This window comes from Mauremys reevesii, linkage group 9 (assembly GCF_016161935.1).
Source record: "Mauremys reevesii isolate NIE-2019 linkage group 9, ASM1616193v1, whole genome shotgun sequence".
In the NCBI taxonomy this organism is placed as follows: domain Eukaryota; kingdom Metazoa; phylum Chordata; order Testudines; family Geoemydidae; genus Mauremys; species Mauremys reevesii.
The window spans coordinates 29056063-29117010 of NC_052631.1; the positions used below are offsets into that span (position 1 = coordinate 29056063).

The 60948-nt window shown below is 41.4% G+C and overlaps 1 protein-coding gene across 2 annotated transcripts; it reads left to right on the forward strand.

The window, feature by feature from the left end:
• The first annotated feature begins 38992 nt into the window (after nucleotides 1–38992).
• PLSCR5 (phospholipid scramblase family member 5) lies at nucleotides 38993–60721 on the forward strand. 2 transcript variants are annotated; one of them, XM_039487051.1, is made up of 8 exons: nucleotides 38993–39149; nucleotides 47962–48113; nucleotides 51519–51561; nucleotides 52558–52778; nucleotides 54417–54578; nucleotides 57359–57520; nucleotides 58723–58805; nucleotides 60618–60721. In XM_039487051.1, exons 1-7 carry the CDS (start codon nucleotides 39137–39139, stop codon nucleotides 58759–58761), a joined length of 792 nt encoding a protein of 263 aa, XP_039342985.1. In that variant the 5' UTR covers nucleotides 38993–39136; the 3' UTR covers nucleotides 58762–58805; nucleotides 60618–60721. The 2 variants fall into 2 exon arrangements, with proteins under 2 accessions (XP_039342985.1, XP_039342984.1); XM_039487050.1 differs by lacking the exons at nucleotides 58723–58805; nucleotides 60618–60721 and having other exon boundaries at nucleotides 57359–57565.
• The last annotated feature ends 227 nt before the right edge of the window (nucleotides 60722–60948 follow it).

Here is a 60948-nt window from a genome sequence, read left to right on the forward strand (position 1 = left end):
GATATTTTTGATCCAGCTGAAGTAAGAAGCATTGGGAATTTCACAAGGCAGCTCAGTACTTACCGCCCATTTTTGCAGAACCAAGTCTAATTGGTTTATATAAGCATCCACATTTTTGGTTCCAAACTACACTTAACCTTTTAAACTTTTGAGTTCACCCCTCACTGTGATCTCAAATTTACCTCAGAGTTCATTGTCATGTTGTCCTGACCCTCACATGTTACATTGTCATTATGTTATATCAAATATGCAAGAGCTTAAGTATAGCAGCACATCTGCAAATGTTGTATAATCATGTAACAACTGAAAATCAGCATTTCTAGTAATGTTGGATCATTTGCAGAAGTGCTAATGAGGAATCTGACATTATTTGTGCAGGTAGACAAAGGCCCAAGTAATTGTGTACCTGAAATGACATCATGTGGGCAGCTGACTCAAAAAGAAAAGGACAATTAGAATATAAAAATCTCCTTTCCCATAGGAATGATGGTTCTTTTCTCCAGAATCCTGCTCTCCCTGCATGCATTGAATTACCATGGATGACACTGGGAAATCTATATATGAAGGGAAGCAGAGAACCAGAATTTAAGAAGATGACGAATTTTGCCCTTAAGTGTGTTTTTCTTTGATTTTTTTTCTTACAGAAGAGCATTGAGAATTTGTTCCAAAGCCCATTGAAGTCAACAGAAAGACACCTGTTGATTTCAATGGACTTTGGATAAGTCCCTAAATAAAAAAAGTGAACTGTTTCTTTAAGATATGACTTTTATTTTGGCATCAGTTTATCAGTTAACCTTAATGCAAAGCTAGGAACTGTTAATAGAGTAGGTAAGGTGATGCTTTCCTTCAATTTTGCACTATGAGTTGTTAAATACCATAGTAGGCATTGCTTAGGCTATTCAAAATTTGGTGATAAGATCAGCATTTTTAGCATGGTAATTTCCCTTTGCCGGCCTTCAGTCCTATTCCTTCTGGTTTGTGCATGGACAAGCATGAAAGTTAGGAATGATTAGAAGGCAATGGCATTGCAAAATCCCCCCCCCCCAAATACTACTGTTAATGAGAATTGTTCATGTAACCCCCTGCTTACTTCAATGACAATTCTGTACAATGATACTGTCAAATATAAAAAATAAATAAACCAGATAGCTGAATAATAAGTAAGATCGCTAGAAACACACAGTTTTGAATCTTAAGGACACAATGGGTCAAAATCTCAGCAGGAGTAAATCAGCATATTTTCATTGACTTCAATGCAGCTGCTACATTGATTTACACCAGTTGAGGATCTAGCCCAATATGACTTAACCTGTAAGGTATGCAAGGATTTTTACACATTTTGTGGAAGCATTGTCACAGATGTGCATTGGGATTTAAGATGTTGAAAATGAAGAAGTGGTTAAAATAAAACAAAACAAAATGTAAACCACTGCTTGAAAATCCTTCACTGCAACCACTGTCCAAAGAACACTCCATATGTTCCAATCATCTGCTGAGCAATACAGTCCATTGTATTCTGAGAAAGAAGAAAACTTCTCATGAGAATGTTTGAAATGTCACTGGAGTTCAGTTTACATCAGGGTGCAGGTGGCTCTACAAAGCGTTTGCTGAAGAGATGTGTGTTTATACAGTTGCTGTTGCAAGATGGTATTGATTGGTTAGGCAACTAATAAAACAAGCAATCCCACTTTCATCTTTGTGGTTTCTGTTCCTCCAGAAGATGGAAAAGTGGTTTTAATTATACACTCCATGCACTTTACTTATTTTTAATATCTCTTTCCTTACTCTCCTCCACCCACTTTTGTTCTAACCAAATCAACTTCCCTCTTGTAGTCATGACACAAACCCTGCAGGCACCAGGGTAGAAGATAAGTTTTTACGAAGTGAAAAATTGAAGCTATTCCATGGGCCATGACTGATCAGCAGAAGCCAGGGTGCTCTGAAATCTCATTCCTGGGAGACTGTGTCACCTTTGTAATATCAGAGTCTTTGGCAGCTTGAGCCAGTGTTTTCATGCATTGCCATGATGTCACTAATGTGTGATCATATTTTTTTGCAGGGAAAATTTTTACCAATTGGCAGTTTAACTTGACAGAGTCCTGTGGGCTCTCAGTACAGATACTGAGTACAGCATGCTCAAAATGGGGTGGGTTCAAGGGTTGGTATAAGTAGTTATACCATAATGCTCAGACGGAAAAATATAAAGGGGTAGGGAGGTAACAGCTAAAATGGCAAGGGGAAGGAATGCAAAAAAGTCAGAGCAGACCCTAACATTTTCCCTTAATTCAAGCTCTGATTCACATACAGTAGATGTTAAAATGAGATTTCTGATCTGATCAAAACAATAGAATAAAAATAAGCATGAAGAGGAGAAGGTTGTTTTCATTTTAAAATAATTCCTCAAGCTGTGGAAAAGATTTAAAGATGTTAGAGAGACAAGCTGGGTGAGGTAATATCTTTTATTGGCCCAACTTCTGTTGGTGTGAAAGACAAGCTTTTGAGCTTACACAGAGCTCTTCTTCAGGTCACCAACAGAGGATGATCCAATAAAAGATATTTCCTCACCCACCTTGTGTGTGTCTCTCTCTCAAAAAAAAGTGAGAAATTTGAAAGCATCTTGATTAAGTAAAAAATCTAGGTGATCATAAAACTACTATCAGATTTTGTGTCCTAGGTTGGAAGAATGTTAGTATTGACTGATGGCTATAGTATTTAACTAACTACAGCCTTTCAAAGATGTGAACAGAACAGAACATTGCAGTATGTTCACACAAAACATCTGCAAACATCCATATGCCAAATTAGGACGTCAGCCAAGTGATTGAAACCAACGGAAGGACCCCTAATGAATTCATTGGAATAGGCCCTTAATGCTTATGGTAATAGCGACAAATTAATATTTAATTGGAAGATAGCGTCTCTGTCTGCTAAAAGCTCTCTAAATTTACTATTTTTATAGTTTGCTTTTTAAAGTGTACCTGTCTCTAATGTTTGCAGATACATTTGAAGGGGTGGAACCCCTTCACTTCACACAGCTGTAGAAGAGCTGTGAAAGCCCTCCCTTTTCCAGAGCCCTGATTGGTTAGAGGCTAGACACAAAGGGGGAGGTGCTGACCTCTCCATTCCCCCTCAGAGCCATGGCTGGCCAGACAGCAGGCAAGAAATCCCACACCTAACTTCCAGATGCCTGATCTTCTCTTGTTCCTAAGTGGAATAGGAATGCCACTTAGAGGGCAAGATCACAGCCTGGCACACATGCTGCTGCTGGAACATACACAGCAGCTCCAAACAGAGTGAGAATCCAGGGACTATGCACTCAGGCTATTCCCCACCCATGCACCTCCACTGCATGTAAGAATTAGCTATTGCACAAAGGGTGCCATAATATGGGACTGAGGAACCAAAACTGGAAAGGCAGTTGAGATTCTTATTGATGGAGTAAGTACTTCACTGATAAGCATCTTGGATTATTGTTATCTGCCTGCTCATTGTTTTCAGTGGTATCAGGGTTCTATCCATACTGATGAAGGTGTTGGAATAAGTCTGTGCATTAGAGTGATTTCTGGGGGAATTCCTGCTTTCCTCAAGGTTGCAGGAGTTTGGAACAAGCTAGGTAAGAGGGGAGGGAGCCCAACCACAAAAGAAGCAAGTGACTTTTCTTCCCACATAGAACAATTAAAGGCATTTTCGACCACTACATCACTAGTTTTTAATATATTCCTTTAACTGAGGAAGAAGCAGAGGTCATATAATTCATGGTTTCATAGATTCAGAGATTCCAAAGCCAGAAGGGACCATTATGATAATCTAGTCTGGCCTCCTATAAAACACAGGCTTTAGAACTTCCCCAAAATAATTCCTAGAGCAAATCCTTTAGAAAAACATCCAATCTAATTTAAAAATTGATGCTGATGAAGAATCCCCAACAACCCTTGATAAGCTGTTCCAATACTTAATTAACCTCATTTTAAAAAAACGCCTAATTTCCAGTCAATTTGTCTAGCTTCAGCTTCCAACCATTGGATCTTATTATACCTTTCTCTGCTAGATTGAAGAGCCCATTATTAAAAATGTGTTCCCCATGTAGATACTTAGACTGGTAATCAATTCACACCTTAACCATTCTTTTGTTAAGCTAAATAGATTGAGCTATTTGAGTCTATCACTGTAAGGCATGTTTTCTAATCTTTTAATCATTCTTGCAGCTCTTCTCTGAACCCACTCCAGTCAATCAACATCCTACTTGAACTGCGGGCACCAGAATGGGACACACTAGTGCAGCAGCAGTCACACCATTGCCAAATACAGAGGTAAAATAACTTATCTACTCCTACTCAAGATTCCCCTGTTTATGCAGCCCAGGATTGCATTAGTTCTTTTGAGAGCTTATGTTCAGCCGATTATTCATTATAACCCCCAGATTTTTTTCAGAGTCGCTGCTTCTCAGGGTTGAGTCCCTGTGCAGGAGTCAGCTTGCTTCCGGCACCTCCTTGTGGTCTGGCGTGGTGTGGTAGCTCTCTTTCCGCTGGGGTTTGCTGACGCCGGCTGTTCCACTTCTGCAGTAGCCTGCCTCCTCCTGTGACTTGGCCCTCTGACCAGATTACTTCAAAGTCTCTCCCCTTTCAGGGTAATCCATAAACAAAAAGCAAAGGGAATTGATGCAAAAAAAACTGGAGTTAATAAAAGAGATAGGGGAATGACTCTCTCTCAGCTTGTATCAGGATCTGGCTCTCCCTTCTCTCAAGGAGGGGCCTTCAGGCAGTGGTTGTCTGGGAAGCTGTTGCCTTCAGTCAGCCCTTTCCTCAGGAGCTGAAGGTTGAAAGTCTGTTCTCTTCTTTGGTCCACCTGCAAGTGAGCTGTTCTGCTCTCCTTTTCAGACCCACCTCCAGCCTGTACCTGCCTCGCAGGTGTGGTAGAGTGAAGCTGGCTGAACTCAGAGAATCACCTTAACCCCTTATTATCTAATGTGGGGTGTGTATAGCCCATCACAGCCTCCAATCCTGTAAGCATGGGCTACATTCTTTGTTCCTAAATATATATATTTACACTGATCCATATTAAAATACATATTGTTTGCTTGTGCCCTGTTTACCAAGTAATCCAGATAGCTCTGAATCAGTGACCTGTGCTTCTCATTATTTACCACTTCCCCAATTCTTGTCTCTTCTGCAAATTTTATCAATGATGATTTATGTTATTTTTTATAGGTCATTGACAAAAATGTGAAATATCATAGGGCCAAAAACTGATCTCTGGGGGACCCCAGTGAAAACACAATCACTCAATTAAGAGTCCCCATTTACAATTACATTATAATTATCAGTTAACCAGTTTTTAATCCATTTAATGTGTGCCACGTTAATTTTATTTTTTAATCCAAATAGTGTATTACCAAGTTAAACATCTTACCCCAGTCTAAATAGATTCTGTCAACATTATTATCTTTATTAACCAAATTTGTAATCTCATGAATAGAAATATCAATTTACTTTGACCAGATCTATTTTCCATAAACAGATGTTGATTTGCATTAATTACATTATAATCCTTTAATTCTTTATTAATTGAATGCTTTATCAGCACTCTATTATCTTGCCCAAGGCTGATGTTGGGCTAATAGACCTATCCAGAACATTCCATTTACCCTTTTTAAAAAAAAAAAATTGGCACAACACGAGGTTTCTTCCAGTCTTCTGGAACTTCACCAGAGCTCCAAGATTATTGAAAATCAACAGTAACGGTCCAATATGATCCTCAGTCACCTCTGCCATATGATCAGACTATGTCTTCTCCCCCAAATACACAACATAAATATTTCTTGAACATTTCTGCCTTTTCTGCATTGGTATTGATAATGCTACCATTTCCATCTAATAATGGACCAATATCATTGTTACGATTCTTTTTGTTCCTAATGTATCTAAAATCCCTTCTTATTGTCATTAACTTTCCTAGCCATAGATATCTCTTTGTGGCCCTTCTTATCAGTTGGCTACAGTTCCTAACTTCAGATTTACATTAATTACAATCAATTTCCCCTTTCTTCCATTTATTGTATATTATAATTTTATTTTTTTATAGCTGCCTTCAGTTGCCTTCTAGCCCAGGTCGGTTTTTTAACCAGCGCAGGACTTCATGGTTTTCAGTGATTCTCTACATAGGCGCGTGATCTATAGTATGGATACAATCACAGTGCTCTGTCCCTTGAGCTAAATGGAGAGGCCAACAAGTAGAAAAAGATATGGTCACATATGTGAGCAGGTCTGACAGCATAGGGTATGTGCGGTGCAGGCTGTCAGGTAAAGCAGTGGCTCTCAACCTTTCCAGACTGATTTACCTCTTGCAGGACTCTGATTTGTCTTGAATACCCACAAATTTCATCGCACTTAAAAACTAGTTGCTTACAAAATCAGACATAAAAATACAAAAGTGTCACAGCCACTGTTACGGAAAATTGCTGACTTTCTCATGTATATCAGATAATTATCAAATAAATCCATTGGGATATAAATATTGTATTTACATTTCAGTGTATAGTATAGAGCAGTATGAACAAGTCATTGCCTGTAAGCAAATTTAGTTTGTACTGATTTCACTATAGCTTTTTATGTAGCCTGCTGTAAAACTAGGCAAATATCTAGATGAGTTGATGTATCACCTGGGAGACCTCTGTGTACGCATACCCCTGGCTGAGAACCACTGAGGGAAAGAAACATAGAGAAAAGGTGGGTGAGGTAATATCTTCAATTGTACCAATTTCTGTTGATAAAAGAGACAAGTTTTACTGTGAGAGCTTTTCTGTGTAGCTCAAAAGCTCGTGTCTTTCACTAATGGTAGTTGGGCCAATAAAAGATATTACTTCACCCACCTTGTCTCTAATATCCTGGGACCATCATGGATACACCACCACCGTAAATAGATAAAGTAACAGGAAAACATGGAAAAAGCTTATTTTTTCTCGATTATTTCTTTAACACTTGTAGATTAGTCACTCCATTAAAATAAATGTCCTAGCCATACCAGGAAACAGTCTATATGAAATGAGCTGGCAGTCTTGGTCAGTATGTCAGCTCATTAGTGGAAAGGTGCCCCCAGTTATAATCACCAACTTCAATGGACAGTCTGATCCGAAAAACCAAGTTGTAAATGGGCACAGAGACTAAACAGTTCACTCACTCTCAGTTGTGAGAGGCGCCAAGGCATACCAGTGAGACAGAACTGAGAACCACACACAGCTGTTAAATTGCTGGAATAGATCTGATGAACGATCCCTTCCTGGAACAGTCAGCCACACTATGGTACTGAAGGGCAATTTAAAACATTTCTTTAATTAACGAGCAAATGTAGGGCTTGGGCAAGTTACAGAACCCTGACTACCTTCCCACCTCTGTAAAAGAAAAAAGACACTCAAAGGAGAGTCTAAAGCAAGGGAGCTTCCAGGTGGCCCAGCTGCTGGGTCCAAGGATAAAAACCAGATGGAGAGGGAACTGATGAGATTTATTCCTGTTTCTGATGTGGCCTTAGATGTGGTGTCTGGTAATGACTGTATCAGGTGTGTTGTATGATGAGAAAACTTAGAAAGTGTTTTCTGATTCAGAAAGAATGGTAGCATGTGAAGCCTAGTGCTGAAAGGTGAGAGAGGAATGCAGACTGGGAGAGGGAAGGAAAGGTAATATGCAAATTGTCATGAAGAACTGTGGTGAGAAAGCTGCTTTGTGTCCAAATGAAGTGAAGGGTGCATGCAGGGTACACAAATCTGTTAGCTTTTCTTCTGCTGCAGTGCTGTCTTTGGTCTCCTTCCTCCAATCAGACAGAGCTTATTATCAAGGTCAGTAAAGAAAACTCTTTGAAAAGTCAGGTTCAGCCTCAGAAGGAAAAAAAGCAAACAAACATAAAGCTTCAAAAGTGGTGTCCTCTCCAGGCTGTGTGAATGTGATCTGAGTATGCGCATGACTGCCTGTTGGTGATGGGTGGACTACAGTGAAAGCAATTCAAGTGCACTCATGCCGTACAAGCCACATTTTATGGTTGCTCCCTCACATTCTCTACTTTCATCTGAACGATGCACCCTGTGACCAGGACACATTTCTTTTATGTTGTACTCAAACTCATGTTTTGTTTTGTCTTCAGTCTATTTCCCAGAAGTGATCATTTGCATGCAGAAAACACATGTTGAGCTGATTGCAGAAGTGATCCACATCCCTCCAGCCCCCATAAAGTAGACTGGAAACCCATGTAAATGATGCATACCCTTTATAATAAATTGGGCTGAACATGATGATCTGTTCAAGTGCATCTTCCAAAATTCATTAACTTAATGTAATATACAGCGGAGAGAATGATACCTATGATTGCTACAATCTAAATGGAAGTTTTCTGTTTTTCTGTAATGCAGGTTAATTCTGTAAGCATGGGAAGCACACCTCACAATGTCACCCAATTACAAAAATGACAAAGTGAGTCTTCCAGCACTTTCTCATGGCATAAGGGGTAATAGGCATTGTTACTGATGTAACAATTCTAGTGGTACACAGAATGCACAAACACAGTTAAATGTTGACTATATAGCCAGTAGAAAGTCACACTGATACAATACAGTAGAACCTCAGAGTTACAAACAGCAGAGTTACGAACTGACCAGTGAACCACACGTTTGGAACTGGAAGTATGCAATCAGCCAGTAGCCAAAAAAAAACAACCCAAAACAAATATACAGTACAGTATTGTGTTAAATGTAAACTGCTAAAATATAAAGGGAAAGTTTAAAAAAAAATTGACAAAGTTTGGAAACTTTCTGTGCTTGTTTCATTTCAATTAAGATGGTTAAAAGCAGCATTTTTCTTCTGCATAATAAGTTTCAAACCTGTATTAAATCAATGTTCAGTTGTAAACTTTTGAAAGAACAACATAGTGTTTTGTTCAGAGTTATGAACATTTCAGAGTTATGAACAATCGTCATTCCCAAAGTGTTCGTAACTCTGAGGTTCTACTGTACAGTAAGTATTATAACTAAACAAGGCATTACAAGAGCTTAAGGAAAGTGGGAACAGTTAATGCAAATAGAAATAAAGCAAATGCAACTACCAGTGCTTGACCCCATGTACAACACTAGAACAGTAGGGCGAGTGGATGAGGCTGGCCCACAGTCACACTTGAAGATGGCCTGGGATTTGGTTTTGTACTCAGTGCTTAGTAACATAGGTGTGGATGGTAACTGAAGAGATAGAGAATATATTTTAAGGCACCACAAAACATATGTGAGATGTCATGTCTGAAGCCATAATGACCAATTGTTTCTGTCCTTGTGGTTCACTTGTATACCCCATGAAGTAAAAGGATATATTGTGACACGTGGCCTCCTTGCCAACCTGTATTTTAGAAGTGATATAACAGAGATAAAAAAAAGAATTTCCCTTTTTATCTCTGTCTTTATATTCAGTTATCTCTATTTACTTTTATTCAGCCTCCAACAGGTGTTTTACACACTCAACAGTATTTCACATCTTTAAATTTTAAAGGACATTACTATGCTGTCCTCCAACTTGTCATGTGATATGCAACCAGAGGGGTTGCATTGTAAGGAAACTTTCCAAAACTGAGTTCAGCAAAACCAGTCTTAAGAACTTACCTTGAGTTCCCGGGCCATCTACAACTTGCCCTGTGACATCTTTAATAATAAATACTATATGTCCTTAAAATTGCACTCAGCAGTAGACAAGTCCAGTATGGAATAGCAAGCCCCCCCACCCCACCCCCAGTTAAAACAGGAACCTAGGAAATGCTTGGTTGCTTAAAATGTATGTGATTATGTGGGATGCCAAGAGGCCACCCCCCACTGTTTCCCATTCAAGTGAATGGGAAACCCATGGATAAATTACCACCTGCAGTGCATGATAGCGGACATTGTAAGCAGCTGTCACGGTAGCTCTGTAATTATGCAAGTATTTGTCCAATATTATACAATTAGATGGCTCCATCTCTCTTTCTTTCTCTTGATAATGTTTTTGTAGGTGTCAAGAGCACTGAACTATCTACTTGTTCAATCACTTATGGCTTAGTGGAACACAACTAGCACTTTGCTGGATGCTACCACTGCTGGCACTCTTTCTATGCCACAGGCTGTCGCCTCAATTGTTTGCGATGCCATATTGCTTTTTTTAATGAATGATTTCTGAGATCCCACATTAATGATGCATTTTCTTGCTAAGGACTGAGTTTTATTGTGAAGAGCTGGAACTAGAGGCTAGAAAAAAGATGCAGCTGCCTTCTTCATTAGAAATTCCTGTCTAGTGCACATAATCCAAAATATGATTTAGATGAAGTATGGTTTTGGCACAGCAACATAGATCAAGCAACATTACTAATGCAATTTCTGCCTATTCCTGGAGTCCCTCTCGCGATGAGGGAGTGTTGCTCTAGTGACTAGGAACATAAGAGTAAAGATTACATTATCTGTATATTTTTAACTAAATCTGTTATTTAGTTTGAGTTAAAATTAATGAATGTCTGGAATCTTTTTGCTAACAAATGATTAATTTGAAAGAGAAACTTTTCATATAGTCAAACCACATTGTCTGCTACTGACAAATGCAAAATATGAAGAAATACGATTATGAGTAAGCAGTTACTTAATTATTAGTTTTTCCTGTCTTTTCCATTAAATCAACTATTTTCCCTTTCTCAAATGGCCACCATTTCCTATAACTTGCAATGATATTGAAGCTACTCACTTGGTCAGTAAAGACGGCCATTACTTTATGAGTGGGGGTACTCCTATTAAAGATGAGCACTATTCTCCATTGTTTCCAGGGGTGGGGCTGAAGCCCCAAGTTGCTCTTAGCAAAGGAGAAATGGTGAATATCTCCCCTATCATACTTTGAAATCTACAAGTCTGTCCAGCCATTGAAATGGGTGACAAATTACCAAAGTGTGGAACACATGTGCTTTGTTGCACATCTCACAATAATAATGTGTTTTTTCACTATAAAACCTGTTTTTGAAGATGATTTCTATAATATGCAACTATAAGGACAATTCCTTTCCCACCCCATCCTCACCCAGGGTCATCAGCAGAGTTTTAACACTAAATCTTAATTCACCCCCTCCCATTTGAATAAACTTATTTTTTTATGAGGAAGAGCCACTAGGTGGGGTTATGATATACAAGTGGATTCTGCACCTGCTTACTAGTTAGCAGTAAAATTCTAGGAATCAGGAGTTCTGGATTATTTTACTACCTCTGAGACAGAAGTGTGGTAAATGGTTACAGCCAGCATAGCCAACCATACAGAACTGGTAGATTCTTCCGGAGAGGCAGTGTAGCTAACCGGGGGGCACCAGAGTCTGTCATGTCAGACACCTGAATTCTAATTCTAAAGTGCTATTGTGCAATGTGTCACAGCTTATTTGTAAAATGATGTAGCTGATGCCTGTTTGAAGGGTCAGGACCCCATTTTAATGGGGTCGCCAGGGCTGGCTTAGACTTGCTGGGGCCCAGGGCCAAAGCCTGAGCCTGAGGGCTTCAGCCCTGGGCAGCGGGGCTAAGATTATGGGCCCCCTGCCTGGGACTGAAGCCCTTGGACTTTGGCTTTTGCCCCCCCAACCTGGGGCAGTGGGGCTTTGACTTTGCCCTCTTCCCCCTCCCCTGCCCTCCCCCCGCCCACTGGGGTGGCAGGGTTTGGGCAGGCTCAGGCTTCAGTCCCCCCTCCTGGGGTCCTGTAGTAATTTTTGTTGTCAGAAGGGGGTTAGGGTGCAATTACGTTTGAGAAACCCTGTCCTAGGCTAGCGGACATTTTGATGGAATAAATGGGCCCAAAGAGTCAAAGATGTTAACATGACGCAATCACTGTCTAACATTAAACAGTTTTAAACAAGGTTCAGGGTTTGTTATTCAGAGACCTCAGCCTGCTCATTATCATGGCAAACGTGCCATTAAGCATTCTTTTAACGTTTTATTAAAGATACAGAACAGAAGGAAAAACAATTAAAGTATTTGAAATGTAAGGTATTCAGTAAGGCTTGCATTTTAACTACATATATTGTTCCCTTTCCCTTTAACTGGAGAGCTTTTAGAAGGAACCCCCTTCTCCACTTGTTTGACAGTCGTTTAGATGGTATCAAAGATAGTAATAACTGTTCTCTTGAGGAAAAGAGAAGAAGCTAGTTGAGATGGACTACATCTATTGTTAAAGTCTGATCCCATTTCCTACAAGACAAAACAGACACATGTAAAAGGGGAGACAAAAGAACAGCAAAGAGAAAATTCAGCTTCTATCCCTAGTGTTGCAACCCCACTTGCAACCTCACTGTTGGAGAAACACAGGCCCAGCATGCAATCTTATTAGCTGCTCCAAGACCTGGCAAACTCATACCAGCATTGGGCTATTTAGGGATTTGCTTTTAACTGCTCTTTCCTGATCATAGGCTTACATCAGTGTTACAAAATATACTGCCTAGGAGCCGGAGGGACATGCCGGCCACTTCCGGGAGCTGCACAGAGCCAGCCGCCGAGGTCAACCGGACTTTTAGCAGCCCAGTCAGCAGTACTGGTCATGACCGGAGCTGCCAGGATCCCTTTTTGATCAGGCATTCTGGTCAAAAACCAATGTCAGGCAACTCTACAGTTAGGCCTAGTTTTTGCCACAGCAATTTTGGTACACTGATTTCTGATTCCATGCTTTTCTTGTTTACCAAGCAGAATCTTCACATAGTCCTTGAGTTATATCAGTAGGTCTTTTTCTTTGGACTAATTCCATTTTTTGTGTCTCATTCTTACCTTTTCCCATCTACACTTGTTATTAGAGGCTATTGTGACCTTTTATGAACTTTTACTCGCTTTTTACAGCTGAGCTCACAATTAGGGTACATTTGTGGGCCCAATCATCACAACACATCAACTTTCTCTTCTTCCTCAAGATGGGAGCTTGATTCAGCAGAAATGCAGTACCGGTACATTTGGGAACTGAGTTTGCCATTTGAAAGGGTGACTGTTCCTAGTAAAATGGCTTACTCTTGGCTTTTTGTTTCCAGTGGGATTGAAGCCACAAGCTGCCCTCAGGGGAGGTGACAGCTCTGTATGCTGTATAGTAAATTGATATCAGCTCACTCAGTGCAGCTCATCCAGATTGGAAGGTCTGACTCCTAAAGTCTAAGTTACATAGTGATTTAATGCAGACTAAAACTCCTAGGTAGCTACTTATATTGACTTTAGCCTCATGTCATGTAATTTAATGAACTCCTTATTATGCACCCCCTAGCCAGATAGGTGTCAAAGGTTTCCATACACTAAGCCATCAGGAAAATCCTAGGTTGTAGTAAAAAACACATAAAGCAATATTCCATTATCATACTACAAGAGCTCCCTCGAGTGGTGACAATGTAGCTTTAATTTATTTGTAAATGAAATACCACATAATTACCTGAAACAGGTGCCTCTTGAACACAGATGAGGCCTTTGGATTTTAGGTAGGATCCTGACATTAAACACTTAGGATGGAGCCTTATGTTTTGATTCTGCAAGTCCCCCACTAGGCCAGCAAAAAAATTGGGGATCAAGGGACCTCGTGTTGAGCTTTCAAGAGGGATAGTGAAACTTTCTCTGGATGGACGGGGTACTCTCATAGATAGCTATTCAGATATAAATCATCTACAAAGTCTATTGGACCTGCACCTCTTCTATACTTTGAACCCAGTGGAAAGTCAATTTCTCAGGATGAAGATTTGTTTTGTTTTTGTTATTTCAAGGGGTCCTGATCTTCAAAGGATCAACTAATGTTTCCTTTTTTACAGACATGTTAAAATAGCATGTTTGATGTTCTTTACCTATGTTACTAATTATTTTCTAGATTATTAAAACTGAAAGTAATTCTCAAATCTATTCACTAGCCTGAAGAAGGGAGAAGAATTTGCAATGAATACTTCATTTGGCAATCTTTTTTCCATTTTTTCTATTTTCCAGACTATAGTTTGAGTGAAATTTGATTGTCAAACTCCCATTAACCCCACTGCTCACTAGGTTCCATATTACAGCCAGAAACCTGCCACAGAGGAAGAGTGTACAGCACAACTATTTCGTTATTGCTCCTTACTCAGACATAAGAGCCACTAGGAAGTGATACAGGTTGCCCATATGGGACCTGATCCAAAGCCTGTTGAAGTCGGCAGATTGATCTCTTCAGTGGGCTTTGGTGTCAATCGACCCCGCTATTCACACACAACACATATTAAGTCTCACTGTCATGTGGAACTGCTGGAGATGCAGTGACAAAACAAAAGTATTTTAGGTAGACTGTAGAAATTGAAACAAAGAATCCTGTGGCACCTTATAGACTAACAGACGTTCTGCAGCATGAGCTTTCGTCGAAGGGTGAATACCCACTTCTTCAGATGCAAGTGGTGGAAATTTCCAGGGGCAGGTTTATATATGCAAGCAAGAAGCAAGCTAGAGATAACGAGGTTAGTTCAATCAGGGAGGATGAGGCCCTGTTCTAGCAGTTGAGGTGTGAAAACCAAGGGAGGAGAAACTGGTTCTGTAATTGGCAAGCCATTCACAGTCTTTGTTTAATCCTGAGCTGATGGTGTCAAATTTGCAGATGAACTGGAGCTCAGCAGTTTCTCTTTGAAGTCTGGTCCTGAAGTTTTTTTGCTGCAGGATGGCCACCTTAAGATCTGCTATTGTGTGGCCAGGGAGGCTGAAGTGTTCTCCTACAGGTTTTTGTATATTGCCATTCCTAATATCTGATTTGTGTCCATTTATCCTTTTCCTTAGAGACTGTCCAGTTTGGCCGATGTACATAGCAGAGGGGCATTGCTGGCATATGATGGCATATATTACATTGGTGGACGTGCAGGTGAATGAACCAGTGATGGTGTGGCTGATCTGGTTAGGTCCTGTGATGGTGTTACTGGTGTAGATATGTGGGCAGAGTTGGCATCGAGGTTTGTTGCATGGGTTGGTTCCTGAGCTAGAGTTACTATGGTGCGGTGTGCAGTTACTGGTGAGAATATGCTTCAGGTTGGCAGGTTGTCTGTGGGCGAGGACTGGCCTGCCACCCAAGGCCTGTGAAAGTGTGGGATCATTGTCCAGGATGGGTTGTAGATCCCTGATGATGCGCTGGAGGGGTTTTAGCTGGGGACTGTATGTGATGGCCAGTGGAGTCCTGTTGGTTTCTTTCTTGGGTTTGCCTTGCAGTAGGAGGCTTCTGGGTACACGTCTGGCTCTGTTGATCTGTCTCCTTATTTCCTCGTGTGGGTACTGTAGTTTTGAGAATGCTTGGTGGAGATTTTGTAGGTGTTGGTCTCTGTCTGTGGGGTTAGAGCAGATGCGGTTGTACCTCAGTGCTTGGCTGTAGACAATGGATCTTGTGGTGTGCCCGGGATGGAAGCTGGAGGCATGAAGGTAGGCATAGCGGTCGGTAGGTTTTCGGTATAGGGTGGTGTTAATGTGTCCATCAATTATTTGCACCGTAGTGTCTAGGAAGTGGACCTCCCGTGTAGATTGGTCCAGGCTGAGGTTGATGGTGGGGTGGAAGCTGTTGAAATCGTGGTGGAATTTTTCCAGAGTCTCTTTCCCATGGGTCCAGATGATGAAGATGTCATCAATGTAGCGTAGGTAGAGAAGGGGCGTGAGTGGACGGGAGCTGAGGAAGCGTTGTTCCAGGTCAGCCATAAAAATATTGGCATATTGTGGGGCCATGCAGGTGCCCATAGCGGTGCCACTGATCTGGAGATATATATTGTCATCAAATTTGAAATAGTTGTGTGTGAGGATAAAGGCACAGAGCTCAGCAACCAGTTGTGCTGTGGCATCATCAGGGATACTGTTCCTGACAGCTTGTATTCCATCAGCGTGTGGGATGTTGGTGTAGAGAGCCTCTACATCCATGGTGGCCAGGATGGTGTTTTCTGGAAGGTCACCAATGCATTGTAGTTTCCTCAGGAAATCAGTAGTGTCACGGAGATAGCTGGGAGTGCTGGTGGCATAGGGTCTCAGTAGAAAGTCCACATATCCAGACAGTCCTTCAGTGAGAGTTCCAATGCCCGAGATGATGGGGCGTCCAGGATTTCCAGGTTTGTGGATTTTGGGCAGTAGATAGAATAGCCCTGGTCGGGGCTCTAAGGGTATGTTGATTTGTTCTGGTGTTAGTGTAGGGAGTGTCCTGAGTAGATGGTTCAGTTCCTTAGTGTATTCCTCAGTGGGAATACATGTAGAAATTGAAGAATTCCTCTCCAACCTCCCTAGCATGCAGAGGCAGTGTGCCCTCTGCTATACTCTTTCAGGAGCTGTGGGCACTCTCTTTGAGTTCTGTGGGTCAGTGAGGCCCTGCCCTCTTCCTATCCACACTGGGATGGATGACCTCCCCAAGGGATTAGCAAGGGTGACTGACCACAAGGACTGCAATTGTGGCTAATCCTTATCTGTGACGTGGGTGTGATGAGGAGGAGGTTACTCGTGCCCCTCCCAACACACCAGTAAGATCCAGGCACAAATTGTCCATGTCTTAATACTGACAAGCAGCTAGTCCAGATAATGGACTAATCACCTGTAAGTGTCCATGTTTGAAAAATAAAAGGAGCTGGGATTTTTTTGTTTGTTTTTGTGACACTAGTGTATTTAACCAAAAATGTTATTTTTCATCTTCCCAATTTAACAATGAGGAAATAGGCTTATTTCCATTTTTGTAATAAACTACCAATAAATAGATAGCAATAAAATTTTACTCCCAGTGTCTGTCACTTAAAAACAATTTTGAAAGAGATACAATCTTGACTATGCATGACACCTTTATAGTCTCTTTCCATGGACGGTTCCTTTTCTATATACCACATACGATATCAGCATAGGATCCTTTACATACACCATGTATTCTGAAGTGGATCTATTAATTGTTATTTATATACACTTTAAATAATGAGGATTACCAATCCTGTACTTTTGATGCCCTTAACAGGATTAGAACTAAGATCAATAAATATAACTATAATATTGGATGTCTTCCTGGATATATTTCTTGAGTTTATATTTTAAGTCTAGTACGTTTTAGATCTTAATGAGTTAGATACTATGAAAAAAGCTGTATTCACCCTTGGAATGGATTAGATGGATTAGAAGAAAGAACCATGGCAACATAATGCCCCCTATGGTTTATAAGGGGTTATATACGGTAATAGCAAAAAGGAATGATTGCCTGATATTTTCTTTGAGCTGAGTTGGGAGTACATTTAGTGTTTCTTACATAGACAGTGAACAGGAAAAATCTAGCTGGCTTTGCTTAATAAAAAGGATATCCTTTCTTGGGATCAGAATACTGCTAATTTAACCACACACTTTCTCCCCCCAGAAAGACTTTATGAGTAAAGTCCAAACAGATCAGATTTCCCATTTAGGTGACTGAGAACAGTGGAAGGATTTTAGTAAATCAAATATGCAAATACATGTAAACAACAGCCAGATTATTGACTTTTATGTAGGAAATCAGTACTCAAAGAAAACATGCTAACCCAGCCTATCCCAAAGGGACTGGAGCATCTGTAATTGACAGAATGGCCACCTGATGGCAATGTTCTACCACACAAATGCAAATACAGCAGCATTTGACAGTAGAAACCATGACATTTAAAGAAAACAATGTCCATGTGTCAAAAGTATCCAGTTTAAAAAGCTCCAGATTTAGCTTCAACATTCAGATCTGTGACTTATTTCAATAAGCTTTCTGTGTCCAGGTTATTCCTGTGTACATCACCAATTGAGCATTGTCCTATGAACTCCTCTTTTAGATCATGAAAACTACTAGTATTTTATTGAACAAAATAACCATTTAAAAAGGCAGAAATGGATGTATTTTGCTAATAAATCACAGTGTGCTCAGATGGTGAGGATACACTATTTCTTTTTCTACAGAGTTATGCAATAGTTCTACACTATTTTAGTGGAAAATTTCCTTTCTTTTTATATTGATTTTTAAAGCAGAGCTTATTTTTGATTTATCCTCATCTCCACATCCCAGTTTCAGATACAAATATAAGAACGGCCATCCTGGGTCAGAATAATGGATGATCTAGCCCAGTATCCTGTCTTCCAACAGTGGCCAATGCATGAGCTTCAGAGAGAATTAACAGAAGAGGGTGATTATTGAGTGATCCATCCTTTGTCTTCCACTTTCAGCTTCTGGTAGTCAGACACTAGAGACACTCAGAGCATGGGGTTGCATCCCTGATCAGCTAGGGTAATAGCCATTGATGGACTTATCCTCCAGGAGCTTATCTAATTCTTTTTTGAAGCCCATTATAGTTTTGTCCTTCAAAACAGCCCCCTGGCAACAAGTTCACAGGTTGACTGTGTGTTGTGTGAAGAAGTATTTATTTTGTTTTGTTTTAAACCTGCTGCCTATTAATTTCATTTCCCCTGGTTCTTGTATTATGCCTTATTCACTTTCTCTACACCATTCATGATTTTATTGATTTCTATCATATCCCCCTTAGTCATGTCCTTTCCAAGCTGAAAAGGCCCAGTCTTTTTAATCTCTCCTAATATGGAAGTTGTTCCATATCATTAATCATTTTTGGTGCTCTTCTCTGTGTCTTTTCCAATTCTAATATTTTTTTTTAGATGAGGCAACCAGAACTACACGCGGTGTTCAAGGTGAGGGTGTACTGTGGGTTTATATAGTAATATTATGATATTTTTGACTGCCGCTGCACATTGAGTGGATGTTTTCAGAGAACTATCCATAGTGAGTCCAAGATCTCTTTTTTTGAGTGGTAACAGCTAATTTAGATCCCATCATTTTGTATGTATAGTTGGGATTATGTTGTCCAATGTGCATTACTTTGGATTTATCAACATTGAATTTCATCTGCCATTTTGTTGCCCAGTCACATAGTTTTGTGAGATCCCTTTGTAAAGCTTCACAGTCTGCGTTGGACTTAACTATCTTGAGTAATTTTATATTGTTGGCAGATTTTGCCACCATACCGTTGGCTCCTTTTTCCAGATCATTTGTGAATATGTTGTACAGCACTGGTCCCAATACAGATTCTTGGAGGACCACCGCTATTTACCTCTCTCCATTCTGAAAACTGGCCATTTACTACCCTTTGTTTCCTGTCTTGTAACCAATTAGTGATCCATGAGATCTTCCCTCTTATCCCATGACTTCTTACTTTTCTTGAGAGCCTTTGGTGAGGGACCTTGTCAAAGGCTTTCTGCAAGTCCAAGCACACTATATCCACTGGATCACCCATGTCCACATGTCTATTGACCCCCTCAGAGAATTCTAATAGATTGGTGAGGCACGATTTCCTGTTACAAAAGTGGTGTTGATTCTGCCCCAATATATCATGTTCATCTGCGTGTCCGATCATTCTATTCTTTACTATAGTTTCAACCAATTTTCCGAATACTGAAGTACCAGGAAAGGAAATGGAAATATTATTATTCTGAGGTTATAAAACCATATTAACATATATAGTTTTCAGATTGCAGCCTCTTATCTAGATAAAGGATGGAATTAATATAGGTTTATTATTTACTGGAAGATTAAACAAGTCAGTTTATGGCAGTATCTGCAAAATATTGTGATTTTTAAAATACAGATACGTTGACTAGTGTTTTTTGAAAAATATATAACAAGTACATTCGATAACAATGAAGGAGACACAATCAAGATTATTGACCCTAAGAACTGGAAAAGCAATCCAGAACTAGGCTTAAAATGGAGGGCCCAAACTTTGAGATTGGAGAGACCAGAAACACTGTGGGGATTGCCTCATTGAACCAGATCCTCAACTTGTGTAAACTGTTGTAGCTCCATTGAAGTAAATGGAGCTCTGTCAGCTTACACCAACTGAGGATCTGGCCCAGAGAGTATCCTTCAGAGCTTCTCCTCAAAGGGAAAGCTATAGGGTGCACACTCCAAAACCCAGGAAAAGGACCCCTTGGTATCAGGATGGGTCACACCCTCTAATCTGCTCTTCTGTCCTTACTCAGAGCACAGGAACCAACCACCACACACCTGCACAATACCTGGGGCAGAGAGCCTAAGCTAGTGCTGCTTGAAATAGTGCTGACCCAGGTGTGGCTATTCATTGGGAATTGCACTGTCTTTGATAGGTAGAATGCCACTGAGGATGCCTCATCTTCCTCCCACCCTCTAGAAACATCAAAAAAATGACCCCCATGGCAACCCAGCAGAGGCACTGATGGCTGTGGAGCTGTCACTGCCTGGGTTTAACAGCTGGCAGAGGGGAATCCAGCTGAGTAGTGTCCCTTCCAGTCATGAAAGTGGAGTGAGAAATTTTCCAAATGCATGTGTGTGTGTGTGAGGGGGATGGGAATCTCTCTTTCTCTCTCTCTCCCTCCCCCTATCATGGGAGGTTAGAGGCTGCAACCTGAAAACTATTTATGTTAATATGATTGTATAACCTCAGCATAATATTTCAATTTCCTTTGGCCTACTCTAGGGATCAAATTTATGAAGAATAAAGAGCAGGTATTCTTAATTGGTAGCACATTCATGATTACATGACATTCCTCTTTCTTATAGTTTCTTTCAAATATTAAAAAGTAGTTCTGATAACAACCAGATTTCCATAGTAATAATAGCAAATATTACACCAATGGAGATAATATCATAATTTTGAAATGTGCAAAGAGCAGTACTTGCTATAAATACAGAAATGGGATGATTATCATCCATACAGGTTGTTAACATTCCAAACTAGACCCATAACAAACAGGAATGTGTAAGCCATAAAGCCCTTCACAGCAGTCTTTTCTCAGTCTTATATGGACTACTCAGGCTTTGTATTTTTAAAAGTCTTAGAAATACCAGCCAAGATATACAGTTGAACACTAAACATGAAATTAAGCCTGTGTAGATGACCAAGATAAGACTTATTAATGCTTCACACCCAGCCTTGCACTTGCCTTCTATGCATTGGTGAATCTCAGCCAAGTAGAATAAAGAGTGGGATTGTCAAAAGTACTCAGTATTATCCAAACTGTACTTTTGCTGAAGTCAATTTTCTCTGGAAATTACACCATCATTTTTGATGGAAGCAGCAAACTCTGATCACCACAGACCCATATGCAAAAGTCTGCACTGGACAACAGTGTGAAATTCTATATATTGTGTGATGGTCCTGGGAAGAGAACATATGTCACCATGGTAGTAGCGTCTACCTACACTTCAGAAATGTTGGAATTTGCAGTAAGTGTATTCCAAATGTATATCAGCTTATTTAGTTCCTATACAATTTACTAATTTATTTAACATTAAGTTACTGGATAGATAAAAAAGCAGCTGCTAATGGATTTTAGTGCTGAAATCATGGAAGACCTATACAGCAATGAAACAAATATGAAGCCACGGAAGACCTATACAGCTATGAAACAAATATGAAGAGGGGCTTTGTAGGGTGACGTCATAGCCACTTTCATGCCATAAAGCTTGACTCCATCATAGTCTACTATACAGAAGCATGGAAGTGATGTGTGTTGGCTGGGGGCATGGCCCGTGGATCTGTAAATGTATTCTTTGCCCTATGAATATAAGAAAGTAGCAAATACACATCAGCTACTGCAGGTTATAGATGATGCTTTTGTTCTTCAACTCCAACAGCATGTGGCTGGTTACTTGGGCTATAAGTACTTTTCAAGAATTCCTCCCTAAATCACCAAAATGGAACGAACATATGGCTTTCCACAGTGAAGAGTTACATATTTAAATCTCTCTCAACTAGGGTGAGATGGGGTGAGACTAACTCACTGCAAATAACTGTTGTGTTCTGTCAAGATGCAGTGAAAATTAATTTGACCTTCTGCTATTAAGTTGGAATCTCTCTGCTAAACTGAAGGCAGATTGACTTTGAAGCAACTAAATTTGGAACTCTCTGTTAAGGGGGAAGGGGGTGCGGGAAGTTCACTCCACTGACAGTTTGTGATATTAATCCTCCGGCAGCAGCTCAGAATATAACTAGAACCAGTTATTCCGCCACATTCCCCCTCCCCTTCCCCCATGGCACAGCGGATTCATTAGTTAAGCTTGGACTGAAAACACAATTTACAGGTAAATTTCCTACTGCTAAGGTTAAACAAATAGCTATTTGTTATTTCAAGTACTGATCCAAAGCCATATATGCAGTTAACATATTTAAAATCTATGAAAAGGCTGTTACCATATTCACAAGGTTTGTGAAAAATAAGGAGGCAGTTTTCATACTCATAACAACAGAGAACCAAAATGAATTGTATGGTCAATGGGAGCCCTAGAGGTTATTTAGTTTTCCATAATCTATAAAGCTTCTTCAGAATCATGTCATTAGCTTTCCTGTGGTACTGCACAGCAGAGCTAATAATGCAATTATGGTTCATGTAGTTAAACTGTGCTATTGATATTTTTTTTCCCAGGAGGCCTTCATTTCTAGCAATTGTAATCATCTTCATTGTACAGCTGTATGGATTCCACGTTTCACTGTGAGAGAAATAAAATTGCAAATAAATACAAGCTTCCCTAATGTCGCTGTAAATGCCAGATTTAGTAACCATTAACCAAATGTTGAAGTCTATAAAATGTATAATTCTTTGTATAAAAAAATAAGAGGCTACATTCAACTCTCATCCACAAGGATTAACTACTATTGTACTGAGGTAACTGAGAGCAGAATTTTGCCCAATATTTGAAAAAGAGAACACTAATATTCTATCATTTTTTTGCTATTTGATTCCATCAAATGTATTTTCTTCTTTTCGTTAATGGTATCTAATCCCCCCCCCTTTGAATTTCAAATATGCTAATTCCTAGACCAGAAAGCTTTAACAGCTAAATTAGCATAATTACCACATGGAAATGGTATGTGTTTCTAGTTACAAAAAGTCTGGTTTTTTAACTTTACATTCCTATATTGGACAAATCTGGAATTCAGATTTATTCACTTTTACCAGACCTACAGTAAGTATGAAAGCTGATAAAGGTCCCTTATGCAAAGCACAAGATCGTTAGGATGCTATTTAGTCTATTATTGAATCATCCATAAACAAATCATTTTCAGAAAATATTCTAATTATCCAGAGGAGGAATGGTTCTCAGCTGTGCCAATCCTTACTACAGCAAAGCCTTGGTAATTTGCACTAATGATGGTGAGACCCATTGCAGATTCTTGAATTTTGCAAATGAGAGCCCAATCCTGCGAGAAGCTGAGAATCCTCAATTCCTATGTACGTCAACATTGTTATATAATGGAGCCACTAAAAACTACACAGTAGGCATAGAGGATGCTCACTGCTTTCTGGGAGAGGTTCAGCATCTCACAGAGTCAGGTCTGTGGTGAGTACATAAATAAACATCATTAAAAAGCGAGAGTGATGCCTCACTAAAAGTACTGTCTTCATTTGTGGTGGCAATTGTAATTTACTTTCTGTTATTTATGATAGTACTTCAAAGTAAACTAGCAAATGCACTGTACAGCATTTAGCAAAAGCAATGAATTCTTGGTAATAGCAGAGATTACCAGAGGACTTTGCTATTAAAGCTTTGCTGACAAAAGCCCTTCTTCCCCTCTAATGTGCAGGAGACAAAAGTGTGCTAAAAATGCACTCCAAAGAACAAGTGCACTTAATGTGTCCTATAGCATCTAAGAAAACTACACTCAAACTGCCCTCTGGAGATGTAGACTGCTATGAGTACTGCCCATGTCGCAGCATAGGGATGTTGACAACTGTGACAAAAGTAAAGTAAATATGGCTGAAGGCTGAAAACAATTTTGCAAACAGAGACTGTCCATGATTACTGGAGCATGGAGTTCTCATCACCTTAAGGAATATCAGTCATCTTTTTCATGAAAGAAAGGCAACCCTCTACCAGGCAATGTAGAATTCCAGTGAGTGTCTGTGGTGAAGAAACACAATCTCTAGAACAAACCCAAGAGCGTAGAGACACAGTGAATTAGCAGGACCATCTTTTAACGGTACAGCACATTATACATTAACATAAAATAATTAGAATGTCCTTCCCTCCCCATGTGCCATGATCACTGGCAGACATTCAGCAGATCTAACCAACAGGCTATGAGGCCCTGCTCAGAACAAGCAGGGTATGCATCATATCCCTCACTTGTCCAGCATTTTCTTGAGGATGGGAGCAATAGGAGTCTTCAGGCCAAGTTCCTTGTCTGTACATTGTCACCTGTGACATTTAAAGCTGCCTCTTCTAACACCATTTCAAAAATGCCTGATAGAGAGGAGGAGAGGAAAATAGTATGTTGCAATGCTGATTCCTCTGGCTATGTCCTCTTCTCTTGTGACTACAATGTCTTTTCCAGCACTGCACATGGCACGCGCTTGGTATGTGGTGCTTCATTACCACTAGGGCACTTGGAGAAAGAATACCAGTGTTTCACTTTGCCATAATTTCACTGACTTTACACATACTGTGGTGCACTGGGAAGCTTTTCCCTTCTCTGAATCCTGCATAGCTTAAAAGATGAAAGGGCCTGTATTAATAGTGACAGTTGTGGTGACAGCTATAGATAAAGTTCAAATGCAACTTCCATTTCAAACCTTATTTTTCAGTTGCTCATAATTTTCTCTGGCTATTTCCTTTAACTATGACATTGTCTATACTTGAGCAAAGATGAGTCTGTTTTAGTTTTGTGTTTGAGGAGTTCTTAGTAAGCTCTTGAAGAATTCAGTGGGATGTGGTTTCTTGGTTTTGTTTTTGAGGGACATGTGCAAGTAAATATAACTATCTCATTTATCCCCATCAGAAATGTTGTGTATGCATAACGCAGCAATGGCTTGTTCAAGTCTATTTTAGGGAGCTTCCTGAAATCTAAGGAACAAGCTGTGTTTGTAAGAAAATGGTCCTGTAGTTCTGAAATTCTGAGCACTGGTGTGCTTTCATGTATGCCAAGTAAGAGTTTCCATCCAGTTCCTTTGCTCAGCTGAAACCTTAGAACTTCGGGGGACTGCTGTTAATTTTTTTTCTGCTGTGACTTCAAATATTGAGGATGCTGGGAAATGCTTTACAGCAATCGAAACTCAGAAGTCTACCATGCTTTTGGAAATCAAAAACTTTCTAAAATTGCAGCAGCCCTGAGCCTAGAGAGAAACAGGCAAACGCTGGGACCCCAGGATTCTTGAGCATTATGTCTAATTCTGTCTAATGGCCTTAATTCCATGCAGTGGGGTTGCTCCTATTAATCCTTTCACACGTTTTTCTCCCTAGTTCTCCAAGAGCCCCAAACTCATGTTGGGTCTGATGTGCCCACCACTGATTGTGTGCTTTCTTTTACTCCCCACAGAGAGCGGAGAATAGAGTGAAAGGTTTAAATAGCCAAGTTAAAAAGAATGAGTCAGCTAGGTGTGGAGCTATTTTGAAGAGGACTAAGGGGCTACCATGCATATATAAACATTCATATAAACATGAGATTTGGCCAGGGAAATGAGAGTCACTTGATGACCACTGAATGTTCCAGGTGTATGCCACCACAACACATCTGCTGTGCTGCTCAATGTACCAGCATCACACTTAACGTTCCATTCAGTCCTATGGAATGTTAATAGATAACAGCCACTGAGTAGATTTGTTGGAAAACCATCAGTTGGGAAGGATTTTTAAAAGCCCATATATTATTCCTTTTTGTTATTGATGGTGTGGTAGAAAAATAATCTGAAGAATAAAATGAACTGATACTAAGCATAAATCATTATTGCAGGATAACACAGTGATCCATTCAATAAGAAAAATGTTTCAAATGCATTAAGCACCAAAAATGAAACATCTTAAAGTTAAAAAAAAAATAGTTGTGCTACACCATTGGATGCAATTTCTAAACATTGCTATTAAATGTAGGGGAAAAAATGGATTAAAACCCTTAATTCCTTTTATTGTTATTAATTATTACTACTTATTATTAGGGGGATGAAATGCTTTATTAGAATTAAGCTCATCTGAAACATATTATTCCTTAAGTATGCTAATGAATAGAGCAGGATCAAGGATTTGTTAATTAAAATAAGATACCTCAGGGGAACTGAAATTAATTTTGATATCCTAATAGAGCCATTTTGCCATTAAATCTTCTGGATGTTTTAAGCTCCCCTACCGCACTCCAAAAAAGTGAATAAATGTTTGATTGAATATGAATTTCAAATAAAAAATGTGGAATGACTCACTACTTCAGGGCATAAAAATGGATCAGTATAATAGAATAATTTTAATGTAGATCTGACCTACATAAAGCACTAGATGGCTCAGTGGACTCAAGATGGATACAGTGCTTTTCACCTCTAGGTCACTAGTCCAGTATTTAATTAATTAATTTATTTAGAGTTTGCATATTCACCAAGCCAAACAATAGTGTTCTTAGTGGCCAAGTGGAGCTTTTGGAGCCTACTGCTGAATTTCATTAGCCAATGCTCCTCGCCAATGTGTATTATTGTTTGATCTGTGCCACAGCTGCATCTTGGATTGTCTCGAAGACCCCAGTGGTGCTAGTTGGCTGCACAGAGGCCTTCCCTAGTCCTGAATTGGTTAGAAGGTCCCACTGATGATGTGGCAGTTTGAAGCTGGGCATGCAAGCAGTAGGTTTGCCGAGAAGGTTGTTATGTGTCTTTACCTTTGCTTCTATCTTGCTCAGGTGGCTTTTTTAAGTCAGTATTCAGTTGAGGGTCATGTCTAAGTAAACAGGGTATGCTTCATGCTTCAGCCTCTAACCATTCATTATGATGTTTAATTCCCTCTTTGTATTGGCATTGTGGAGGTGGAATGGTGCTAAGCTGAAGGCTCCATGTCTTGCCATAGTTGGCCAGATTTGCAGCATCGTCACTCAGGGTCTTCTCCAGCTCGGAGAAAGTCAGAACCTGTAGCCTGCAGGAGATGTAGTCTGCACAGATGAACTTTTGTGACTGGGTTGGTGGAAGGTCACTGATGTATAGATTGAACAAGGTTGGGGCTAGAACAGACCCCTGGGGTAACTAGTTCATCTGTTTTTTCCAAGCACTTGTTTTCTCACCCACATGCACCCTGAACCATCAGGTCTCAGAGTAGCAGTTAGATGGCATCAGTAATCCATGGTGGAAAGACTCTTGATATTTTAAAAAGTAGACCTGTGGTGCCACAGCGTATCGTACGCTCCAGTGAGGTTAAGGAAAATAGCACCTGTTTTCAGGTTTCTCTGAAAACTGTTTTTGATTAATGGGGTTAGCACAAGTACTTGGTCACATGTGCTGCGACCTTGTTGAAAACCTGCTTCCTCAACATTCAAGATATTCTCCACCTCTGGTGTTATTCACTGTAAAATTAGGCACTCTAGAACCTTGAGACACACAGAATGCAGCAATATCAAGCAGTAGCTTGATGCCTGGTTTGGGTCTTTATCGGGTTTTGGAAGGCCGATGAGTTGTGAGCCATGACAGTAGAGATTAATTTGCAAACTTTAACTCTAATAGCTGATTGAAATAAGTTGTTGTTCTCTGTTCATTTCCTCCAAGGAAACAGGTGACCATACCACAACTACCACAACCGCTGGCCTTCTTGTGAGCCATCTGGCCAGAGGCCAAAGAGAGAATGCATTTGAAGATTGAACTATCCTCTCAGGATGGGATATTACTAGGGTAATGTGGGGGAAACATACACTGTCAGTGCCTGTCCATTTTTTCCTATTGCCTTGATAAAGACTCAGTGCCCAGGGCTGTTGTTACGACAACTTACATGAACACTAATTTCATCTTCAAACAGACACAAAAAAGAACTGAGATATATTCCAATTTAGTGGAGTATAGAGTCTGCCTAAATATTAATCTTCTCTCTGGCTAGGGGACGAACCACAGTTGGTCTAACCTAAGTAAAAGGATTTTCAGGGACAGAGCAGACTTCAGAAAAGAGTCATATTTTGTTCTGTGCCTCCTCACCAAGAAAGCCACCTTCATTCTGGTACCAGAACTTTTATGGCTGTAACCATGTCATCATCATCATCATGTTCCTTTTACGCCTCTGGCATTTAGGGCAGTGACAAAGCTCCTCCACTCCTGTCTGTTTCTGGGAAGTCTTTCAATGCTTCCCCAGCTGTGCCTCAGGTTTTTCAGCTCAGCTTTCACAGCTCTTCACCATGTTGTTTTCAGGCAGCGGCGTTTTCGCTTGCCTTCAGGTGTCCATCTTATTGCTACTCTGGTGATGGAATCAGTTTCCACCCGAAGCACATGACCAATCCATCTCCAATGCCTCCTGGCAATGATGGTGCTCAGATCCTCTTGGCTGCACTGTGTCAATAGATCTTGGTTTGAGATTGTTCTGGGCCAAAAGATACAGAGGATTTTTCTGAGGCAGGTTGTATGGAATGAAGACAGTTCCTCTGGTGTCCGTGCCTTGTCATGGTGGGACAGCTTGCATGCTCTAACAATCCCCAGAATCTATGTCAGCGGAGTCTTTTTGCTCCTGGTAGGTTCAACCATGCCAGATTGGTCTTTGGGGGAGAGGCAGACAAAACAGACACCCTGGTCCTCCAGATTGGGGGTTAGGCACAACCCTGTCCTGTAAAAAACAAAATATGTTACTGAAACAGTGACGGAGAAATTGACCATTACTGTGTGTGATGGTCTTCAGGAGTCAATGACCTGTAACCCTGTAGAAAGCAAAAAAGGAAACAGTTTGGCTTTCAGGATGATATTGTTATATTGGAAGGTCTACAAAATCTTGATTTGATTTGTTAAGTGAACAGGAGATCATGGTGCGGGGTTCAATATATCCTTTTAGAGAGTCATTGTACATTAGTGTAGTATGTTTTCCCCATTATTTTTTCACTGCGCTGAAATATTGGTATAATAATTTTATATTAATGCTGGACAACCCCCCGACAGAGTCTTGGGCCTTATTTTCAGAGGTGCAGAGCACCTAGAGCTCAGCTAGACTTGTGGATACTGAATACCTCTGAAAAGCAGATGCTTATTGTTTTTCCTTGGCTCAGATAAATTCTGAGAAGTCTGATTGCTTATAAGGTGGTTATTTGAAGTATTCAGAGATCTTTAGTGGACTAAACTGGCCTGAACATTTTACAAGAACAGGCTTTCTTGAAAGGTTTCTGGTACTTCCTGGTTCCAGTCAGCCCAGAAGTTACATTAGAATAGCCTCTAGCACTGTATTTGTAGAGTGTGAGAAGCACAGAGATATGTTTGTTAAGGAAGGAAGAGGTGCATGAAAGAGTTTTGGCAATTAGTGGGTAAAACACTTTCCTCTCATCAGCCAAACATCCCTCTCCTTCTCTGCCCTTTGAACCAAATCCTGAAAAGCGAGTAAAGGGCTAGGTTCTGAAGAAAAATGTGCTGAGGTGCAGTGGTGCTGAGAGAGAGAATTCTCAGTGCTATGAGGTTCTTCATGGCCTTCAAGCCTGTATATCGGGACTGTGATTGGCTACTCCAGGAAAAATAGAAGACAAAGCTACCTACATGGGGGTGAGCCATATAGATTTTCCATACCTGCGTCACAAAAGAGCCTCCTCTGTTGTCCCCTCTGGTGCAACAGAAATATGATGTTTCTGCAGTAGGGGAATGCAGAAGCCATTTTAGGTTTTGACCAATTGATTCCTGTGTTAGTTTGGGAGCTTGCTCCCCCTTCCAATGTATTTTCAGACTCTAACCTATACAATCATTTCTGAAGATAACCCTAAAAGATCCAATAATTTTTCAATATACAAATATCATTACTAACTATGGGATTTTAAAGGATTTCCCAGTCTCTTCTGTCATGGGCATTTTAAGGTTAAATTATCTTGACCTACTTCTTCCTAATTCAGTTAAATGTCAAAATAAACAGTGGATTAGTTACTGAACAGTTAATTGTTACTTTAAAGGTTTTCTTCATCTTTATTTAAACAAATGCACAGCATTTAGCTTCAGAGAACTGCAATGCTAAACTACAGGCATCATGGTCAAAGGATGAACTACTGAAAACTGCTGCACAGTGCAGTGTGGAATGGGTATACTGCCAGGGCAGTCAGTTTATTGAAGAGAGCTGCTTCACTGGTGCTGCAGATGCTGGTGTGCTTGTTGCAGTATGCCAGCATAACTGCAGGCATGTTCAGTGGGATGGAGTTGCTGTAGACCCACGCAGAAGCTAGACCCTTCAGAAACCAATGTTCAAGGTGAGACCCATCTGAGATGATTACAGATTTAAGCAAGTGATTTTTCCAGTTCAGAAAAGCAAGACTGATAGGGATAGAAAGGGTGAAAATCTGGAACTTGAAAATGAAGCTTGTTATTACACAGCCACAGTCTGAGTCTTAACTTTAATGCTCATCGGCTTTCCCCATCCCTGGAAAGGGAGAGAAGTTACATAGGTTCCTATGAACAAGAGATGCTCCTAAGGATGGTGATGGTAATAACTGGACTTGTATGTTAAGAAAATAGAACATAAAATGGCACTGAGGCTTATTTTATCATCCTCCTCTAGCTGCTTGTTATCCAGGGTACTGCTGCTCTCCTCTGCTGTCAGATTACTTATTAGAATTATGGTTGGCAGAATTCAATTTTTATTTGTTTATAATTTTGATGAATAATATTGATGATTATTTTAAGCATTTTTAAACATTTTTATTGATTTAAATGTTCATAGTTGTAGGAAATTATGGGGAGTCAGACAATGGGAGCGTCAGACAATAATTATTTAATGACAGTAGGCATTGAGATTCAAAAAGTTAAAACTTTAAAACAGTTAAAACCAAAATTGTCAACATCTTGTCAAAACATACAAAGTATATAGCCTTAAATCTAACTCTCAGAAGTTTGAAGACAGTCTTTTTCTTTCTTCGCCTAGCTGTAAATTTAGATTATTATTGATAGAAATATTTTTGTTGGTTTGTGTATGTACCAGTGAAATCGACATTTACCAATAAAAATCTAATCCTTGCAAGCCTAATTATAATCTGCTTGGTGAGGATTCCGTTGTGTTTCACAGCACTTGAAATAACCTAATGTTTTCAATGGCCCTTTGGCTGGCACATCACAACATGTCATGTGTGAGCCACTGTATGGGCCTGTGCAGGGGAATACAGGGGCAACACCACACTCCCTTACATCAGGTACTCTTATTACAGATCAGAAGGTAAAGGGGAGAGCAGCTTCTGTGGGGCTGCTACCTTCCACGCTCATGCATGTAGTCAGTCAGTGGGCAATCAGGGGTGGGGAAAGCCTGGAGCTTTGACTCTTCCCCCTGCATCCAGCACAGAGGGACAAATACCCTGCAGCAGGTATGAGATGGTGCATATTACTCCCCTTCCCCTCCACAGAACAAAGGGAGAGACCCAAAAAACAGACTTTGACTCTCACAATTACAGTCTAGTCCCTACTCTTCTGCTAGATCAGGGCAGCTAAGCACAGGGCAGTCACAAAGCCACTGTCTAGCCCTTAGGGTCCAGGTCTTCAAGGCAATGAGCTTCTTCAGCTCCTGTTGACTTGAATGGTAACTAAGGGCACTCAAGACATCACAGGATTGATCCCTTACTTTGTGGTTTGTAGGTACATTAGGTTGTGGGAGGAGAGATGGGAGCAGAACAGTCACAGTTTTTGTTTTGTTCCTCTAACATTTCTTTCTCTGAATTTTAAATAATATTGAGATTAGCAGGCTAGATGAGTAGTTCTCTGCAATTACACTAGCCACCAGGCGCAGCAGAACTGGTGAGGGGCCAATGGTAATGTTATGGGGGCTGCTCTATGTTTCCACCCTTGGGTGGCATTTTTAAGCAAGCTGTTTCAGGTGGTTCAGGCCGGGCAAGGCTCCATGGCTGCTGGGAGCAGAAGCGAGAGCAGGATCTGGAGGGGCTGGAGTGGCCACTGAGGTATCTTAGGTCAGGCTGGAGAGCTAGAGGTGATTGGGCCAAGTCACCCTATGCAAAGCATCCACCCTGACTCCCCTTCCTATCCCTGACACCACAATATCCTCCATTACCCCGACTCCCCCCACTTCCTCCCGCTTCCCCTGACTCCTCACTCCCGACACTTAATATGGTGCTTAGCATGTTTGGGTTTCACTGTGCACCTCTGTCTTCTCCCCCATCCACCCATTCAAAGCGAGCTTCTGCTAGCCAGGATAAAAATGATCAAGGTTGTTGGTCCTCATGCTTCAGGTCATACACTGATTAGCAGATTGGATTAGGAAAAACTCTACTCCTTTGAAACCAAATTGGACAATTAACCAAATGCATTATGGATGGGTGGCTGGTCTCTAATGAACGTGTGTGAGGACTGTAATAGTACTCAGCCTTTCTGACAGGGCCCATTGAGCCCTTCCACTCTTGTGGAACCTGGCCTTATCAACTGAATTGCAAACCTTTTGAAGTTCATCCATCATTAACAGTGTACAAAATACGTTGCATACATATCCTGGTTTTGTATGCACTAGATCACCTAAACCTCTTGTCCTCCATTTGATATAGCTGATTTTTTTTCCTCATTCACTTAGCTATAAAAGAGTCTGTGATGTTTTCTTATTTCATGTAAGATGTCTAATGGTAAGCTCATCACTGCCAAAGAAGATTTCTTCAAGCAATACTGTGTGTACTGTGTAATAGTACATGGGGTTAGTCAGTGTGATCATGTCTCCGGCCTCAGCAATGGTAATAGTTTACTACTTTTCTCACATCTAAAGGCGTTACTCCTTTATCTCAATTGGAAAAACGTGTGCTTTTGGGATGCTTTCTTTGACAGGGTAACAAGCCTTTTAAATGGGGGAAGTGGTAGATGTGGTATATCTTGACTTTAGTAAGGCTTTTGATATTTTCTCGCATGACCTTCTCATAAACAAACTAGGGAAATACAACCTAGATAGAGCTACTATAAGGTGGGTGCATAACTGGTTGGAAAACGTTCCCAGAGAGTAGTTATCAGTGGTTCACAGTCAGGCTGGAAGGGCATAATGAGTGGGGTCCCGGAGGGATCAGTTCTGTTCAATATCTTCATCAGTGATTTAGATAATGGCATACAGAGTACACTTATAAAGTTTGCAGACAATACCAAGCTGGGTGGGTTTGCAAGTGTTTTGGAGGATAGGATTAAAATTCAAAATGATCTGGACAAACTGGAGAAATGGTCTGAAGTAAATAGGATGAAATTCAATAAGGACAAATGCAAAGTATTTCACTTAGGAAGGAACAATCAGTTGCACACATACAAAAGGGTATGTCTCCATTCCTCCAAAGCTATGATTGCCACGGGAACAGAGGAAGGGATAGAGGTGGCTTTAAGCCTCACATATTTACAGCTCTGCCATGGAACTGCATGACCTCTGGTTTAAGATACCTTGGTGATGCTCTTACTTACACTAACTAGCAGTGGCCCCAAAGAAGACATTCCCAGCAGCATCCTGGTCATACTTCCTTAGTCCCCTATCTGAGGGATGTGAAGGAGGAGGTACTGTGAAGCTATTCTAGCAGCTTTATACCACACAGCAGCCCTCTTACACCAGAGGTATTTCCCAGGGGATATTTCAGTAGGTTTTCCAGTTTCTTTATGCCACCAGAGTAATGTAAAGGGGCAGGAGTATCTGACCTGATGTGTATTGCACTGAGATATGCCATAGGCCATAAGCATTGTTGGGGTGCTCTTCTTCAGAAAGAGAAAAAGCAGCACTGCAGCTATTTTGAATTATAATTATTTGTTTGTATTTGTACCATGATTTGAGACTGCATCTCAGATGCAAAGTACTCTAAATGAAAAGTACTCCACTTAAGAAGGAACAATCAGTTGCACACATACAAAATGGGAAATGACTGCCTAGAAAGGAGAAGTGCAAAAAGTGATCTGGGGGTTTTAGTGGATCACAAGCTAAATATGAGTCAACCATGTAACACTGTTGCAAAAAAAGCAAACATAATTCTGGGATTTATTAGCAGGAGTATTGTAAGCAAGACACGAGAAGTAATTCTTCCACTTTACTCCATGCTGATTAGGCCTCAACTGGAGTATTGTGGTCCAGTTCTGGGTGCCACATTTCAGGAAAGATGTGGACAAATTGGAGAAAAGCCAGAGAAGAGTAACAAAAATGATAAAAGATCTAGAAAGCATGACTTATGAGGGAAGATTGAAAAAATTGGGTTTGTTTAGTCTGGAGAAGAGAAGACTGAGAGGGGACATGATAACAGTTTTCAAGTACATAAAAGGTTGTTACAAGGAGGATGGGGAAAAATTGTTCTTCCTAACCTCTGAGGATAGGACAAGAAGCAGTGGGCTTAAATTGCAGCAAAGGCGGTTTAGGTTGTACCTTAGGAAAAATTCCTAACTGTCAGAGAGGTTAAGCACTGGAATAAATTGGCTAGGGAGGTTGTAAATCTCCATCATTGGGGATTTTTAAGAGCAGGTTGGACAAATGCCTGTCAGGGATGATCTCAATAATACTTAGTCCTGCCTTGAGTGCAGGGGACTGGACTAGATGACTTCTCGAGGTCCCTTCCAGTTCTATGATTCTATGCTTCTTTCCAGCTTCCATAATCCCTTCGTCCCTCAACTCATCACAGCACTCTATAAGAGCATCACCTCCCGCCCCCATTATAGCAAATTGGCCAACACTTAAGGAGATCACCTAGTTTCTTATAGGTTCATATAAGCTTTTTATAGATCATGTTTTAATGTTGTATTACTGTGGATTTTTTAAAATTAAGTTTGATTTGTTATTGACATCTTCTTGGGGATTAGAGCAGGGCAGGATGTCACATTAAACAAACACGATATAATTTCTTATAGAATTAATAATTTAAAAGATCTTTTCTATAGATTTTAACATATTAACATAGTTGTATTTTGAACATGAGTAATTCCAGGCAGGAATGTGCTAAGAAGACGTGACTGTGATTCTAAACTATACTGTGGACTATGTTGGTGTTTCTAAGCAAGGGAGTTTTGACATAGCTGTCTACAATTTACCGAGTCATGCACTTGCTAGTCAGGTAAACTCCCTGTGTGGTTAATGAGAATTGTGCTTCATGGAGATGTCCCTGGAGGATTTCTGCTCCATCCCCAGACATGTTAACAGACTTTTCCAATAACTGTACTGGCCGCGAATGCATCCCAAGTCCTCAGGGCAAATTAATCATTAAAAAACACTTGCTTTTAAACCATGTTTTATATTTACAAAGGTACACTCACCAGAGGTCCCTTCCATGGCTTCATTGTGTGGGATACTGGCTTGGGAGGGCTGGGAAGGTAATTCCGTCAGGGTGAGAAAAAGCTCCTGGCTGTTGGGGAGAATGGAGTGCTGTGTGCTCTCTGCAAGCTCGTCCTCCTCCTCATCTTCCCCGTCCACAGAATCCTCAGCCATGGCTGAGATTACCACCCCCACCTCGGAATCCACAGACAGGGGTGGGGTACTGGTGGTGGACCCCCCCTAGAATTGCATGCAGTTCAGCGTAGAAGCGGCATGTTTTCGGCCCTGCCCCGGACCTTCCGTTTGCTTCTTTGGTTTTCTGGTAGGCTTGTCTGATCTCCTCAACTTTCACATGGCACTGTACTGAATCCCTGGTGTGGCCTATCTGCATCATGGCCTTGGAAATATTTTCAAATGTTTTTTCATTTCGTCTTTTGGAATGGAGTTCTGTTAGCACGGAATCCTCTCTCCATACAGCGATCAGATCCAGTAAGTACCTCCCGTGCGGTCCATGCTGGAGCTCTTTTTCGATTCTTGGGAGACTGCATTCTTACCTGTGCTGATGAGCTCTGCGTGGTCACCTGTGCTGGTGAGCTCGCCACGCTGGCCAAACAGGAAATGAAATTCAAAAGTTTGCGGAGCTTTTCCTGTCTACCTGGCCAGTGCATCCGAGTTCAGATTGCTTTCCAAAGCGGTCACAATGGTGCACTGTGGGATACCGCCCGGAGGCCAATACCGTTGATTTGTGGCCACACTAACCCTAATCCGACATGGCAATACCGATTTCAGCGCTACGCCTCTCGTCGGGGAGGAGTACAGAAATCGGTTTAAAGAGCCCTTTATATTGATATAAAGGGCCTCGTTGTGTGGACGGGTGCAGGGTTAAATCGGTTTAACACTGCTAAATTCAGTTTAAACGCGTAGTGTAGACCAGGCCTTTGAGCTGGTTGGATTCTGGGCTGCCTCAGGTGCTGAAACAGCCTCCAGCACAAGTGAGAGGAACTCCTGGGGAGCTCCAACTAATGACAACCTTCCCAGCTCTGCCTGTGGGCTTCACAGCAGCCCAGAATCTCTGAAGAATCTTGCAGAGAACTACAAGCATGTCCCCTAGTCTTCTGCCTCCGGCTTCCTCCCAGCATGTCTCCTCCAAGGCTTGGCAGAGGAGGAGGTGGTGGGGAGAATCTAGGAAACATACATTGGCTCCAGGCTGCTCCTGCACCTAGTAATTCTCTCATAGACCCTCAGAGCTCCTGAACGGCACCCTATACACTGCCACAATGGCATATGGATGATTGGGCAGGGACTAAAATTGGCCCAGTTGGACTATTTGTGCACACTACAAAGTTTCACTGTGACAAGTCCATGTGTTGTATGTCGTTGTAGCCAAGTGTGTCCCAGGATATTAGAGGAACAAACCAGGTGAGGTAGTATCTTTTATTGGACCAACTTCTGTTTGTGATGAGAGAGAGAAACTTTCAAGTCACACACAGCTTAGAATATGTGCTAAATACTTATGCTAAACAAGTGTTCCACCTTGCATTTAACTGGGACGTTCAGAATTCCTTTCCCGGATCTGAAGAAGAGCTCTCTGTAGCTCAAAAACTTGTCTCTCTCTCACCAACAGAAGTTGGTCCAATAAAAAATATCACATCACCTACCTTGTCTCTAATGTCCATGTGTTGCAGACAGAAACAATCACTATAGAAAGCACATATGGAGAGCTGATCCTCAAGCTCTTAAAACACTGGTCTCAAGCTGAAAAGTTCCTTTAGCTAGTAGTGCTAACAGTCCCATATCCACTCTGTGGGCCAGCCGCTGGATAGCATCATCACTCACTCATACATCCAAGCAGATAAATTACAGTGAGATGCCTGAGCACATTACAGGAATGCTGTACCTGGGTTAGGTACTGCTGTGGCTGGAAAGTGAGCTGTTCTGGCATCTCATTTTTCTTCATTGTAGGTCCAGCTGTTCCGTCAGTTCCTAGTCAGCTTTCCCTTTGACCACATTGTGGATTTCATTTTAATAGAGCTTGTTTTGTTAAAATTTTAATCCAAAAACATCATGTATTTTTACCTTTTCTTAAATGCATTTTAGCTGCTTGAAACAATTGTCCATGATATTTCTTTCCTCTTGCTTTAGAGTCAAGGTTTTTGTTTTTTCATTTGAGATGGGAGCGGGGAGTTTAAGGAAATCTTTTTTTTCTTTACTAGGTGAGTTTCCAAAAGCTTTTGTAGAAAAAAATCCTAATAGCTCTATGTATATTTGGTTGATGAAATAAAGCTGGTTTTGCATACAGGCAAAAGTGATTTTTATTGTGGTTTCTGGGTGTGAATTAACCTTCTTTAACCATTTTTAAAAGTGTCAGTGGGAGTTGGGCAGCCAACTCCCTGAAGTGCCTTTGAAAATTTCACCTTTAGCTTCCAAGTTTATTAAGGTCACCACTTTCCATCAGGAGTTGCCTGTCTCTGTTTACTTCAGGTTGTTTCCTAAGTTTTATTTGTGTTTACTCCTTGGGTCAGATTCTTGGGCCTCTACATTCTGCACTGGATCAACTTGGGTGGGAGGGGGAAAGGGAGGGAAGTCACAATGTGGCCTTAAGCAATGTTTGTCTCCTCCCAATCCCTGATTCTGGGTGGGCAAGGCTTTGAGCCATTTGCAAGGCAGAATTTATATAGCCTTGTCAGTATCGGCAACCCAGAATTTCTGGGGTGCAGGGATGCCTAACCACACCATCTTCTCCCCTACTTCCCACCATAGTTGGAGGGAGGGTGGAGGGGGTGTTATAGGAGCCCCTACAATAACTCTATGCTATCTGAGATTCCCCCACTGGGTGAGTACGCTCCAAGACATTACAGTGGAGGATTGGAGTCTTTGTGTGTAGTACTCTGATTAGAACTCCTGTCAGTAAAAATCAGCTTGAGCTTATTAATTTTTTAAAAGAGGCTTCTCAGAAACTTGCCTGAATAGTAAACAGTGGACCAAATTCTGCTTATTTACACCTGAGCAAACCCTCTCAAATCAGTTGGATTTGAATGAGTGTATATGAGAGCAGAATTTGGCCCCAAATACTTTAAGTCTTCTGACACTATTTATAGTCTCCACCATTTCAGCAGTCATGAATCATGTCTGTCTACAGATCACATGGGTATGATCTCCATGGTGACTTGGTCACTTGAGGTAGAAATATGAGCTGGCAAGTCAAGGTTACTGTGTCTCCCTCTCTCCCTTTCTCTGTCAGTGCAATGCAGGTAATTACTAGCATGACATTTGGACTTAAAGTAGGCTTCATCTGGAGCAAAAATTGCCATTTTTTAACTGCATAAGTGTAGTTTGAACAATGCACTGTGTACCACAGATCCTAGATCCATGCAGGGAGAACAGGTGGTATCCTGTTCTGGATCTCATTTGGTAGAAAAGCCAGCCTCCTTGGTTAGAGGAAGTTGATGCTACAAGAAAAATAAATAAAATGAAAAATCTCATGGAGGTCTTCCTTCTCTGAACTGTAGAAACTTTCATTGTGAGGAAACCACCAGCTCCTTTGTCCTTAGTAGATGTCCTGGGAAAATGGAAACGTAAAGACAGAATTACAAAGACAGAATTTGTCTAGTTTTAGAATACAAATACAAAGACACAGTACAGTGTAAGGGAGAATCTTAGGTCTTATCCGTGTGTTTAAATTAACCAGTGGGCACTTAAAGTTTACTTCTTTGTACTGGTGATGCCCCTTTCTTGTTGTCATTGATTCAAATTGACTTTAAAATGAGTAATATTTTTCTTGTTTGCTAGCACCATCTCCCCCTGTTGTCCATCCACATAAAATGCATAGTCCTGGAACATAAGAAAGGCGATACGTTTCCTTCCAGTTCTTTTGTAAGCTGACATGAAGTAGACAGATCCTCTGAAGTTTTGTGCATGCTGTGCTTCTTCTCCCCCACCCCCCTTGCTGCAACAAGAAAAGCCTTTTCTTTTAACCTGGCTTCCTTTGAAGAAGTGACTCAGGCAGCTTCATGGCCTCTCAAGGTAAGTGCATATATAGCCTGTATTTTTATATCATGTTTACAGAAAACTGCAGTCTGTTAAATTTCCAGCAATTTTATTAAATGAGAGGGGTTCAGACTAAAGCCACATCATCCAAAGCACGGTTGTTTCACCTTTTTTGTTTTTCAGAATATGAGATGCTCCTAAGGAGAGTAAAATTGATAATAAAATGTTCATTGAATAAAATATATGAAATAAAAAGTAGAATTTGCATGTAACCTGTGAGGTGTTTGTTCATATTTCTATGTGTACCAGTGCCTGTATAGTTGGCATTGAATATGTGGAAAGGGTATGCACTGATCCAAGGTTAACATATTTTGCACACACTTCTTCCATAGTCTACTTTGAAAATAGTATGTCAGCAGATGATGCTCATTTTTAAGATGTGTCACAATCCTGCTACCAAGTAACAAAGGAAATCTTTGAAGATTAATTGCATTTAGTCAGATTAGCTGTATTTGGGTTCATTCTTGACATGTATTGTCTGTAGTTGGAGCCAGTTGGCTCCTCAGAACTGCAAGTGAAAATTGCAGTCAGTCAATCATAAAATCCTTCTAAGTTCATTTGCACATGCTATCAAATGATATTACTGAACAGAAAGAGCCAAGATTCAGATCTCCTTTATGTCAATACAACTCCACTGAAGATACCCCATGGAGTTGTACAGGTGCAATGGGAGCAGAATTTGGGGGTCTAGCAGAGTTCCAACAATTTGCTATATAGGCTTGTCAGTTTTCGGCTATCTTTTTGCTAGAACTTTGTAAATGCAATGCTACGTAACACTAAGGATGTTCTTGGGTACCAAGTAGTTTTTATAGCATTATTGCTGCATGCTTTGAAATATTCTTCTTTTGGAGTGTGAAGACTTGCATATTTCTATTGAAGTTATAATGGGGAATTTGTAATGTATATTTTTAATGTACAGTAGTTAGCAGAAACAGCTGAATAATTTAGCCTTCTAGCCTAGAGTTTCCACAGTAAAGAAACATGATAATATACTTCTAGACAGTGGCCAGTAATTCTACAAATTATGATTATACTGTCCAATCTGTTTGTTTATCTTAAATGTTCACTTACCATAAGTGAAATAGAAAAAAAACCTTCACAAAATAAGCACAAAAATAGACAAAGCTTCAAAATATTTTAGATTTCCATCAATATTTAATGTATATGCTGTCTGATTTTTTGATAACTTCAGTGTGATGGACAAAACTGCAGTTTGTCATTTTATTTCTTATTACTAGAATGACACTAGCACTTGGCTAATAAGACTTCATGGCATTTCATGTAACAAGAGTTAGAGCAACAACAGTACACTGTGAGGTGAAATGATGCAGAAGTACCTATAAAATATTCATATTCCAGTTATACATTTTTAAAAGCCAGATAGAAATTCAAAGGGCTTCCTTCTTTTTCCTGTGGTCTCAGACTTTGAAAGAAAGCAGTAGCTGCAAAGATAAATTAAGATCAAAATATAATTAAACGATGAATCAGCCACACTATGTTCAAATAATGCTAAAGGATCTCATTTAAACCCATAACAGCAAAGGAAAACTTTAAAGCCACAACTCCTTCTGGTGCTAAAACCCCATTCTGCCTAAGTATTGTAGCACACTTGATAGAAACGATTTGTATGGGGACACTCACAGTATCTAAGTGTGGAGGCTCAGTTTAATAAAATGCTGTGTTATTTAAACACAATGGGCCTAGCATTGCTTTCATTTATGCCAATATAACTAATTTAGCTCACTGAAATCAGTGGTAAAACCAGTGTGGGATCCGAATTGGGCTCATAAGATGGATTTTTCTTTCTGTTATATACATGCACACATATTGACTTTGGGGGCATTTGGTGATGTAAGATAGGGCCCAATCGTACAGCCATTTGCAAGTATAAGTAGTCTCATTACCTTAAATGGGACTACCCCAGGTAACAAACACTGTGTGTCTAATAAAAGGAATGAGGAGTACTAGTGGCACATTAGAGACTAACAAATTTATTTGAGCATAATAAATGCTCCCCTGCTCCTGCCCTGAAGGGGTTAAAAACAGCCCTGGGAAGGGGCTGTGGCTGGAGAAAGCAGCCTTTAGACTGGGCTGATTGGGGGAAGTGGCTGCAGCTGGGGCCACGCCCCAAACTGAGCAACAGGGCCTTATAAGAAGGCCAGGGATGCCAGAAGCCAGTCAGTCTCTCTCTAGCTGTAGAGTGAGAAGGGCCTCACTGCAGGGAGTTAGACACAAGGTACCTGAGTGAAGCAGGGCTGGGGAAAGGCTGGGGAGCTCCAGCCTGGAAAGCCCCAGATTGTGGCCTAGTATTGGGCTAGCAGGTACTGGGGGTTGCAGAAGGCAGCCCAGGGGTAGGCCAACGCAGTAGGTCCAAACCCAACCTGGCCAGTGATGAGTGGGCTGATACTGCAGTCTGCCCCAGGGTGTGGGGCTAGACAATGACTGGCAGTAGCCTTATACTGAGGTGAGGATAGTGGGTGGGGGTTCCCCAGGCAGGGGAGACCCTAAGACTGAGGGGTTACTACCAGGGGGCAGAACCCCATGTAAAAAGGCACTGGGGTCCAGGGAGGGACTCGGGGCCAGAGGACAGGCCTGCAGAGGGTGCTCTGGGCTGGAAATTGAGCTAATTCCTGAGGACGACCAGCAGGAGGTGCCGCAGGGGTGAGTCAGCCTGTCTACATGGGATAAAGCCCACTTCATCAGATGCATGCAGTGGAAAATACAGTAGATAGATAGATACACACACACACAGAGAGAACATGAAAAAATGAGTGGTTCCATACCAACTCTAATGAGACTAATTGATTAAGGTGGGCTATTATCAGCAGGAGGAAAAAAAACTTTTGTAGTGATAATCAGGATGGCCCATTTCAAACAGTTGACAAGAAGGTGTGAGTAACAGTATATAGTAATAGTGTGTGTTTTCAGGATCAATCCCTAAGTACACAGACTGATAAAGCCTCATCTTCTAATACTCTAATTTCACCCTGGTGTAACACCATTTAAATCAATGGCATTACATTGGTTAAAACCATTTTGTCAGTGTGGAGAATCAGGCCCAACCATTGTAACAGGAATGCAGCCATTGATATCCTTTTTAAAAAAAAAGGCAGCTTTGGGAACCTCAGATCCCAACAAGTCATTTACTTTCTAGAAAAAGGCTTAATCTGGGAGAAACTATCATGAACTAATAAAACCATAAACACTGAAGAGGATACTGCACAGGCACTCTCAGGCCTTGTCTACACTACAAGACTATTTCGAATCTACTTAATTCGAATTTGTGGATTCGACCTTATGAAGTCGAATTTGTGTATCCACACTAAATACACTAATTCGAACTTCTGAGTCCACATTAATGGGGCCGGCGTCGACTTTCAAAGCGGTGCACTGTGGGAAGCTATCCCACAGTTCCCGCAGTCCCCGCTGCCCATTGGAATGCTGGGTAGAGCTCGCAATGCCTGCTGGGGGAAAAAATGTGTCGAGGGCGGTTTTGGGATACTGTCGTCATTGAACCGTCAATCACGCCCTCCCTCCCTGAAAGCGCCGGCGGGAAATCTGATCGCACCCTTCTCTGGTCGGTTACAGCGCGGACGCCACAGCACTGCAAGCATGGAGCCCGCTGCGATCATCACTGCACTTATGGCCGTTGTCAACTCCTCGCACCTTATCGTCCACCTCTTCCACAGTCAGATGCTGAGAAATCGGGCGAGGAGGCTCCGGCAGCGCGGTGAGGAGAGTGGCGCAGGCCTCTCACAAAGCAGGGTACGCCGCGCCATGGAGATCATGGTGGCAATGGGTCAAGTTCATGGTGTGGAACGGCGATTCTGGGCCCGGGAAACAAGCACGGACTGGTGGGACCGCATAGTGCTGCAGGTCTGGGATGAAACAGAGTGGCTGCGAAACTTAAGGATGCGTAAGGGCACTTTCCTTGAACTGTGTGACTTGCTGTCCCCTGCCCTGAAGCGCGAGGACACACGGATGCGAGCAGCCCTGAGTGTGCAGAAGCGAGTGGCCATAGCCCTCTGGAAACTTGCCACGCCAGACAGCTACCGGTCAGTAGCGAACCACTTTGGCGTGGGCAAATCTACCGTGGGGGTTGCTGTGATTCAAGTAGCCCACGCAATCGTTGAGCAACTGCTCTCAAAGGTAGTGACTCTCGGAAACGTCCAGGTCGTCATAGATGGCTTCGCCGCGATGGGATTCCCAAACTGCGGTGGGGCTATAGATGGGACTCACATCCCTATCCTGGCACCAGCCCACCAGGCCAGCGAGTACATTAACCGAAAGGGCTACTTTTCAATGGTGCTGCAAGCACTGGTGGACCATAGGGGACGTTTTACCAACATCTTCGTCGGGTGGGCGGGCAAGGTTCATGACGCGCGTGTGTTCAGGAACTCTGGTCTCTTCAAATGCCTCCAGGCAGGTACTTTCTTCCCGGACCACAAAATAATGGTTGGGGATGTGCAGATGCCTACAGTGATCCTCGGGGACCCGGCCTACCCGCTAATGCCCTGGCTCATGAAGCCCTATACAGGCGCCTTGGACAGTGAGAAGGAACTCTTCAACTACCGGCTGAGCAAGTGCAGAATGGTCATGGAGTGTGCTTTTGGACGTCTCAAGGGGAGATGGCGGAGCTTACTGACTCGCTCGGACATCAGCGAAAAGAATATCCCCGTAGTTATTGCTGCTTGCTGTGTGCTCCACAATCTCTGTGAGAGCAAGGGCGAGACCTTTTTGGCCGGATGGGAGGTTGAGGCAAATCGCCTGGCTGCTGTTTACGATCAGCCAGACACCCGTGCCGAGAGAATATCCCAGCGGGAAGCGCTGTGCATCCGGGAGGCTTTGAAAGCTAGTTTCCTCGCAGAGCAGGGTAACCTGTGACTGTCCACTTGATTTTAAGAGAGCCTGATCATGGGCCTGTGTCTGTATGTGTCGAGTTAGATCTGAGCTCACAAACCCGGTTCTCCAAGTTTCCCCCACTTCCAAAGCACGTTTTAAAACTAAAAAAATGTAACAGTAATTAATAATAAATCTTTCGTTGACTTTGCATTTCTGTTCCTGGGTTGAAACATGGAAGCATACTGTGCTGGGTTTGGTGTGCACTGATGTACAGACCGCTTGTCCAATACAGGACGGACAGCCTCCTGCTCCTACATAGGTCTGTGGGGTGGGGGACGGTTTACAGTGATTGTGCATGTAGGGGTGGGTTTGCAGGAATGGGTGGGTTTGCAGGAAGGGGCGAGGGGTGCCGTCTTTGGATAGGGGTTTGCATGATGGCTGTGGGCTGTGGGTTTGGGCGTTGGAAGGGGTGAGGGGTGTGGGGGACGGGTGAGTATCTGTCCCTGGATGAGGGCTCTTTTTGGGGCTCAGGGCAGCGGAGAGGCTCGTGGCTACGGTCGAAGTGCATGGTAAGGGAAGTCTGCCTTTACATTCGGGGATGGCAGGCGCCAGGACCCTGGACAAGCATACACATCAACGAATGACCCGGGGCAGCATACACCACACAGACTGACCCTGGTGCCTAGTGACTGCAGTCTGTGTGTGCCCTGCAGTTGACCCTGCCCCCAAGTCTGTACCCTGGTAATGTGGGCTATGAACTGCAATTAAAAATCCCCCCCACACACACACACAAAGTCTTCTGACAGGAGAAACGTGATGGAAACAGAGAGTAACAGCAAACCGCTTTTAATAATGTTATATACAGTGGGGGGTTGAAACTTGGATTTGGGACTGGGTGATCCTGTAAGGGAAGAACTTCTACAAATTTAGAGCGCGAGAGGTGTCTTGTACATTAGCGCTCTGCTGCGGTGCAGTGACAGTTCTCATGGCCCCTACCGCCCCTCGTTCTTGTAACTTTGGGTGAGGGGGGGACAGGACTTCTTGGCGTTGGAGGGCGGTTGCAGATGCAGTGCAGGGGGGCTCTCTCCTCCTGCCTGCGGTCCTGCAGAACATCTACAAGGCGCTGGAGCGTGTCCGTTTGCTCCCTCATTAGACCAAGCAGCGTTTGAGTCGCCTGCTGGTCTTCCTGCCGCCACCTATCCTCCCGTTTGATGTGTGTGCGATGCTGCTGACACAGGGTCTCCCTCCACTGTCTCTGTTCTGCCGCCTCTGCTCTGGAGCAGGCCATCAGTTCCTGGAACATCTCGTCCCTAGTCTTTTTCTTTCGCCGTCTAATCTGAGCCAGCCTCTGCGAGGGGGATGCCGGGGCAGTCTGGGAAAGAGCTGAAGCTGTGTGATGGGAAAAAGTAAGTGATTTCCTTGAACAGATACATGTTTGCGAACAGTGAACACAGTCTAGTCAGTTTCTGTGAACAAGACCATACAGGGCACCTAGTCTCACGAGATCTCAGGACAAGTTCGAGATTTCAGAATACGCTTTCAGTGGTTGCGGTCTTGCACAGGAGAGACGCCAAGCGGGGAGGGACAGCTGAATCCGTCTAGCAGCCAGTCCTGGTAAGCCTTACAGTAGAGTCTGCTTAACAGTTAATGGATAGCTGTGCCCTCCCGCTAAAGGCAATCTGGAAAGCATAAAGTCTGAGCCTTTTCCAGCCCCTCCCGGCAGTGCACGGGAAAGATCACTGTATGCTTTTCCTCTGTGGCCTCCAACACGTGGCTGTTAAGCGAGGGTCATTCTTATGCAAAGTAAAAGTCTACCATTCACAATAGTAACAGTACACTAATTGCCCTAATTAGATGCAGCACTTCCAGAATGACATTACCCTGAGGCGTGTCACCCGGAGTCAGAGAGAGCGGATGCTAAGAGAAGCCCTGCACAGACCAGGACCATATGCTGCCATGCTTGTGGAGGCGATGATTCCCCTTTACATTAGGATGGCCTGGCGCGGAAGAGTGTGCTTCCACGGAGCACCCAATAAGGCACCTCTCCCCAGGAACCTCCTGCGGAGGCTTTTCAAGCTGCTCTCTGAGAGCTTTTTTGAACTGTCCCAAGAGGATTATTGCTCTATTCCTATATGTGTGGACCTACTTTTTGTATAGTTTGAGATTTAAAATTTTTTATATAGTATTTCTATTTTTTATATACCTGTTTTTTAAAAAATAAATGTTTCCCTGTTTGTAGCACTTACCACCTGATCCTTCCCCTGATTCTGAGTCCGGGTTAACGGCAGGGGAGGGTTGGTAGGGGATCTCTGTGAGGGTGATGAAGAGATCCTGGCTGTCAGGGAAAGCGGGAGTGGGTTTGCTGTCGCCTGCGCCGTCCTCCAAAGACCATTCCTCATCTTCCCCATCAGCGAACATCGAGGAGAAACTGTCCCGGTACACTATTCCGTCCTCGGAGTCCACCGTCACTGGTGGGGCAGTGGTGGCAGACCCACCTAGAATGGCATGCAGTGCCTTGTAGAAGCGGCATGTCTGGGGCTTGGCTCCGGAGCGTCCGTTTGCCGCTCTGACTTTTTGATACCCTTGTCTTAGGTCCTTGACTTTCACGCGGCACTGCATCGCATCCCGGCTGTATCCTTTGTCTTTTATGGCTTTCGAGACCTTCTCGAAGGTCTTTGCATTCTGCTTGCTGGAGCGCAGCTCCGAGAGCACAGACTCCTCGCCCCACACAGCGATCAGATCCATGACTTCCCGGTCAGTCCATGCTGGGGACCTCTTTCTATTCTGGGATTGCCCGGACTCCTCTGCTGGAGAGCTCTGCATCGTTGCAGGTGCTGCGGAGCTCGCCCCGATGTCCAACCAGGACGTCAGATTCAAAGTGCCCAGACAGGAAAAGGAATTCAAATTTTCCCGGGTCATTTCCTGTGTGGCTGGCCAGAGAATCCAAGCTCGGACTGCTGTCCAGAGCGTCAACAGAGTGGTGCAGTGTGGGATAGCTCCCGGAGCTACTAAGTTCGATTAGCATCCACACCAAGCCTAATTCGAGCTAGCCATGTCGAATTTAGCGTTACTCCACCTGTCGGGGTGGAGTACCAAATTCGAACTAAAGAGCCCTCTAGTTCGAATTAAATGGCTTCCTGGTGTGGATGGTTGAGCGGTTAGTTCGAAATAACGCTGCTAAATTTGACTTAAAGTCCAAGTGTAGACCAGGCCTTAGTATATAAACTGTTACCCTCATTTGACTCAAGCAGTCTTGTGGGGTTGTTTCCATTAGGAGGAGAAAGTAATGATAGAGTCAGGTATTTCTTTGATGCAATCCTGTTTGTTTACAGAACAAATGACTATGAAGTCCAGATTCCCTGCACACAGGGATCAAAGATCGGGAGACAGTTTCTCTGCTCAGAGTTCCAAGCCCCTTTCCAACCAGCACTCTACCCAAAAGTGCTCTCTCATATCTTTCTCACAAGGTCACATGACAAGCACTTCTCAGACTGTCTCTGATGCTGCCTTCTTTGGCTATGGTGTTTCTGCTCCTTCTCTCTGTGTCACACAGCTCTCTCAAACAATAGCCATCCCCATTCCTTTGCATTCAGCCTTTGGTGAAACACTTCTGCCCACATAGCTCAGGTTTCTGATCAGTCTCGTGTGTGTGTGTGTGTGTTACATTTATCTAGAATGAGGGGCAGCTATTGCCCCACCAGTGAGGTATCATTCAGCTCCCAGCATAATATAAGGTATATGTACATGGTCTTGCTCTCTTTGTGTCTCTGTGTATCAGTGTCCACATTCTACCACAAAGTTGATAGAAATCCCATTCTGACACTCCTTGATAGATACAGCTACATAAAAATGATACAAAAGTAAACAGTTAAGTTACCTAGGAAACACTATCATATCCTAATTGTATAATCTAAATCTTAATTAAGTCTTTTTTTCCTTCCTGCAGATCCTCAAGGACAAATAAACAAAATCTTTCAGGATTATCTCCCGGGTTCTCCAGACCTTCCTAGCCAAAGTATACCTATTGAACCTACAAAAGCCTGGAAACACGTACAACCTCCTCACAGCTTGCCTCCTGGTCTGGAATACCTGAGCCAGGTCCTGTTGTGTCTCAACTTTAATAACCTTTTCTTTCCTCAATAGCTTATGTTTGTGTTGAAACGAAACAAAACTTTGAAATTAATTTAGACTTCCAGGAAGGGCAGGATGGTTACTTCTGCTTTCACTTTCATTCCTCAATGACTCAAAGTGGGTCTCTTTCCCCTCCCCTTGTCATGCCTTACCTCTCTTTTCTTTTCCCCAATCTCCCTCCAGATCATTAAGAGCCTGGTCCTACTCCCATGGAAATCATTACCAAAATTCCCATTGACTTCATAGAGAGAAAAACAAGGCTCTAAAATGGAGCCCACATTTTGAGGAGCATGAAGGTCTTTTAGCCAGATGATTTCTGCCCATAGTTGTACTTCTCCCAGAGCCATAAGTATCCCTGTATCATGGCATCTTAGATGGCTACCTATACAGACTGTGTCCAAAGCCATCCTTGCCTCTAGCAAATTGTGGTTTGTAAAATAATTGGCATAATAGGCTTCAATGATTGTGAATTGTCTTTTATCTTTTATCTTTTAAACACCATAGCCAAGAGGCCACTTCAAACGAAAGAGTCTATTTGACAAAAAACAGTCTCAGCTGTGTTCCCAGGAACACTTGAGACTATTCAGAATGAAAGCATTTTAAAGTCTGATCACCTTGCCACATATGCTGTTTGAGTCCTGTCTGCATTTCACTAAAGGCCTGCTTTTGCCACCATTATTCAAACTGTGTAGTACTTTACTCCACAGTTATTCCCACTGAGTAGCATGTGGGAGGGGGAAAGAACCAGGCCCTCTATTTTGACAGTGAAACTAGTCTGATAAGTTAGAATGTGCAGCTCTGATTCTCATGCACTAGGCAGATGTTGAGTTTGGCTCCCAACATTCTAACAGGGCTAAGGAATGTTTCAACCCATAAAGGCTTTAACTGAAATAAATACATGAGACTCTTTCTATCCACACTAGGAAAAATAATGTATTTTACATTTGCGGCCCAAATTACCGTGTAGTGTCTATTTGTTACTGAAAACACTGTCAGTATTAGATAGCTAATGAAACTGGGCACCTAAAGGGAATAGTAGTTGTTTTTCACCCTATTCAGAATCTGTTCTTTACTTTAGAGCAGGGGCAGGCAAACTTTTTGGCCTCAGGGCTGCATTTGGTTTTGTAAATTGTATGGAGGGGCGGTTAGGGGAGGGGGTCATGGCCCGGGACCCCTGCCCCATCCAACCACCCCTTCTCCCTGTCTCCTGACTGCCCCCTGCCCGCCCCATCCAACTCCCACTCCTTCCTGATTGTCCCCCGGGATCCCTGCCCCCATTCAATCCCCTGTTTCCCCCCCGACCACCATCCACGCCCCCACCCCTGACCACCACCCCAAACTCCCCTGCCCTTTATCAACCCTCTCTGCCCCCTTACTATGCTGCCTGAAGCACTGGTGGCGCTACAGCCGCACAACCTAACTGGAGCTGGGCCACACTGCCGCCGCTGCTAATGCCACCACACAGCACAGAGCACCGGGTCAGGCCGGACTCTGCAGCTGTGCTGCCCCAGGAGCTCACAGCCTATGGAGATATACAGGACAGTACCCAAAAGAGAAGAAAGTGTAGGAAAAGAGTGTGTCTTGCAAACATTTATACCTTCAAAAGTTGGGCCAGTACCTTTATAGCGGAGATATGTTTAGGTTATACAGCCAAAACTGCCTCCTTCAACAACAACAAATAAGATAATTAACCTGCTAAAAGGACTAAGGTCAAGCGGGTTGCATAGACCCTTATAAATCTTAGGGTGTAAGATACTTTGAGATGCAATGTGAGAAATCTCTTTGCTCCTTGAGTGCACTGATAAATGATGGATCAGGACAGTCTTCTTACAGAATCCAATAAAACATAAAAGCACATGACATGTTGCTATCCTTACTGCACTCTCCAAACTTAGACATATTTTTATTTGATAATAAATTAATTTATACAGTTAAAATAGCTCTAGGCATTACCAGCTTAACATCACTCAATAAGTTTTGTCTTGTGAAAGACCAAATTGGGGTACAAAACCAATATTCACACATTGGGACATTTCTGCAATGTTCAAGATGTTTGGCAACCTATACTAAACCTCTATACTAAACTCCCTTCAGATGCAAGAGGTTCTTGTTATGCCTCCTGAAGTTTAAGCTGCAAGTAGCATAAGTGCTTAAGAAAATGTTTGTAAGTTCAAAGGCCTTATTCAGAAATCACTTATTTGCATGTGTCTTTCAGAGACAAGTGTCAGGCTATGGAGGCTATCTCACTAGCTTCTGTTTGCAAACTGGATGAGCTGCAAGAGTGACTCGAACCAAATGGCTGCAACTTGTTTTGAATATGTATTACACAAGGTTTGCCAAATATAGAAGTGATATATAGTGGAGGGCTGTGGCATGATGATCCCATATTGTCATCCCATATTTTCTTTCTTCAGCCATGAGTAATGAGAAAATCTTGTACCAAATATCTGATGGCCATCAGAAATTTAAGGAAAAGAAATGACCAAAGGCTAAATTGTTAGTATGGTGACCTACAGTCAAAATGACACTGAAGTGATAGCCAGTCAGTTTTACAGCATTAGCACCCCCTTCTTAAAACAGAATACCTGAGAGACAATAATAAACCATTACAGCAGCTCTGGGGAGGAGATTCAGAAATACATGGCAAATATTCACTGTTTATCACTGCGTTTATAATCTATCAATCATATGATCATTTCTCCTTGGTCAACAAGTTGGCTTTATAGAGAAGTCTTTTTTTTTCTCATTTTGGCATCCTAGAATGCCATGTGATGACCACCATTTCTGAATCTCCAGGTTTTTTACAGCATAACTTTAAACACAGTGTGCACTGGCCATGCCTCCTCCCTGTCCCCAACAAGTCCTTGTCTGTGCCTTCTGGTGACTCACTCATATCAGGTGAATCTTCAACAGGGGGAAAAGGGCCAGATACCTTTGCATAATCAGAACAGCACAAAGGAGACAGAGTGGGAGAGAGAATCAGGTTCTGCATCCTTTGTACATTTCCCTCAATTACAGCTGACCTCACCATGACCCTAGTGGAACTCATTTGGTCACTGCTTTCAAATGGATGCATACAATACATAACCATCACAGCTTATATCATATTCCTCCAGCTGGCATGGAGTAGAACCAGCTCCCTCTTGAGCAGGTCGAGACTCCTCTGAATTAACAAGAAGATGACTACAGTGACACAGGATACTCCCCAATATACCCAGCCCCTGCTGGCCTGGGAGCAAAGAAATGTAGGTCTGCTGGAATATACGGTATCCTTGACAGGTATATGAGAGTGATTACTGTGGCAACTCCAAATCTCTTTAAAATTATAAGAGTGCCACCATGTACTTTCATTTATTTTCATTTTTTTAACAGCTGGACCAGATAATCATTCACCAGCAGGTGGAGCTTCTTGAAGGTACCATGTGTATGAGTTTCATCTTTACAATGCCAGCATGTACATACCTTTGTAAATGTAACATAAATTATGCCCTGACCTTTTCCCATTGAAGTCAATGAAAACACTCCCATTGACCTTAATGGGTATTTTATCAGGTCCTCCATGCACTGATAGGTTTAATGCTGAAAGTTCATTTTGTTTATGGCAGTTCTACCACAATAAAAGGAGAGGAAAAAGTCAATAATCAGTCCCTACTCCAGCCATAAAAGTTTCTTCATCAATGAGTTCAGTGGGATTGCTCACATGCCTAAAGCTACTTATGTTTATAAGTGTTTCCGGGATTGGGAAGATGTTGTTCTCTTTAGCAATTATTCACATACTACCAAATAATGTAATGCTCTCTGATCAGATGAGTTAAAGAAACAGAAGATATCTGTAAGTGATACAATAATGCATAATACTTTGCATGTATATAGTGCTTTCATATTGCAAAGCACTCTAGAAACATTAACTGCTGCAAATGAAATGTCATGTTTCTTGATTTTTTTTTCACTGCAGATTGGCATAGGGCCTGATCCTGCCTCATTGACATGAATAGGAGTTTTGCCACTGAGCAAAACTGAACGGGATCATGTAATTACTTTTCACCTATTTAAGTTAGTGATGAGTCCAAACCAGAACTCTGGATATCAAGTCTGGATCCAGATCTGAACTTCATAATTCTATAGTGAGTCAAACCAAAGTCTGATCTGAGCACTCTCTAATTTGGCTTAAAATATAGATCTGAATTTTTCCAGATTCCATGGTGTTCAGATTCAATCAAATGTCTGATTAGTGTTGCATAATTGCAGTTTCATTACTGTAAAGGAATTTTGAAATGGTCCCTGTTCCAAAGAGCTTACAATATACATTAGAGAGAGAGGTTGGACTGTGAACTTGGATCAGGTGTTTTTGGGCCACCTTTAATTCTAATGTATTATACTAAATAACTTGCTAACTGTTTTGCTTTATTAGTCATACTTGGTACGGAGACCTGCAGCAAATATGAGATAAAAAACCATTTGGGACAAAGAGTTTACTTTGCAATGGAAGAAAATGGTTGCTTTGATCGTAACTTCTGTTCACCTATACGGTCTTTCACGATAAGGATTACTGATAACACCGGTCGAGAGGTGATCACAGTGAATAGACCCTTGAGATGTAATAGCTGCTGGTTCCCTTGCTACATGCAAGAGGTCAGTGAATAATAACAATAGCATCTTTCATTTATGTATCTCAAATTATTTACCAACTTTCATTAAGCCTCATGAGACCGCTCTCAGTTTGGCAGTATACCCACTTTCCAGATGGGTAAAATGCACAGAAAGGACTATGTGTTTTGTCCATCTTCATCTGGTGAGACATAGAGACCAGAAGGCTGGGCTCTGGCTGCTAGACCATATTTCCTCTTTTTAAAAAAAAATCCATAAAAATAATAATTGTCAAGACAAGTAACTGGCAAGGAACATACTTCCTTAATGATGAATGAGACCATTAATTACAGGTAGCCTATGGCAGGCAAGAAAGGTCTGACTTTGGCCTTCATTCAGATTACGGGTATGATGCAGATTAGCTGCATGGCAAGTTCCATAGGGTTTTTGCCATGTTAACATAGAGGGTTTGAGTGATCTGATTAGACTCTGCAAGTCCAGACCCACAAATGATTAGAGAACGTGCACTCAACACTGCTCTGTCCCAATGCTACAATGAAGCCCATGTAGAGGTCAGTCCTCAGTGCAGGATTGGGGCAATAATTTATACGACTGGTGCACGTGAGCCATGCTTTGTTTGAAGTGTTTTTGTAGTATGTTTCAGTTTCCACTCTTCAGTTTAATGCAAGACATTGTATCATAATTTCAAGCTGAATAGTAAAAGTACTGTCGTTTCTTACAGATTACATAACACTCATTTTGATATTTATGAGAAATTAAACATCATGGGTGAAATCAGGGGCAATACCTAACTTCAAATGGGGTCAAGATTTCACCCCTGTTTGGTGGCAGTTTGCTTGCTATTTGCTACGTTTAGTACAAAAATGTCCATATTAGTCCTGATAAATCCTATGAGATATGTGTGTATGGGTGTGTGTGTGTATAGTTTGAATAACTTGCTTTTGTGCATTTTTAACACAATCCTATAGGAACAATTAGCACAATAAATATAATTTTACTTGTCACAGACTAACAGTAACTTTACAGTGCAAATCACATAGTGTGACAGTAAAGTACATGGAAAGATAGGTCCTTAATTAATGTGCGTCAGTCTGACTTAGATTGCAGCGCCCTGGCCTCTGCCACAGAAAGTCCTAATACCACTCCTATACAGTTTCACAGGATCCACAATCTTGTGTTAAGAGCGTGCTCCCTTTGAATAAGAACACAGATACTTTCTTTCTGTATTTCACCACGAATTACTATAAAGCATCTGACTCTGAGATGCGTTGGCAATGAAAGGTGAATATTCTAGTCCAGCATGTTGATTTAATCATTTTATGCTTTATATACTCGCCCATGTACTTTCTCAGTGATGCATTATGATTTACACTAGAGACGCAGATTGATGTACAGAAGTATCAACATCTCTATATAAATAGACCTTGGTATATTAACTAATTAATGTAAATACATTAGCTTCAGTATACATATGGTTTTTCATGTTATACAAAACTTTATTCTTTAGCAGCAGTTATTAAGTTAATATTGTTCAATGTATTTAAAACTATCCTATGAAGCCTTTTCATACCATGTTTATGGTTTAAAATTTTGCATTTAAAAATAGGGCAATTAATCTTGTAAATTTACACGTTATTATTGTATGCCACTTTTGTCTAATAGTTAGAAGTTCAGTCCCCTCCTGGTACAATAGTCGGCTACGTTGTCCAGAACTGGGACCCTCTGCTGCCTAAATTCACTATACTGAATGAGAGCAAAGAAGATGTATTGAAAATAATTGGCCCCTATGCAACATGCAGCTGTTTTGGAGATGTAGACTTTGAGGTATGTTTCATACACTAGAAAATGCCCATTGTTTAAAAGTAATATAATATTTTGACTGACACATTCAATGAAGGTTTTAAACTTAAAAAAAAAACTACTGTAATGTAGGAACCAGATGTCAACAGTACCCAGAGTGACAAATCAAAGTTCATATTTCTAACCTCAGATCTTAGGCTGGAAGTTGAGTCTACCACATGCATTTCCTGGATAGGAGTGACAATAGATGCAGGAAAAAACATTCTCCTGGGTGAAATCCTGGACCCCCTGAAATCAATGAGAGTGTTGCCATCTACTTCAATAGAGCCAGGATCACATCTCAGTCTCCTTCAGTGACGTTCTGATCCAAAGTCCACTAAATTCAGTGGGATGCTTTCCACTGACTTCAATACCCTTAGACCTATTCTAAGAGTAGTATTGCCATTGAACAGCCACTTAACTGCTGCTTCTACAGAAGGACAGTTAAGTTTTAGAAGCAGTAGATTTGAGGAGTTCGGGAGAGCAAAACATGCACAAAATTTGCGATGACAATCACAGTGCTTTGGATTTCTCACTTTCTCTCTGTTTTAGCAAGATTAAGGGATCATAGCAACCTTCTACACTGGCTACCTCCTAAACAGCCACACCAAAAGACTTCAGTGAGATTCTGTCCACAAATGTAGGTTTAACTTACCAAATAACTGTGATGACCAAACAGTCAGGGACACATTTCTCTGAGCCAGAAGTTAGGGGGGCATTGGTCCCGAGACATGATGCTACTACTATTTACAGCTAGTCAATAATTTTTTTGTCAACATGAAATTTCCTTGTGAAAGGGGAGAATTGTGTACATTTTCACAATTTCTTTTCCCTGGTTTCCAACCAGCTCCAGTGCTGCTGCTGATCCCAAAGCTCTAAAAGAGCATCTTTCTGGTGTGTCATTTCACATGGATAAAGATAAGCATGATGCCCCAGAGCTTATAAGTGATGACAAACATGAGGGTACTGATTAGTGGTAATCCGAAGTCAGTGGCTAGGGGAAGCTAAGAGATAGAAGGGAATCCATCTAATTTCTCAGTATTCCATGTCTCAGTATTCTATGTCAGAGCAAGTAACTCCATTGGTCAGAGGCAGCTGCATCAGTGTCTTATGCATCTAAGCTATTGTTTTGGAATCTACTGTAGCTGCTGCCGCTGTCTCTTTTCTTTCCATTGTTTCATCATCACTGATGACACAATACTTCTCAGCAGCAGCATGGCTGAAGCAAGAGTCCTCTGACTCTTTGTGTACAGAGAATAGGCCAGATTAAATGATTTTATGACATCCTGCTTGAGGATAGGGGCATGAAAGGAAGGTGTATAACTGCTGCTACTGTATCTGCTGCTGTGGCAGCAGCTGCTCTGTTTGAATTTTGTCTGCTTTTCTGATGTTGTCAATGCTGCAGGTCTTTGTTGTGGTGTGATGCTGCAGATGTGTGTCCAGCATGCCTGCCATAAACTGAATTTCAGCACATGCCCTGCAAAGCTATTGTTTAATGCCAAACTGACAAAAATGCTGAGATTCTCATTTGCTGGGAAAAGTCTGGGGAAATAATTTTCCTCCAAACAAAATTTGAATTCACATCCAACATTTGTGGATGTTCAGATGTGCTCTTTTGCTTTGGACCCAGCTTTAATCACATGAGGACCTGTGCCAGTTGTCAATTCACTGGAACAGTGGAACCAGTCCCATTGAAGTTAATGGGTATTTTGCCCCTGATGACCAAGACAGAATCAGCCTGATTGTGAATAGCCATTGGGACAGCTTTTGGGAGGGTAACTTAGATGGAGAGAAGGGTATCCATTCTGCAGGGACAACATTAGGGTGACATGCTGTGCATGTGCAGTTTCCACAATTAGAAACTGCACAGTAGTTCAGTGTACAAATGGAGGGAGGTGAGATGATGGGAATGGTTGACCAGCTCCTCTCTCTGTCCTCTGGGATCATAATCTCAGACAATGGGGCGAATGTGATACATGGTGATGCTGTTGGCCACATAACCTGCTTTTCACATGTCAGAAACTGATTTTTTTCTGGAATTACATTTAAAACACGCACCTCAGACAGAACATGGATTCTCTCTCTGAGACAACTTGAAATTTCATAGGCAGGAAGTGTCATAGTCTTCATTTGTTTTTTTTATATTGTGATTGCACCATGAGGCCTCCAAAGGCTAGGACCCATTGTGCTAGGCACCGTACCAATATAGAAGATGACAGTTCCTGCCCCAAAGAGCTTAAAGTCTGAAAGACAAGTCATAACTGCATGAGACAAGCAAGTCAAGGTGAAGATGGGAGAGGTGGAGTAATAATAAAAATAATAGGATGGTGTGTCCCATATTCTCATGCTTTGAATAGCCCTTCCCCCTGGGATGGGGAGAAGAGGCTTCCCAAAATTTTCCAGAAAAGTGAAATGCAGAGGTTGTAAAACTATTCAAAATAGTAAACATTTTTGTCTTTTGATTATAATAATTAATGTCCATGCTTACTAGAATGTATGGTTCTGGCTATCTACATGGGGGTGAATTTCATTTCACTTTCTAGGCCAAATCCTCAGCTTGTGTACACTGGAAAAGCACCAATGGAATCAATGAACTAGTCTGATTTACACCAACTGAGATTTGGCCCACTAAGAATAGAATACTTTCTTGTCTGTTACAGGGCACTGATTATAACAAATCCAATAAATTATTATTTGGAGGGAGGGATTGGAGGGGGCTATACGTTAGTGTGGCTGTTTTTTAATCTCTCTTTTCTCTTGTGTAGGTAAAAACTCTTAATGAAATGTCAACAATTGGCAAGATTTCCAAATATTGGTCTGGGTTTGTAAACAATGTTTTTACCAATGCTGCTAACTTTGGGATCCAGGTTCCTGTAGATCTTGACGTGAAAATCAAGGCTATAATGATTGGAGCTTGTTTCCTCATAGTAAGTACACAAAACCAGAGGGAAAAGCCATCACAAGCTAGGTAAAGTGGAGCCAAAGCACCCACAATCTATGGTAAGACCCTAGTCCTACCACAGGATCCACATGACTGGACCCATGGGTATGTTCAGATCCTGTTGCGAGATTGGGACCCAACCTAAAATTGTCAATACCTAAAAGATTATTAGCTGGGAAACCTGTAACTTTAATGGGTTTTTCTTTTATCATTTACTGATATGGAATTCTTTAAAATTTGCATCATTTTATCAAAAAGTTACCCCACATCTGACATCCTGTCAGTTTAAATGATATTTTCATGTGTTGTCCTGTGTCACAAAAGATGTGATCAAATATTTTAATCCTCACAGAACCTAATAGAACCCTGGGTAATCTGAGGCAATGAGAAAAACTGTTGAATTTGAACTTGTTACCATGTCTGTGATCCAAGAGAGAAGAGCAATTACACTGATTCTTTATTGGTGTTTCAAGATCCTGGGCCTGATTTGCCCCTTGCAGGATATAAATAACTCACATTGATTTCACAGGAGAGTTTTATGTGTATCTTGAGGAGCAGAATAGGGCTGTGAAAAGGTGAATCCTTTGCTTTATCCACAGCTACTCATTTTATTCAGCATTATCTATATTTCTGCCCAATGAGTCATAATGTTTTCCCTAGCCCATATTCTTCTTCCTTCACAGATTCTATTGTACAACATTGAATCTTAAAACATTCAAGAACAGGGGCAAAGAGGGCTGTGCATAAATTTGAGGTGCACAACAATCATGGCAAATCAGCATCTTTGTCTGTTCTTGCTTGATTTATTTCTCCCTATGCATTATATCTAATATGCTACACATTGGTACAGCAATGAAGGCCACATAATGATTTCAAAAAACTGTTTGGATCCTCTGATCAGAGGAGACAGGAAGACAGGCAAAGCTATTTTAACTGTACTTCTGAAAAAGACCACAACAGTGATTCTGATATTTTATTCTAGTTCTTGGCTGCAACAAGCTTAGAAATATAATTCTCATGACACTTAAGATTTTCAGATTTCCTGCTACATAACTCTCATTGCTCAGTGGCAGAGAGTCATTGCCTAATGTACTTATTTTATTTAATAAGAGCCTTCAAATCTGGCTTTTGATATTAATTGTTGCCTTTTTGTATTTTCCTTAACATTCACAGTTTATTTATTTGTAGGATTTAATGTTCTTTGAGAACTCATTGGATGGATTATAACAAGCAAGATGACAGAAACAATAAAATATGCAGAATGTGTTTCAGTAAGTAAGACAGAATATAAATTGATCTTCCTCCTTTCAAGGCTTCTACATAAGACACTTTCTGATTCTTTTTCATTTTCTTCTACAAATCCCTTGAGCTTTAGACATTATATTTTACTGCACAAATCTTTTTTTTTTTTTTTAGGAAAAAAGTTAATGATAGTATTTATTAAAACATCTCTTATGTAAATAATAATTTCCCCATTTGAATTGCATGTATTGCTAAACATACAGTTTTGAGACAGAGTGATGTTGCTTTGGAAACTGCTATTCTCTTTTTTCTCTTTTGATGTTTTTGCATGTGAAGCATGAAAGATTAGAACTAAGGCTTGCAGCATCACTCATGAAAAGTCTATGTTTAGAGAACTCTTTGAAGTTTTGCAAGTGATGGTGCTAGTTATTAACCAAATAAGGTGGGACTTTCCATTATTTCAGAAGTAGCTTTCAGATCTACTATTAATTAACAGTAACAAGCTGAATATAACAGTAATAATGTACTGGTATTTCCCAATGGGGAAGTTTTAAGATGGATATGTGTTTGTGTGGGGACAGTGGAGGTGATGGAACTTCCTGTTTGGGTTTAAGAGATATTTTACACAGCTAAGGTTTATAAATAACGTGATTTTATGACAAAGATTTTTCAAAAATGTGAGCCCAAGTTAAGTTTCGAAGTCCCTAATTAGTCACATAAACAAGTGACCTATTTTCAAAAGATTGGAGCATCCAGAGTTTTCACTGAAGTCAGGCAAGCATATTTGAGTTTCTTCGCCGCATTACAGAGAGAAAAAACAATGAGGAGTCCTTATGGCACCTTAGAGACTAACACATTTATCTGGGCATAAGCTTTTGTGCCCACGAAAGCTTATGCCCAAATAAATGTGTTAGTCTGTAAGGTGCCACAAGGACTCCTTGTTGTTTTTGCTGATACAGACTAGCACAGCTACCACTCTGAAACCTATGAGAGAGAGAGAGAGAGACTAACAACTCTCCCACCTTGTTGTTGTGGAAAAGATCCTTTTCTCTTATCCACATCATACCCTAATACAGTTAACTTTTTAATTCAAGCCTGCACTTTTCTGAAGCCAGCATAAACCAAACACCAACCAAATAAACCAAAGCGTCAGGCAGACTCAGATATTTTCTGTGATATTACTGTGCAATAGAAGCTTTCTAGCTGCACTTCAGACACAGGTGTAAATTGCAATATAGAAATATACCTTAAGGCTGGAGGTAGTCACATCCTGCTAAGAGTGTTCAATACCACTTTTTCAGATTTTGAATGTCTGTTCATTTGTACCATGTTCATATACATTACTACTTACTGTTCATGAATATTCACATTCTCAGGCTTTTACTTATATAATTGTTTGGGGAATGTCCAGCCTTGCTGAAATACCCATATTTATATTTATATATGGGTATATTTATATGCAAGCAAGACTGTGTGTGCAAAAAAAAAACATTAACTGAACATTATTTGCTATTTGTCAATTGTTTTACATAATACTCTTGCTTAAATATTTCAGTGATCCATTCAGGCAACAGAAACAATGCCATGTAATATAGGTGACAAATCACACACAAAGAATAACAGAATTCTCAGTCTGAGTGAACAGTTGACAAAACATCCATTGGCTGAGATTTGTTTGCATGAAATGGACAGTGAATGCTGGCAAATAGCTAACACATCTTTTAGATTATCTAGTAAGGTGACTAGTTTCACTACCAACCACTATACAAATAGTAAAACTGTGCTACATATGTTCGGTAGGTGGCAGCAACACTTCATTATTCAATATTTATTTTCCACAGAACATGATCTTCACCAGGGACAGCTCAACCTGCAATTGATTTCTAGCCTTTTGAAGAGAACGGTTTTACTTTGTTTGCTGTTTGATATTAAACCTTTGACACAAGATGTTGGAACTGTTTTACTGTTTGCAAGTTGCCGCTGAACTCTCAGGAACTGGGGAAGTTCTAACTGAAACTTGTACCTCTTTGCCTTCACATCCATTGGGGAAAATTTGGCATACCATAGGGCAGGGGTGGCCAACCCATGGCTCTAGAGCCACACACGGCTCTTCAAAAGTTAATATGCGGCTCCTTGTATAGGCACCGACTCCGGGGCTGGAGTTACAGGTGC

Excerpts from the sequence above, each read along its gene's own strand:
- PLSCR5 (XM_039487050.1), top strand. Across the intron at positions 48,114-51,518 it reads GTCTGGAATACCTGAGCCAG|CTGGACCAGATAATCATTCA; the intron begins GTCCTGTTGTGT and ends TTTTTTTAACAG. Across the intron at positions 54,579-57,358 it reads TTGGAGATGTAGACTTTGAG|GTAAAAACTCTTAATGAAAT; the intron begins GTATGTTTCATA and ends TCTCTTGTGTAG.